The sequence below is a fragment of the Mastacembelus armatus genome, chromosome 10 (genome assembly GCF_900324485.2).
Source record: "Mastacembelus armatus chromosome 10, fMasArm1.2, whole genome shotgun sequence".
Classification (NCBI taxonomy): domain Eukaryota; kingdom Metazoa; phylum Chordata; class Actinopteri; order Synbranchiformes; family Mastacembelidae; genus Mastacembelus; species Mastacembelus armatus.
In genome coordinates, this window is record NC_046642.1 from 1,114,510 (window position 1) to 1,186,598 (window position 72,089).

Genomic DNA, 72,089 nt, shown 5'->3' on the forward strand with positions numbered 1-72,089 from the left:
GTTATTCTCTTTCCAGTCTTTCTTTTGAAACAGCTGCTTTTGCTGACTGAATGGTCTTGTTCTCATGTTGTATATGTATGTTTGCAACGCAGAGTATTTTGTCTTTTGGTTTCCAGGATGTTTAAGGTCCCAACTCGACTGAAACAACAAAACCAACGTCTGTGTTTCTCTCAGAAACTAATTTCTAGGACAAGATTTCAATCGTTTTAGCAAAGAGATGTGATAATAAAAAAGCTAAGGAGAAAAATAAGTCAGTAAAGTCTGATTTTTATTTATATAGCCCCAAACCAGAGGTCAATTCAAAAATTACCATATTATCTTAGTAGATCTGATCCATAGCTCAGCTCATTTGAACTTTAATAAATTGCAGGAAAAACATTAAAAGTCTGGATCAGGCTTTGTGTTTTGCTTTGATCACCCAGAACAACACAAACTGTAGATGAGCTTGTATTTACTTTCTTATACATTTAGAAATTGATCCCTCAAACCGGTGCCCTGCCCCCCCAAAGAGGAAAGTGATACGCCTGAACCGTCCTCAGTCTGATTCCCTGTCAGCCTGCAGGACATTCTGGGACCAAATGATGAATAAGCTCTGTGCATGCTGGGAAAACTTTTCATTTTATCTGCTGAGCTCTGACTGGTCCTAATGGTTTCAACTTCATGTCTGTCAGATTCTAATCCAACCAGACAACAGCCCAGAGAGAAAACGCACACATGTCATTTTGGGGGTGAAGATGAACACTTTAACTTTTCATAAATGTGTTTGGGAAAATGCTGGAATGTGGTTTTTGTGGCCTTAAGGGCAGGCGTCTGAATTTTGAGCATTCGCTGCATAGCTGGTTGAAAATTCAAGGATTGTTTTCTGAGTAAAAACAACATTATCATCTTCCAAGGACATACAACAAAAACAACTGATACTTGATGTCCTCAAACGTGGACCCATCAGACCTTGGATTTAAAGAATGTACACAATCATTTACTCTCTATACTCAAAACAAAAAGCCTGTGTGTTTTCAAGGAGACTTTCCTGTTACTGATGACTGACAGCTCTGAAGCTGTCGCCATATTTATGATGACAGCCTATCTTCATGTCTGTGTTTGTGTTTTAGCTGTCAGGACCCAGACGACACGTCACTGCAGTGGAGCTCAGATATACGTCTCGCTTGGCCTTTAGTCACACTGGGATTTAACTTAACACAAATTTTCCACGTGATTTAAGGGCAGAGATTACAGGTTGTGATGAGTTTACACAGACCTGAAGGGGGAGAAAAGCTTTAAGTGATGGAGAGCCGGTGTCATATTTCTTTAAAAGCACACTGTGCCGAGTCTCCTCAGGGCAAGAGGGCTTATCTTTGTGTTGAGTCTGGATCTATTTGCATATGACCCTCCTCCTCCCTTCGCATTGGCCGGGGCTCCAGCAGCATGTGGAAAACCCACGTCTAAACTTTCTCAGTTGGTGCAAAACTTTCCTGAGCAGAGGAGGATGAAGTGAGAGGCTGGACGCCAGCAGCTGAATGAGTGAGTAACAGCAGCAGGCAGAGGATTGTGGTGTATGAACAGAGAGAGGATGATATCTCAATTATAGGTTTCTATAACGGTCTCCTGACCAGACTGAATGTGTGTGTTTTTTTTTTCTAGGTATTTGCCTTATAAAACCAGTAGTGTTTTTCACTAACTGGGTTGTGGTCAAGAGAAAATTGTAGCTTATTTGTGAAGAATACTTGGATTGGATCATTTTGTCTGTCAGGTACAGTCGATAGACCTGATTTGTTTCACTTCTATGTCTTTCTAATCCAGGACAGTGATTTGTTTGGGATGTCAGATTAATCAGTAGACAGGAGATTGTTGTTACTTCACTTCATCATTATGCTGCTGGCTCTGCTTCTGGTGCTGAGTCTTTGCTCTGAGGCTCACTTTTCTGAGCCGTCATCAATAACTATCCAGTACCGGGTGTGGGAGGAGCAGCCAGTGGGAACTCAGGTCGGCCGTCTGGTAGACGACCTCCGGCAGAGGGATGAAGCCGGTCCTCTGGAGGATTTCCAGGTAGTGGAGCACGGAAAAGCTCTGCCCTTCGCTGTCAGCAGTCGAGATGGGGTCATCTCCACCCAAGGCCAGCTGGACAGGGAGGAGCTATGCCGGGGGTCGGACCTATGCGAGGTGGCCTTCAGCGTCCTGTACAGGAAAAGTGGTGCTGTGAACTGCCTGAGGGTTCATGTGGAGGTGATGGACCTGAACGATCACAGTCCCAGCTTCCCTAGTCCACTGCAGGAAGTTGAGATCTCAGAGACCGCCAGTCTCAGGATGCGAATCCCTTTGGATCGAGCGGTGGATCCTGATGCGGGGCCTAATGGCCTCCAGACCTACTCTTTGTCTGTCAACCAACACTTTGCTCTGGATGTGACTGTTGCTCATGGTGGCACAAAACAGGCAGAGCTGGTGGTAATCAAAGAACTGGACAGGGAGGTTCAAGCATCCTTTGACCTCACTCTGGTGGCATGGGATAAGGGGAACCCCCCCAGGTCTGGGAGCACATTAGTCCGTGTTAATATTCAGGACTCAAATGACAACAGCCCTTTGTTTGAGGACAGCACACCCACTGTTGAGCTACCTGAGGATACACCCAGAGGAACAACCATCATTAACGTCAAGGCCACTGATCCGGACCAGGGTGCCAATGGGGAGGTGGAATATTCACTCAGTAAGCACACACATCCAGAGCTTCAGAGGTTCTTTCATGTGGATCCACAAAGTGGAGCTGTGATTCTTAAGGCACCTCTGGACTATGAGGTTCAGGCCTCTTATGAAGTGATTATACAGGCCCGTGATCGTGGGCCTAATGCCATCCCTACGCACTGCAAACTACATGTCAAGCTTAGAGATGTTAACGATAATGCACCGAGGATACACATGACTTGGACTCCCCCCAACTCACCTGTGGCAACTGTGCTGGAAGGAGCAGCAGCGGACACGTTTCTTGCTCTGGTGATGGTCTCTGATGCTGATTCAGGAGACAATGGCAAAGTGAGAGCATATATGCAGCAAGAATCTGGCCCTTTCCGCCTTAAACAGATTCACGGCAACAATTACATGATTGTTACCAATGGCAGCCTGGATCGAGAGGAGGTTATGCAGTATAACATCACACTCCTTGCCCATGATTATGGAGATCCGCCACTGTCCTATGTTAAACACCTGCCTGTCCACGTTCTGGATAGGAATGATAATGCCCCAGTGTTTTCCACTTCCTTTTATAAAGCTTCCTTTAAGGAGAATAATGTTGCAGGCTACCACGCTCTCAAAGTTGAAGCTCATGATGTTGACCTGGACCTCAGTGGCAGAGTGTCCTACTTCATTCACAACTCCAATAATCTGGAGAACTCCAATGACTTGGAAGCTAACTCAAAATCTTTCTCCATCCACCCAACCAGTGGTATCATAAGCATCCAGCGACCTCTGGATTATGAGGAATCCAACACCTACTCTTTCATTGTGGAGGCCATTGACCATGGTCTTCCACCTCTCAGCAGCACTGTGACTGTGCAGGTTGATGTTGAGGATGTGAATGACAACAACCCAGTCATCAAGGAACCAAAGCACAAAGATGGTGTGGCCTCTTTAAGTGTACCTGTCAATGCAGACAAGGGGGAGATTGTGACTGAGCTAGGGAATGAAGTGGAAGAGGCATCGAACACTTTGCCAATCAATCACTTTGCCAGAGAAGGATTTGCTGGATTCCTGGCATCCACCATAAAGGCCGAAGACCCAGACTCAGGACTCAATGGAGAACTCCAGTACCTCATCAAAGATGGAAACCCCTATGGACTCTTCTGGTTGGATCAGGCTACAGGACAACTCTTTGTTAACACCACCAATGCGACTCAGCTCATTGGGAAAGCCTTTAAGGTGGACATAGCGGTATCTGACAAAGGCACTCCCAGTTTGACCACCAAGGTGACTCTGGAGGTGACCTTCATCAACCTCAAGGACCATCTAAAGAACTCATCACCTGGTAACCGTGGACAGCTAAGCTTTACCATGATGATGGCTATCTGTCTGGGTGCTACATGCCTGTTGCTCTTGTTGGTCATTGCCTTGGTGACGACATTCTGCCGCCCTGAGAAGCGAGACAGCCGGGCTTACAACTGCAGACAGGCAGAATCAACCTACACCCGCCATCCTCGGCGTCCACAGAAGAACATTAGAAAGTCTGACATTCAGCTCATTCCTGTCATCAGGGGACGAAAGGAGGAGCCCCCAGGGGACGACAATGAATCTCAACCACTGGCACCACCTCCCGTGATGTCAGAGGATCAACAAACTGAAAGACAGTATACCGTAACGCCATCAGTAATGAACACAAGCTTCCATTCACAAGGCTACTCAGAGGTGGATGCAGCTCAATCTGTTTCTCATCACTGCCGAACTCTTAGAAAACCTGGAAACATAGAACTTGATGGCACTTTGCCTCTGACACCAGCGACCTCATATCGGACTCTTCGGAAAGCCAGGAACCCTTCGTCTTCCTCTTCGGTTTCACATTCAAGCACCTTGAAGCACCAGCCTCATCCTGAAGGGGAAGAGGTAGCACCGCCATGTCCGGAGTCCCAGGCTACTCTCAGGAGGCCAAAGAATTTGGGGGGACGAGGAGTGCCTGATATAGAACACCAGCAGATTCTTCGAAACCTGGTTCGATTGTCCATGGCTGCATTTGGAGACTCCATCGAGCTTTCTTCCGCTTCCCCAGAGGTGCAGGTGAGTCCTGCATCTTACTCCCAACATTAATTTCAAACATTATTTCATCTTCTCTGGCGTGAGTTAAGCTTTAGTCTCTTAGTTTAAAGAAGAATGTTATTAAATGAACAATCTTTAACACGTTAGCGTTCTTCTCTCTCATAGCGAGAGCGTGGTGGTCAGGTTTAACTGGATGTTAAAAAAAGTCTTTACACTTTTACTGGACAAAGGGCATAATAGGTCAAAATAAGGCCCCAGGTTTTCACATCAAATGTATTCAGAGGAGAAGAAAGAGTTGTTTCTGTAGATTATGTCTTGGGAACCCGAGTTGGAAAGCATGCTGACGAGCTCACAACGTCTTTTAGAACAAATTTAAAATTCAGTTCAGTCTCAGCTCAGCCTTCATTAAAACTCTTTAAAATGATCCGACAAACGATGAATTCATGATTAAAAGTTCTGAAGTTGTTTTCAAGGCAGAAAATAACTTTACAGAAAGTTGAATTGACAAATGTACCCACCCATTTATATGACATTAATGTTTTAACTAAATCTGCGTGATTATTTTTTAATGTCTTCTTATTTACATTCTCCACTATAGCGTAGACATTAAGGCTAATGCACTGCTGCTGGCTCTCATTTAAATGTCATTTACTTCCATCTAAAATGTGTGATCACATTTATTTCAACATGTGCTTACAGTTAGTGTTAACTGTAAGGCATAATTAAGCCCCCCCCCCTACAGGCTTTGAGATTAATCTGAAGTGAAGTCCATTAGAGAACAGAGTAAAAGTCCCCCCTTCCCCCAAAGCGCGCACACACACACACACACACACACACACACACACACACACACACACACACACACACACAGACCACCTTCCCTTACATTTTCCCAGCACTCTATCTCTTTTTTCAGCCTCATGCATGATGAGGTACTCGAGACTGCCTGAAGGCTTTAGATGGGTGTAGGTGTAGGTGTGTGTGTGTGTGTGTGTGTGTGTGTGTGTGTGTGTGTGTGTGTGTGTGTGTGTGCGTGTGGGTGAATGGGTGTGTAACTAGCTGACTGATCACTGTGAAGCCAAAAAGCAGCAAGTTTATTCAGGTGCTCATGTGTCACAGACAGTAATCCACCCTCCCGAGAAACTCTGACAGTCCTTTCTACTTAATATCACATATCAGATTCATATAGAAACCAGGAGGGGGGAGGAGAGGGGTGAATGGGGGTGAACTGCTGGTCACTATGTTGGATGGGGGGCTCTGGGGCAGGTTGGGGGTGTAAAGTAAGATGTGATGTGTTTGTAGTGTAAGTTAACACCGCTCCGACACACTGCTCTGTCACTTACAAATGACCCAAAACTCACTTTTACTGAGCTGATGTGCAGCTGGAGGAAGGAAAAACAGCAGCTCAGAGCACAGACACTGTGTGTCCACACACTGAACCGTTAGAACGACACTGCAGTGATGGAAAACACAATGTAATAACACAGTTATAACACAGATATAACACAGATTAGTCTTCATTTACCAATTTCAACTGTTCCTACACAGTGTGGGTGAATCAAAGTCTCCTGAACCCTCTTCCTCTGTGCCTCAGAGCTGCATTGGGCCCGTAAACCTAAAACCTCATTGCACTGGGTGACAAGTTCCTTCATCAGCATGAACACACACACACACACACACACGCACACACACACACACACACACACACACACACACTTTAGTCTGTTCTGATTCAGTCCCACATACGCCGTCCTGCTGCCACTAATAATCATTAGAGACCAAATGTGGATTCATCCACCGCTGAAAATAGTCCCCAAGAGATGCACTAAATATTCCTTTTTAGATAATGGTGGCTAATAATTACAGCGGCCAGTTCTTTCAGAAAATTACTCTTTTAAAATTTACTATAATAATAAAAAGAAAAAACAGAACAGGCCCATGAATATTAAATATGTCTTATATGTATTGTTTGAAGGAATATGGAAAAAATCTGATTAAATAGATTCTGATATTATTTTGTCGTCTTAAATGTTGAAGTACATTGAACTGGTATCAGATAGAAATGACAAGTATATGTTTTTCTATGAACTACTGAACAGATGAATATTTACTCTGAATATTATGATTTTATACACATTTTCCTTAAAGTCAGCCTGATACAGTTTATTTAGAAACTTTGGGATCTTCACTTAAAAATAAAGTTCTGTGGGTTTGAACACTGACGTGAATGACGGGCATCTACAGCGAAGGTTGGATGTTTAAGAGACACAAAATCAAAAATTAGGACTGAAATGTTTCTGATAAATAAACAAAACCACCCTTTTCTCATGTGTGAGAGACATGAACAAGGTTCTGGCATCAGGAACAACAGTTTCAACGCATCTTAAATGTGAAGTCCAGTGTTTAAACACAAAACCCGCGTCATCCAGGGCAAAAGTCGGTGCCCACACCCAGCAGACACAGAACGATGAGCAGGGCCAGGTCCAACATCCTCACGTGAATCCCATCAAAGAAAGGAAGAGCCCCTCTCCTCCGCCCTTCCAGTCGGCCCAGTTGGCACCTCCCAGGCTTCAGACGTTCATCTGTTCCCTTGAGGTTGCAGAGGAAGAGGCCTAGCTGGGATAGGGGAGATTTACTGTTCACCTCCACCTCAACACACACACACACACGCACACCCTCACACACACACACACACACACACACACCACTCAGCCAGATTTCAGTCCATCCTGGAAGGAAACTAGCCAGAGAAGAATAGGCTTTTACGTTCAGGCTGCTTCCTGTCACTGCAGCAGCGTGCACGTGCACAAACACACAAATGTCAGGGTTAAAACAAAGTCCTATATTAACATGTGAACACACACACACACACACACACACACACACACACAATTACACCTTCCCCTGTATGTATGTGTGTATGTGTGTGTGTGTGTGTGTGTGTGTGTGTGTGTGTTTCCTCCCTGGTGTGCAGTGTGCATCCGCTGTATAACAGAGCTGTCAGCAGAAAGCCGAGTGCTGAGATGGACGCAGCCGCTCGGTTCTCACAGTTAAAACACACAAAGAAGAAAATGTGTGTTCACTTTTTACCTGAGCGTGACTGAAAACAGCTGCACTCGTTTGGTCAAGTAGTTAAACCAGCAGAGAGACTCTGTCGCAGCTCACTGGTCCAGACTCAACAAAGACTCACGTGCAGCAGATATGAAATACAGATTTTATTAATGTATTAATATATATGATATATACATGCCATAAGTAACTGCAAGTCTTTGGTTACTGAAGTTGGTGTGTTTGCCAAAGTCTGAGCACATTAACCCAAACCCAGTGGTCAGACCAGTGCAGCTTTTTCAGGTGTAAGTAAGTGTGTGAAATCTGAACAAATGCAGTCCATTCGTCATGTACAGGTGTGGAGACGTGTTTGGTCATATGTCGTTATTCTAACATTTTGTCCCCCTCCATCCCGTCTCCTCTTCCTCCCTGCAGCAGATCTCCCAGCTCCTCTCCCTCCTCCATCAGGGTCAGCTGCAACCAAGGCCGAACTTCCGGGGGAACAAATATTCTCATCGCAATGGCAGGTCAGTCTGACTCCTCATCATCATCACCTTCATCTTCAGCCACAACAAAAAGCCCCATCAGCTTTCAAAGTTATTAGATGTGTTTTTGGTTTAATGCTCAGCCAACTTAATGAAGGTTTTCTCTTCCCTTTACATACAAATCTCTAATTCCAGTGTGGAATTCGAAGCAAAGTCACCCTGTCACGTTTTCCTCAGTCTAATATGAAGGACATTGAGTTTGTGAGGCCATGTTATCATAAAGTCACACGCAAACTGCACCAGGCATGGGGCCGTTCTCTAACACTCAGCCACGCTCTGCCTGATGACCTTGTAGAAACTCCACTTGCATCTTGACATCAAAATCTTGATCCTCCTCTTTTCTGTGAGCAGGATTTTGTTTGAGAGCCAGCTGGCTGCAGGTTCCAGTCTGTGATCACTGCTGCGCTCTCTGATCAAACCAGGCTGCCTCTGATAGCGCAACACACATTAAAGGGGAATGCCACCAACTTTAAACGGACTCCCAGATGTTTCTTTTTGACCAGGACAGTTGTTTTTTGGAAAATCAGGAGTTTCTGTGTAGCTGAAGGGTGTGTGGTCATTTTGCAGCAGCCTGGTGTAGTTTGTGTGTGATTTTATCCAGGTAAAGTTGTGCGTGAAAACACAGTGCTGTGGTGCTTCACTTTTTCAAACTGGCTCCACATTTGAACAGTTTTATTGATCACAGGACAAACATCTGGAAATGCAGCATCTGATTTTCCCTATAGACCTGCCAGGATATATATATACTATAAATCTGCAGCCGCAGAGTAAAACACACATGGTTCTGATGTCTGTTCTCCTTCCTGCTAAAATACCTGACACTCTTTGTTTCCTAATCTCCTGAGCACTTTAATCTTCCTGCTCTGCTTCAGCCAAAAAGTAAAGCTCTTCTAGAAGCAGAGACTGAAGCTCGTTGTAGCGGATGAACGTCTTCCTCAGTGTTTGTGACCCACTGACCTGCTCTGACTGAAACAACAAACAGGACACAGAGTCAAACACTCACTGTCACAGGAAAAGTGCGTCATAACCCCCATGTGTGTGTTGTGTGCACTTGTATTACTCGTGTTGTGGGTACATAAATCTGTTTAAAGTGAGTGTTCGACCAAGTGTGACACAAATTTCAACCAAATTTTTGTAAAACCGTTGCAGGAGGAGAACAAGGTGAGACAATAGCTAAAAGACCTTCAGTCAAACTACAGAAACCCACAAAATGTCTCATTAGAATCACAAGGAGAGGGTTAGCTGGTGAACGTAAGGTTGACAGACCTGATGGAGACGTGTGTGTGTGTGTGTGCGTGTGTGTGTGTGTAAGAAGGCAGGTTACAGCAGCTCCATCTGAGTGATTCAGTCTCTGACAGGAAGCATCAACGTTGGCTTCACTGTGTTGATGAGATTAGATCTGACATCACTGTGATACACACAGAGCAGTGGTTCAATGTAAATACACACACACACGCACACACACACACACACACACACACTGGACTGTATCCATAAAGATGGCAGATCACCAAACAATCCTATGAATCAGTCCTATGATATTTTTATTATCATTACATCCAACAGTTATTTACTTTAATATGTGGCCAAATATCAGAAAAACATTTCTCACTATTATTATTATTATTATTAGAAAATATTCTTCTGACATTTGGTTTTAAAACTGACTTCAGTATTTTTTTTTTTTTTGTGTGTTAATGCCAGATTTTATTCCATTTTCAGATTAGCGGTGTATGTTTTTCTTTACCACATCCATGACAAAACCATGAAGTAACTGGAGACAAGTGGTTTCATTTGAGCTCAGTGTCAGATAAGATCAAAATCTTCAACACTGGAACAAAACGAAGCCTTTGTTTACTCTAGAGTGACGAACTGGTCTGAGCTCACCTTTATCACCTTTATCTCACCGGCACTTCCTGCATGCAACAACGCACACACACACACACACACACACACACACACACACTGGACGTACCGTTCTGCAGGTACAGAGGCGTGTGTGTGTGTGTGTGTGTGTGCGTGTGTGTGTGTGTGAGAGAGAGAGAGTGGCTGTTTGTGGTTTGCAGAGAATCCGTCACCTAAAACCTCAGGAATTTTATCACCATTTTATCTCACTACACCAAAACCTCTGGTTCTTTATCTTTGGATTTACACCAGAGCTCTGTCTGGTTTTAATCAGGATTTATGTTCTTTGCTTCTTGTGAAAAAAAAAAAAAAACACTGTGGTATTTTTGACATATTATTTATTTTTTGTAAATGGAAACGCAAATGAGTAACATCATTTTCCTGCAGGATCTATGGAGAAATAGATGATTCTGTATGAATAATTCATTTTTTCAAAATAAAAGTAGCACATTTTGAATCTGTTATTTATGTAATGCTTTGTTTCCATGTTGTTTATTCCTGAATCAGCAGGCTGCTGTTTGTTTCACAGTTTCTAAATCAAACGGTAGGACAGATCTGTGGGCTATATAAATAATCTGAACTTGGCTTTATGGGTGCAGTATATTTGGATGGTACTTTGCTCTGTGCTGGAAAAATGTCCAGCAGAAACAAGTGATGAGGTAAAACCCACTGACCTGCCTCATTTGATTGAAGGAAACACTCAAGAATGACACTATAACCAGTTCCACTGTCCAGCTGAGGCTTAATTCAGTTTTAATATTTATTAATCCTCGTTGTGTTGGCACGTTTGCTGTCCGACAGATACGGCGGGCAGGACTGTTCGGACTGGCAGAGCACCAAAGACAGTGGACATGGTGAGAGCGAGGCTGGAGACGTGGACTGGGAACCTGGAAGAGACTCCCCCATAGACCCTCAGCTGGAAGAGGGGCTCAACAACTTACTCAACAACCACGGTATGCACACGCACACACACACACACACACACACACACACACACACACACACACACACACACACACACACACACACACACACACACTCAGACTGGCTGCATTGAAATTCATCAAATCACTAATGTTTCACTGCTGACAACACAGTGATAACAACTGCACTAAAACACAGAGTTTAGTGAATATACAGCAAAAATCCTAAAGATAACTGCACCATCCCATAATTTACTGCTATAACCAACATTAAGTCCACAACTGGACTGTTTCACAGCACGTTGAATACCAGAGTTGTCTGATGACACAGCTTTATAGTCCAAAAACAATGGGTGTTATACACAGTGAAACCAGAAGAAAAAACTGTGGACTTGTCTCTACAAATGTGTTAAGAGTTAGATCTTTGGCTTCACGTAGGAAAATGAGAGAAACAAACTTACGTTTCACTGGATAAACAACATCGACATGTTTTTTCTGAGACGTCCTCTTTGAGCTGCTGCTCTATCACCATAAATATTACCCTCCTTGATAGTAAGTGAGAAGTGACAGCTAGGGAATTAGTGGTTAGTCCTGCTGCCTCACAACAAGAAGGTTCCTGGTTTGAAACCCATCAGGGGCCTTTCTGTGTGGAGTCTGCATGTTCTCCCTGTGCTTGTGTGGGTTTTCTCCAGGTACTCTGGTTTCCTCCCACAGTCCAAAAACATGTATGTCAGGTTGATTGGTGACTCTAAATTGCCCATAGGAGTGAGTGTGAGTGTGTGAGGTTGTTTGTCTCTATGTGGCCCTGTGATGCACTGGGGACCTGTCCAGGGTGGACCCCTGCCTTTCACCCAGAGAGAGCTGGGATAGGCTCCAGCAGGAGGAGTGAGTGTGAGGTTGTGAGCTTAGATGAATGAATAATTGGCTGCACTGGTCACAGCAAAGTTAAACGGTTAACAAAGTTAATACGTCTGATTTGTACCTACTCAACCTGATCTCACCCCGACACGTACAAACAACACACTTTGGAAATACTGTGCACACAAAGCAAAACGAACACACTGGATATCTCATGGCTGTTCCTCGGCTGATGCCACTGACACTTCGCTCTGGTGGCGTGCGACTGTGCAGGGTTTGTTTTAACTTGTAAACTAAATTGTTGTCACTGAATTTAGTAACACTTTGATTAGTCAGAACAAAAGCAGCTGAAAAACAAACAGAACATCCAGACTGTCACTTACAACACACACACACACACACTGGCAAAAACAGGAAAGCAGGAAATAACACAGCGGCAGGTTAAACATCCACATCCACTCATCTGGGTTTGTTACAACTCATTATGTTCTTTAAGATTCAAACCGCTGATATTTATGTTTTTGTCTTCAAATCTGATGTTTTCACACTAGAAAATCCCCAAAACTCTGATTTAAATGTCTCATTAGAGGAAAATATCAATTCCCATGACACTAATCTGATAAATATTATTGTTATCAGTGTGAAAGTGAAAGTGTGGCATCGTAATGAGCTATTTCAAAATGAGTTAGCAGTGTTACTCCCTTGTCTTTAGTGTGGTTTATATATTTAGTTTTTACCTAGTCAGGCCAGTGACGCATCCATGACTGTTCCTGTTGACATTTTTATTGTGGAACCACAACCGTGATCTTTCTCAGAGATAATTCCCAGGACATTTTAGCAGACAAACATCAACCACACACACAACAGTCATTGTTTAGTTGGGAATTCCACATCAGTATGTAGGCCAGCACTCAGTGGTGTGTGTGTGTGTGTGTGTGTGTGTGTGTGTTAAACAGCGTCTTCCTGGTATTGTGGTGAGTAGAGGGGTTTACCGCCTGGTGATGGCACAGCGAGCGTCACTTTATGAGAGGGATGAGAGGGACAAAAGAGTGTGTGGGAGTGTGTGTTGCTTGACTCACCTTCTGCCCTGCAGGCTCTATCAGTGTAAGTCACACACACCAGAGCTCAGTGTGTGTGTGTGTGTGTGTGTGTGTGTGTGTGTGTGTGTGTTGAAGCTTTGATGAAGCCGCTGGGGCAACAAATTCCTCCCTCTCTTATTTTTGGACAACACTTTCATGATGAATCATGCAAACACACACCTGTACCTTTGTCCTATTGGGGGCATGAGTGTGTGTTTTCTTCTTTATCTGTGCAGAAGTTTTCAGGTTTATGATGTTGGTCCGTCATGTTTTATCAGTAAAAACAGCTTGTTTATAGTTTCAAACCATGTAATGTTAAATATATAATGTTCCCAACAGAGTCAGAGTGAACTACATGAACCTGTGAAGAATCTTTTAATATTTACATCTTAATCAACATGACTAACACTTAATGGGGTTTGTTGAAGAAAAACAGGCTGTAGTCTTTTGCTTTATTGTCCTGTACTTTTTTGTGGTCCAGTAAAATCGACCCCGTTTTGTGTTTTTTATATAAAGACGTTTAAGACGTATATCTTGGGATTAATTAGGTAAAGTAATAAGCTCCTTTTAAAACTGTTACTGGCTGACAGTCTGCAGTGAGCAGTGTAGCTGCACCTCATCAGGTTTATAGTTCTCACAGTGATGCACACTCTGAACTAATAAACCAAAGATTTACAGTCTGGAGAAATGTCCTCGAATTTGATTCTACGAACAAAATAAGACGTAAAATGAGGTTTAATTTACATGTTTATCACAGACTTTGGCTTCACATGCAGACGTTTAACCTTGTGCTGAAACGTGATGTGTTTAATGTTTAGTAGTCTAAAGAGGGAGGAGTTCATGTGGTTCTGCATGTGGTAGATGAAGGAGACCACAGATCTTCGTGAGGGGGAGTACTGCTTTGATACTGCGTGTATCTGGTGTAAGATATTACTTTTAATATTGTAGATTCAACATGTTGTAAATGTGTGTCTGCTGTTATCAGATAAAACCCTGATTCTTTTCAGGAAACATAATGTTTTAGCTGTTTGATGACACATTGTCCCCAGTGTTTTCATGAGATCTTGTCTTTGGTAACTGAAAACTCTTATTTTAAATACAGGAATTTAACTATATGGAATATTCTTTGATGCTGGTGACATGGCTCATTTATATATATATATATATATTTTACAAATGCTGAACCACAGGCGCTTAAAGTGAAGTAAAGCTTCCTAAAATAATTCATTTAATTCCAGACGTGGTACAATAAACACAAAACACAACCAGATCACCCCCTTTGCCTTTAAACCAGGACCAGTTCTCCTCACTTTTGGAGGTTTGGACTCATCAGGCTGATTAATCTGGGACTGATCAGACCGATCAGAGACTGATCAGAAAAGTTTCCACGATCGATAAGAACCTAATGATCAAAATGTTTCTGTATGTGTGTTTATCCACATGGCTGATAAGAAACAAGACATTGCATAAAAAAGTCACTGATGTTTAATATTTAACATCTTTGTCAAAAATGGGTTTTGTTCAAACTATCAGTGATCAGATTTCTTTACACAATAAACAAAATAATTAGTGTTTGACGTCTCTATCAGACTGTCACCTCCACAACATCATCACCACATGCATGAAGCGACTGCAGCTACATGCTGAGACGCTCCTTCATGTCTCTGGACTAAATTAGATCAAATGAAGCTGAAATAGCTCTTAGGGGAAATCAAGTCGCTTCAAGGCCAGATAGCAACACAGGAAGAAGTGGCTGTAAACAGGATACAAGGAGGATAAGGAGAGAAAATAAAAGTGTTAAACATGAGGAACCGAAGGATGTTTTTGCATTTATTCCTACTGGTCAGAATGTTTTCCAGTAAAGGAGTAAATGAAATTAGACGTGCAATCATCTGCTCTGTTTGTTTGTGACTCAGACACTCGGTTTGTGCATTTCCACTCAGACACACCCGGCGTTTACGCCTCTGACACCGACTGGAATGTCAGACGGAGGCAGCGAGCCGGCCAGAAGGCTTTTTTATGGCGCTGTGGACGTGATGTTTAGCCGTGCGCTCGCAGCGCGCGGGACGCCACGGATGGCAGGAAAAACCTGTTGACAGCAGCCAGATAAAACCACCGTGTCATTTCCTCGTTCCTGTGCAAACTAAAAGGGAAAATTACACTACATCAGTAATCTGTTCTGGAAAGTGTATCAGGCCAGGGAAGAGCCTTAAATATCACAGTGTTATAAATAAATCTCTGCATCAGACAGACTTTAAATCACAAAGCATGTGCACAAACAAATGGCTGTAAATGTTTGACCTGCTGATATTCTGTTTTCTATGAACAACAATAGAGAAAAGCAGCAAATCGTCCTGCCTGAGATTGTGTGAGGTGTTTACTTGATAAATTATGTGTCTGTCTGTAGATGATGTCTTCTCAGAGGTCGGCGATCCGGCCTGGATGGCCAGGCTGTCTCTCCCCCTCACTGCTGATTACCACGACAATGTTTATGTCCCCAACGGGCCCCTGTCCCCTGAAAGCGAGATGCTTCCCTGTGAGGGCCTGGACTCCTCCTCCTTCTCCACCTTTGGTAAAGCACAGTCTCATTTTGTGTCATTTCAAATGAGGAAGGAAAAGGAAAAGTTTAGGGAAAAATCACAGTAGCTGAATCTGCAAATCTTTCATGCATATGGTTAATTTTTTCAGTAAAAACCAGGACCACGTGGATTAAACTAATCCAGTGTAAAATAAACCATCATTAAAAAATAAGAAAAATGTGCTTATTTATTAGAAAAAATAAGAATACCACATGGAAACAAGCCATGAGCTATAATTTCTTTAAAAAGTCAACATATATTCACACCTGAGAAGCTGTAAAAAATGCTGTGAGAAATTGGTTTACAGGAATAGCAGCAGAGTGACACCTCCTCTCTTTGTGCTTCTCTCAGGTAAAACGCCAGAGAAGGACGGCCCACTGGGCGGCGCCCTCCTGTCTGAGGTCAGCACGCTGTTTGAGATGCTGATGACGCAAAAGGCAGACACCCACCCCGGCCCGCGGCCCGATGTCCTGTACCGCCTCTCTGCAGCGTACCGCCGCTCGCTGGGCCTGGACGGCACCGGCACACCTGCCGCAGGCAATGCAGCAAGGAACTCTGGGAACGCAGAGAAGAGATTGGGGCTGGCTGCACCCACGGGACTTTATCAATAAATATTAACGTTGGTTCAATGAACACTGGAGCTCAGAAAGGTTTCTTATGTTGGGATTTGAGAGGCTGTAGATAATCCACTGTAAATTAAACTCAACATACAAGACAAGTCACTTTCAACACGTCTTGCGTTAATAAATCGACAACACTGAAGGAGGAAAACAAGGATTCAGTTAAAATAAAAATGTTTTTATTTGGTCGGTTTGGGAAGTGAAACAAAACTAAACAGCGATCGATCGATCGATCGATCAGTCAAGCACACAGACAGGTAACCAGGAAGCTCCACCACCAACAGGAAAAGACTGGGGGAAAGTGAGTGGAGCTGGTTTATATACTGAGGGGACTAATGAGGGAATCATAAGCAGGTGGTCAGGTGACACTGTGAGGGCAGCTGCTGGACAGGTGGATAATGACAGCAGCAATTAGTGATGTTTCCTTTAACACGTCATTAGTCACAAAAAGCTGATGATAGAAAAAGAAAAGTCTCTGAATATAGATGTGTTAAAAATGACAATCCTGTTTAAATTAATTTGGGTTTAATTAAGAGTCAAAGAAGAATCAGGGTTGGTGCAGGGAGGAAATACAGACAATGGTTTGGAGGAAAACAGGAACCGAAGGAAGGAACTGAGCAGGAACTACAACAACACAAAGACCTGAACTTTAACGGTGAATGTGAAAGCAGAAATGTTTCTGGGCTCTTGTTAGTCTGTCTGTCACCTGAAAGCAGGACGACAGGAGCGTCGCAGCCTGTCAGGACCTAGTGAGCAGCTCTGTAGTTCAGAGGAAATATCGTCTTGTGGTTTTCCCTCAAGACTAAACAACAACAACTGGAATGCAGGGAGGAAAAGTGTTTGTTGACAGAAGAGCTTGTTGTTTCAGGACGGTGCTGGGATGTAAGTTATGGGTTTAACTACCAACCACCGCTGTCTTATTAGCTTTACTGCAGTTTGCAAACCAACCGAGCAGCACTTTGTACAGTCTTTGGTAAAGTTTTTGTATCAAGAAAACATTTTGTAACTTTTCTAATAAAGTGTGTATCCTGGTTAAAAATGTTTTTTTTGTTTTTTTACATCATTCAAAGTGAAACATCAAGTTTGATTGTGTCACACACACAACACAAGCATTCAGTGTTAGACGTTTCCTGCTCCTGTCAGAGTGGAGATGTACTTCATGGTAGAACCTCCGAGTTCTCACAGGAGTGTGTGAGCATCACAGTTCCCCGTCTGGATCCAAACATCAGCAACAGCTCCACTCAGTGGCAGCTTCCTTCACCGAGCTGTTTTCCTGTTACTCTGCCTGATTCGACACAGTGACATCTGGTTTGTAGAAATTATAGGAGCTCGTCACACAACACTTTGCTGATTTTACACAGTTTTATGCTGCTGTAAAACTCAGGTTTATTGTTGTAAGTTTGATGATCTTGTTGCGTTAAACGAGCTAATTGCTGTGAATTGTGCTACATCAGTAAAACTGTGGCTGCTAGAATGAAGATCTGATTAACTGGGGACTAAATCACAAAGAGCCTTTAACATACATTCAGTAAAACGTGTAAATAAAGCCTTTAATGCGCTTCTCGTGGGAAACTGTGGGATTATTTCTTCATTCTCTGAATGTTTTATGAGTCAAGTCCCCCAACCAGATCCAGGTGAGTCCCGATCACTGACTCCGCCCTCACCTGAGTTTTACTTGCACACTGTTCAATCTTAAACGTGATATTATTAAAATTGGATTCATATTTGTTTTTATTAAGAATGTTTCCGTGACAAAGCTAATAATAGCTTCTCTGGTTGATTAATATGACCAATATTATATCTGCTGCTTTATTAGTGCATGTTAGTGCTGATAGTGTGAGTGGGCTGCTTGTTTTCAATCCTGATATATTGTTTAAAATTAAACCTTGATGCAGAATTGACTTGCTCATTGTTTATTTGAGTTTATTTTAGTATTGATTTCTTTCGTTTTTTATAAAACATTGACTTTGTCTGATTTTCTTCTTCCCTCTTTCCTTACTTACTCTGCTCTTGTTGATAAATACTGTACTTGTGTATTTTGTACTTCCTAACCAGTATTTTCTAATTACAGGTTTCTATTGTATTCCATTGATCTCTAGATGGATTGAACCCGAGCTGAGAGTCTGCAGGACTACACTTGTTTTTTTTTTTTTTTTAACCCGCTAAACTCCAGCTTTGCTTAGAAAAGATCCAATGAGCCCAGAGCAGTTGTAATGATCTCAGCATACAGAGGAAATATTAATTTACAAGACAAACTGGCCCAGTTTAGATTTACTGAGAAACAAAAAGAGCAAACAAACATTTTTCTTCCCCAGAGATGGAGAGTAAACAGGCCGGAGTGGGAGCAGCAGCCCTGTGGCAGGAAATAGATCTGGAAGTTGCTAATGCAGACTTTGCTATTAAATGTGCCACCTGTGAGTTACTGCAAGCGAGAGAAACCAAAAATCCAATAAAAACTCAATTAAAACAACACTAGTATTTTATTTGTAAACCGCAATAATACAAGTGGAGTATAAACTCATTTCTGGCAGAAATGTGAGGATGTTCGGGCCAGTGAGCGGATCCCAGGGGGCTGATGTGGAGGAAGAAAAGTAGATTCACCTGCTGCAGAATAAAACACAGCGGGGCCTCGATGGAAATATGTAAAGAAACAATAAATAAAAGCAAACGCACAGAAACAGTGTTAGAACAACAGGTGTTTAATTTAGCTCCAGTCATCTCACATGATGAAAGAGCTGGAATATCATTTAAGGCTGTGGAAACTTGTTTGTATTAAAAAGCAAAGCAGGAAGAAGATATGGACCCATGTTAGTGATTCATTCTTTTTTTGCCTTGGTTCTTCCCATGTCTGCCTCCTGCTCCGTATTGGTTTTGTTTATTGTGACTCCAGTTCGGGTGAAGTCTGCAGATCAGAGCGTCGCTGAGGTTCAGCAGCAGCAAAGCTGAAAGAACAAACCGTTGTTCAGCAGAAAAATGACCTGAGCCTTCAAGTCTGTCAATGATCCTGTTTTATCGGTTTATCCGCTGAAACTTCATCTGCTCATTTCAAACTGTACAGTCCTGAGCTCTCGTTCAGCAGCTATAATGTTTGACGTGCTCGTCATCTTCGGTGTGTCGGCATAACATCTGATTAATGTTGACCTGATGGTGGCGCTGCATGATCACCAGTAATGACAGCTCATCCAGAAAGGGGACATGGGAACTACACTGTCTATCTTTGTTGAGACCTTTAACATAAAAGAGAAGTCACCAGGGTCTGTAAGAAAAGTGAATCCATTAAACAGACGCTTAGAGTCCACATGAGAACAGACACACTAATACTCAGTAATATTCAGTAATACTCAGTAATACTCAGTGGTCAGAGTACTTCTTAAACAGCTTGGTGATCACAGGATTATCAGTCCATTCCAACGGTGCATTAACTTTACATTAATCCGCTGCTTTGGCCCAACCTATGTAAACACCACTGTATCCCACAGTAAATGTATTTTGGATTATCTAAGTGTAAGTCTTCCACAGTGTTAAACTGCCGGTGGGTTTTTGGCCTCCAGGCTCGCTGTGGGCTGCTTCTCTGAGCTGTGTTTTGCTGTTTTGATTCCACACACACACACGTCTTCCAAAACTCTAGTAGCTTTCAGCAGCTCAGGCTACAGTTATTGATTGTTTTGGCAAAATTTCTGCCAAGTGGTACATGAAAAGAGAACAGATAAAAAAAGCCTCCTTTTCGGCTGTTTTTCACTTTTTAGTTGTAATTCACCTCCATGTCTGACCACAACTGCAGGAAAAACTTTATTGAACTTTTGTTTTGAGTTCAGTGAGGTTAAGCCAGACTTTACACTACAACAAATTCCAGTGTATTCAGCAGAGCATTGATCTACCAAAGCGTGGAGGGCAGCAGGGAAACGGCTTTTTAATGTTTTCCAATTTTAGCAAAGGTTTGCTTATATATCAGGAATGTTTGTTCTTTCAAAACAAAGGTGCAATGTGCAGTTCTCCCCTTTAGACTCTCCTAATGACCTAATTATAGTAACCATTAGTAATCTTTAAAAAGAGCATTTTAATCAGTTTCATCTTAAAACACAAGGCAATAGTAATTATTGATGACAAATATCGATCCTCATTTACATCATGAATATGCAAATACCCGGTGGAAAAAATACCTTTAGTGCAGTAAATATACTATACCATTTTGAAATATAATGAATTCTCTATATTACAATGTAATAATACATTAATTAATGCATATACAACCCAAACCCCAGTTTGCTTCTGACCAACTGGGGGGACAGCAGTGCTGCTGAAGCTGCAGGAAACACTGGAGGGCAGCAGCAGCCTGCAGATGAACAGCTGCAGCTTTAAAATCTGACTCGCATCAAGATGAAGCAGGTCAAGCTTCTCCTTACACAGCTTGACTCAAGGATTTTACAAGACACAAGCTTCCTTTGCAAATACTGTGTCACAAAACAAGATGACATACTGAACAATAACATCCTGCAAACACAGGACAGGGCAGAGTGGTCCTGTCAGGGACAGGGTCCTTTTTAAAATACTGTACTGTTTGTGAAGGGGGAGCATCTTAACACCAACATGGCAACAACAACTATACTCTCGACACAGCAGCTGCAGGCCGTCATTATTAAACCATCAGCTAATGGCAGCTCCGCACCAAACTCTGTTCAAATAAATAGAGTTTAATATTTTGACAGGGCTGCAGCAGGACAGGACTGTTTACAGCTGTTTGGTGCAGACAGCTACATTAGTCATTTATTGGGCCGAATATACAATGGAAATGATTTAGCATCAGAGCAAATGATGACAGCGGTCTTCAGGTTTGGGCAAAGGAAGGTGCCATTTGTTATTTGAAGCAAGAGATTGTGTCTGACGACACAAGGGCTAAGGATGAGGTGGGTGCTTTTGTGTCAGTGCAGTAATAAGCAGTGCACTACAGTACATAGCTGCTCACTTCAGCGGTGCAAGGAGAAAACTAACTGGCTGCAGGAGAGACTCTTAAAAATTAGACCGAGCAAGCCAACATGTTTTCAAATTGAAAATCGTCCAAAAGGTTTTAGAGAAACATCGATATAAGTCCCACACACTATCACTGTCAGAAACATCAGATGGAAGCAGACTCTGGTCTCATGTAGCTGATGGTGCAGCGATCATGTTGGGTTAATTCAACATTGATGTACTTCCAAACGTTTGGTTCAGTTTAGCAGCTATGGTGCATGGATTTGTTTCTAATAGCATTAAAGGGTCAGCGCTGTCTGCATAACAATAGCCTCTAAGGGTCATGGGTAATGTAGTGTTTAAACTAAGAGGCAGAGAAGAAAGAAGACTAGTAGACCAGTAGAACTGCATTATGGGTAAACCCAGCACCGCAGGTGACTCCTGCTGTGTGAAACATCTTCTTAAACCTAGAAGAAGTTCGTAAAATGTTTCTCCAACAAGTGGCTTCATTAGTTTCTGGTATGAATGAAAAACGTGTGTGACCTTGTGAGGAAAAGCACGAGGCAGTGGCCAACGGTGACGCTCATCGCCAGGTAGAGTCAGTGTGTGTGACAGGTGGCTGAGAGACAGAACAGGCCAACAAACAAACAAACACACAGAGCTGCTACGCTCCACAGATCTGCTGCTCGCTCCTGAGTCTGCAGCGTCAGAACATCTGCAGAGACATGAGCTGCAGCTGGAGGGAGAGACGCTGCTGCTACATCATCCATCCATCCATCCTCTGGACCACTCCTTCTTTTGTTGATTCAGAAAAATCAGCTCTATGTGGTTGAACTTTGCCATTTAATGTTCTGAGCCTGATTTTCCCCCTAACTCGCCTCTAGATGTTGTTTTCTCCAGAATCATGTTTTGTAACCCAGCGATTCACTGAAGCTCTGTTTTCTTTGTCATGGCTGCACCATGGAGATATTGTACATTTGTCTCTTATCAAACACTTTTCCACAGTATTCATCTTGAAGCATCAAGTACCTTTAGATTTCTAGAGTTTCCAATAAAGTTCTGTGGGTTTGAACGAAGCTGTGCGGCACAGCATGAGTGGAGAATAACTAACTCAACATCCTTTTGTTCTGTTTTGCTGTTGTGTATTAGTTTTTGGCTCCAGTCGATTGGACGTTTGACATGAACTTGTCTCTGCCTAATTTCCGTGAGGCCTTGATTTTTAGTTTCTCCAGCTTTGATCGTGTTTCATCTCATTTCAATGATCTTCTTTCTGTCATCTTGATCTGCTGCTGCTACCGTTTGGTGTTAACACAAGCTCAGCACTTCCTCCATCGTTTCCCAGAAAAGCCTTAAAGCGGAAGGTTGTCTCCATTTTATAAATGTATTATTGGAAAAGTAACTATTTCATGTGAAGTCCAGAGCTAACAATGTGTTTGCTTCTCTACTGTGTGAGGCTCTCGCAGGCCCACGCCCATCGGGTCCTACTGGAGATGTAAATCTTTAAAAACAGCTCCGAGATATGAGCTCTAGTATTCTAGTTTTATCTTTAGAAAAATCATTAGAACTGTAGACCAGGTGAACAAGTGCATGTTTTCTGTGGCAGATACATTCACATTTATGTGTATTTACTGACATAAGGAAAAATGCAGCATATCAACAGCCTTAATTTTAGATGAACTTAAATTGCTAAGAAACCTAGCGCACTGTAGTTAGCTCAAAAAGCTGGTTTCTGGTGCTGTTTATCATGTCATTCTGCCACAGTCTGGTGTAACTTGGCCTTTAACAGAAAGTTGTTGTTCCAAAATATTTGTACACAGATGCATCATTGGCTGCAAATGTGCTTTTTTACTGCTAAAGACATTTGGTCCTCCGTTGAATGTTGGTGTTTTTTCATTTCCTCCAGTGTTTTCTTGCAACTGAATTGTTCCGTTAGACAGTCGGGGCCTTTATGTGCCATATGGATCTATCTACAGATTTTTACTGCTGCCAAAGCCTCCACCAGATAATTTCACAGATAAACACACCTTCAGTCTCAGAGGAAAACCCAGTCAGACTTGTTTCTTTTTGAAATCCTGCTTTCACTCAGCACAGAAAGCCGGCTTTGTGTCGTCTGCAGGACTCTGTTGTGGTTTTTCTGGTGGCCGGACACAAATCCTGAAGCAGCAGATAAACCACTTTCCAAACAGCTCTTTATATCTGCTGGAGAGTGGCTGGAGTCACAGAAATGTGAATGCAACATAATAAAAGTCAAGTGTAACCCTGAAGGAATAAGAGGATGAAGGGAGCAATAGGATGAAGAAATCCTGGTCAGAACACGATGTCTTGCTTGTCGAATTAACATTTTTTTCTATGCGAGTGTGTCCACGGAGCAGATAAATGTTTATTTGCTCTGCGGGCCTCAGCACTGGAGAGTGTGAGTTAGGCCCAGATGGCTTTTTTCAGATGTGAGTTCAGAGGCTATAAAGCTTAGTGACAGAGCAGACTGTGGTCAAACACCAACGGCCAGCAGGCAATTTACTCCACACCAAATATTTATTAGTCTAAGCTGCTGCTGCTGATGGAGGTTTATCTTCCACGCTCACTTCTCTCTCTGATCCTTCTCTCCTTTGTCTCTCTTCATTCTTCTTTTGGAACAACACAGATTTTCTTCTATAGACTCTGAATCAGAATCAGGTTTACTGCCAAGTAGCTTTTCACATAGAAGGAATTTGTTTTGGTAACGTCGTGCAAACTGGTTGAAAATATACTACAACAAGTACAATGAAAGAATAATTTGAGTGTTTTTTAAAGCAACACAACCTCTGTTAATATATATATATGCCCATGTTAAAGGGAACTGCACAGTGCAGAAAACATAAACAGACTGCCTGAGGCGGTGCAAATGTTTTTAATGTGCAAAGTCTGCAGCAGGTTTCATTAATGTAACGCATCATGTGCTTGTGTGACTGCAATATTATGGTTATGTTTTGTCTATTTTCTTCTCATCTCCTTCAGCATCCAGCCTGCTTAACAGACTGAACAGCCATTTCATTTTCACTTTATTGTTCAGTCACACATGTCCATTCCCTGTTGATGGAGCAGCTGTGGTGGAGGAACAGTTAACTTTTGTCGCATGTCGATTTCAGGGTTGGTCACGACATCCTGTTCCTTTTTATCATAGTCTTTCTAACTCGGGTAGACGCCAATTATCAGAACATCAACCACAGTAATTGTTGGACTGTGTAAGATCAGATTTATGAGATTCTTTAGGTTGCAAACATAAACAGGAGCCGGGTGATGTGATCTGCGTCTGGGTAAACACACAGAATGCAGACAGAATGCTATCAGATCAACCGGACGTCTTCCATTGTGACCTGATGGTCTGTATAGTTTGGCCTCAAGTCTCCATCCAAAGCTACAGATAACCCCTTTCCTCAGTGCATGAAAAATAAATAAACCCCATGCAGCAGCATTTCACCAAGACTGTTGACCACTGCAGCTCCACTTGTCTAATGTGCATGTTGAGAACTGATAAAAACAAAGGCCTGTGATCACACATTATAATGCAGACAAATACAAAACTGGTCCAGATCATAGACAGTACCAGACGGAAATTAATCATTTTGTTGATCCGTTATTTCCATGTTCACATTTCGGGTGTTTTATTTCTGGACTACCTTCTGCTGAGATAAACACACGAATTAGTAGAGTGAAAGATCAGGTGGATGAAAGACGAGCGTACAGGCTCAGTGTTCACTCCTCAAACAGCAGCAGGACAATAATGTGTTTCTTCAGCTAAACCAACGTCCTCTGGCCAAACAAGAAGCTGCCACTCTAGATTCCTGCTGTTCCAGCTGGGGAGGTTTCTTGTCAATGCCTGACCCACCTGCTCCTGCACTGGGCAGAGGTCAGAGATCAGGACTCAGGGTCTGCAGCAGGTAGATTAATGCCTGCAAAACGTTTCCTGTGAAGTTTCTTTATAAAAAAAAACAATGTGGAATAAACATTTTAGTGTCAGATATTCAGCGTAAACAGGTGTGAACACACACACATGCAAGACATACCTTAAGAATAACCTTTAACCTCTAATCTAACCTCAGTTTAACCTTAAATGAATGGTCACTTAACAATTCAAGGACCTACGTGGTTTGGACCTGCATGGAAACATGCTAAGCTAATACAATTATCAGCTACTCTGAGCACAGATGTACAAAACGAATCCATGTACAGAACAAAGACGTTGAAAATGAAATGAGTAAAGTTTGACTAGAAATAATATACACACATATAAACATACTAAGGCTGCAAACACTGCACATTCTGATTACAAGCAGCTCCATATCAATAATGTGTGTGTGTGTGTGTGTGTGTGTGTGCGTCAGAAACCCCATTAATACAACACTGTCACCCGAACCAGAGGGAGAGAAACAGAAGCTTTGCAGTGTTGATGAAACAAAACTCCCAAATTCCCAAACTACTAAAATTGACATAGTGTGCACTTATTTTTGAAATCCTTTCCCAGATGAAAGGACACGTTAGAAGAGAAAACACAACTGCAGCGAAGCCCACCCATATATTACAGTTGGACACCCTGTTTAGGTGACCAAATTCTCCTATTTATTAAACTAGTTTGTAAGTCCCATACGGCGGTAAGAGGAAACAGTTGGAAGAAACAGTCTGCGCGGCTGTTTTAGGAAAAGTATTTGGCTTTGAATCTTCTATTTGGATCAGTTGCATCATATGTGAAGGAGGAGATTTCCCACCAGTGATCAGAATTTCATTTGGACAAACTGGGAGCCTCAATAAGATGCCCAGATTTTTACTTGGCCAAAAGGAGAGGACAGCCCGTCCTGCAGTTTGGCCCAAACCCATATGTGGATGCTGAACATTGATGTTCTGCTACCACTCTCCTAGTTTCAGGTTTTCCACCCAATGTGGTGATAAGGGCTGGCGCACAGTTCATCCTGAAGGTGCTGGAGGGGACTGAGGTCTGGATCTTTGCGAACCAGTTAAGTTCCTCCACAGCAAACAGGCAAAACCACTGAAAAAGCAAAAGGGGCTTTGGTGTATCACACAGGTGTAAAATCATTTAATCATGGCGGCTTCAGTTCCAGGATCCTGGCATTATGCATGCTCACTCGCTGTCACACTGTTCAGAGCCATCATTACTGTTATTAGCAACACCTGTGCTTTTCCTGCTACGACCTGCTAAAGTCACATTTGGATGGGATTAACATTACGAGGGAAGGTAATTTAACACACTGTTCCGGATGGGATTTAATACTTTGCAAAACAATATGGTCCATAATCAACGTGGACATTCGGCGCGACAAAGCCAAAAACCTGCAAGGGAGACACAGGAGAGTGGAAAGGAGGTAAAATTACTGTGTGTGTGTGTGTGTGTGTGTGTGTGTGTGTGTGTGTGGGGTGAATCTGACTCTTCTCCAAGTCATAACTGAGTCAAATCTGAACATATAGACATAAATCATAGATGGATATCATTCAGTGTGACTCTCACTTCCCGAGGATTGCATTATCTCTGATGTCCATCGTGAATAAACATCCAAACCTGCTTAGAAATCGTATTAAAAGATGCTTCAGGATTTGAGTATTATCATTTCTACAGTTTAAAGTTTCCTTCGGTGTCACAGTAACTCGGTGACAGTTATCTGTGCAGCCATGGGTGTGTCGCCCACAGGTGCTGCTGATGGCTAATGCAAATGAGAAACCCGAAACCAGCAGACGTTACAACAGCGAATGTGGTTTTATGTGGCTTTGATTTATTTCCCTCATAATAATTGTTCCCGAACAGGCCTACATGATTGTGTTGACGTGTTTCTATATTAGTCCATTCATCATTTTAGCAAAAACATCTTTAACCTAATCTGTTTTTTACACAAAAGGTCACAATTCACACTGAGCTGATAAAAAAGTGTAAAGACAAGCGGCTCTTGGAAGGAGCCCAGATGTCCATTTTTAAATACAAAAGTCATCGTGATTTAAATTACAGGAAGACCAGCGAGTTCGCTGAAAAATAGTAGGTAATTTCAGCTGTAATTATTACAGAGGAGGAGGTGAAAAATTACCCACATACGCGCTCCGGACTGAATTAAAATCACTCCAAGAGAAATAAATCCTGTCAGAATGGGGCTTTAGTCAAAATGACTGCTGTGAATAAAGGACCAGTGCAGTTAGAGCTGAAGTGGATCCTTCCTCTTCACAACGAGAATTACATATTTGTCCATAAGGTAACGTCATCAACAGGGTTTGTTTATCAAAACAAAGTTACCCACTGGTCATGTCGGAGAAATGCTTGTTTACAAATACAAAACAAACATGGCTGCTTCAAAAAAACCATCTGCCCTTCAAATACTCCTGATCTGAATCTGTATTGTGAGGGTATAATAAAAAAATGAATCCTGAAGAAGCTGCTTAGTTTTACAGTAGTTGCATCTTTTGCTGTTTGGCTGATTTGATTTTGTGATATAAGATGCATGAAGTGAAAAATGTATGAGATGTTTTGTGCTTTGATGAGATGCTTTGGATTCTTCTGCTTTAAAAAAAGGTTTGAATTGAAAATCGAATATAAAGAGAGCGAGGGCGAGCGCGTCGTGCAGATATAATCGCCTCCCTGTATTTATTAGCAGATGGATTCACCGACGGGCCGCATCATTGGTTTAACCTCCTAATCAGGTATCGCCTCACTCGCCCCGCTGCTACTGCTTCAATTAAGGCTGAGAGAGGAAGAGAGAGAGAAATAATGAGAGATGGTGGAGGAGATGCAGGAAAATGAAAGTGGCTGACAGAGCGATGGAGAGATTCTCACATATATGAAAGAGCAAACCGAAGATAGAAACCGAGGGAAGGAGGCCTGGAGGATGAGATTATTGTTTATATTTTTCATTTATCCATTTGTGTTGACATACGATTATATTCAGACTGTTTTCATACTTTCTACCCATCCACCTCCAGTGTTTAACTCAGTCTGGTGTTATTTTCACTGGCATTATCATAGCACATGTTTACACTCATTACGGTTGTTAATTGCCATTTGTGTTTCATTCATTGTCTCATTTCCTTTAATTGTTTTGCAGGTTATAGTTCAAGACCATGGAAAATGTGCGAATTTGGTTCTTTCCACGAACGAACAGCAGATGACAACATGTAACTTCCATTAAAAACGTTTACATGTCTGTTCATGTGCAGGTTAAAAGAGGAGAAAATCAACAATCAACAGAGAAACGCCCCGAGTCGACAGGAGGCAGCACAAACCACCGCCCCAACGTGCCGCCACTTTCCAGAAAATCTATTTCAACTTCAAAGTTGTGTTTTTCTTTGTGATTTTTAATGTGAAATTCAAAATCCATGACAATGAACCCTGTTTCCCAGAATTATGAGACACCATCTTACGATCACAGGACCAGTTCAGCACCGGCCTTCGTTGTGGTCTGACCTGTTTTCTTTTATGAGAAGAAATCGTGACCTAATTTAACTCCACGTGTTAAAGTTTCTATCACAACAGTGTCTATCACGTTTAATCATGGCGATTATGATTCTCTAGAAACTTTAACATGCAACATGTCGATTCATCTCAGCCGGTTGTTTCTCTTGTGCAGCACATTTCATACACAAAGGCAAATCAAAGTGTTCTCCATAATGCAAGAACAGAGAACATCAGAGGAACCAGCACAAAAACAAAGTGCATTTTAAAAGAATGAATGAAAAAGTATCAGGTTAAAAAAAACAACCTGAGAGCTCATGTTGGAAATAAAAAACGTATGTATTTGTGTTAATAAATGACTCCACTCAGGATGAGCTGCGGTGCTCTGGTGTCTGTGTAGTCGCTCAGCACGTCACTGTCATGACACCGAGCAGACAATAACCACAACAAACAAATAAAACACTAGGATGGAGATAAAAGCCCGAGTCTGTGTTAGCTTCCAGTAAACTGCAGATGGGTCTTCTCTGGAAATCACTGTGTTCTCTCTAATTACACCTCTGTAATGGATCCACCTGAGCGAGTTCAGCGCTGGTTGCTCTTTGCTGCAGGCAGCAGGCTCCATCTTGGTTTAATGGGGACTTTGTCATTCAGGCCTGCAGCTCCCTGATGCAAACAGCAACTACTTAACTGGCTCACTTTACCTTCACTCTGCCTTCTTTATATTTCTCCCTTATTTCACCTTCCTCTCTGACTCTACCTGGGATTATCCTCCTCTCATTATTTCCCTCACCTTCCACTCTCCTCACTTCATCGTTTCATTTCAGTTATTTCCCTCCGTCTGTGTTGTCTCTGTCTCACTCATCACTTCCTAGGTGTAACTGAGCGTTAGTATTTTCCTTCTCCAGCACTGAATTAACGAGGTTTTACTTTATGCTGCTAAAGAGCAACATTGGAACCTGGCTAACCCCTGGAGACCTGCTGTCAATGCTAAACTGTTGTCAGTCAGGACATTTCCAACATGTGTCAAAGTGTTAAAGCTTTGAGAGTCAGTGTAAACTAAGGAGGAATAGATGAGGTGTGGTGATGCTGCCTACAGCTGTGGGTCTATCACTGCTGGGTTTCATACTGTGATAAATGACAGTCACAGCGAGGGACTGGCTGCACAGTTCAGTGCTCAAAACCAAAATCTGGGTGAAGATGAAAGCTTGGATGGGAGTAGAGGTCTGAATGAAATGAAGCAATAGAAAATGGATAAATCAAGAGAGAAACTCTCGTTAATATAATTGGATGCATTCAAATTCCAAGGTTACAAAATTATAAAAGTGAAAAACTGTAAGAACTTAAAGTTTATTTAGCACAATTCGAAAAGCTTCACATGGTGATAAAAACTGGGGTTGGTTAATGTGTTGTCTTTACTCAACAAGCTGGAAGAAAGGATGTGAATATAAAGTTTAAAGTGACAGATTTGGATGGAAAGAAAATTTGGAAAAAAAGGATTTGTCACAAAAAACCCTGGCTGAATATTTAATGAAGTCTACAGTTTAGGAGTATTGCTTGAAATGAACAGAGATTAAGGTTTGGAGGAAAAGATTGTAAAGATTTGGATCAAGTTTTGTTAATTAAAAACAAAAAAAGCAGAAATCCCGGTGGAGCTCCAACCTGGACTCCACGAGGACTAAAACCTTCCTCAATGATCAGCAGAAAATCCAACGCTCGTCCGTTACAGATCTCATCAAGAGGGAGTTGGCGTTAAACTGAATTACAATGGACGGGACACTGAGATGCACCGGGCGCAATGCATCCTGGGTGTTGTAGGATTTTTCACCTTGGGAACTTTTGGGAATAAGATATCCTTTTTTTTTTTTTCTCCAGTCAAAGGGCATCAACATTATTATTATTATTAGTACTATAAATGTTTAAGGGTTTGGAATAACATCTCATGTCAAAGTGAATGTCTGGAAATGATAAAAGTAAAATTGTAATTATAAGGATAGAATAATAATCGTGAAAACAGTTCTGATCACGAAGGTTTGACTAGGTCAGCATTAAAATTTGTATAGTCACAGTTGGGGTTTGGAAAATCTGAATAAAGGAGGAATTTGGAAAAAATACTAAGGTTTTTTAAGAGGATTTGGATGAAAGTGAAGTTCTGGTTGAAGAAGAAACTTCTGTAGGAAAATGTGAATAAATAAAGACATGAGTGAGTTTAATGATCAGAGTTTTGGTTTGGAAGAAAACTTGGATGAAGATTTGAGCAAAGGTTAGAGTTTGGCTTAAAAATGAACCACAAAAAATAACTGGTGTTATAATAAGTGGAGGTTTGGCTCATATTTTACCAGATGGTCTGGACTTGAACGCTCATCCTGATGGTGGTAGATGGTACGGCTGTTTCTTCCCCCGTTACCAAATCAAGATCTTAACATTGATTAAGTGAATTCATTTATCACTACACAGCCTCATTTCATCTCACTGTGTACGAGTAGCACACCTCGCAATGGAAACGTGTTATTTGACTCTGACCTTCACCGTAACATCTCAGGTGTATGTATTTTACGTGAAATCAGCCTTTAGCGTACACACTGCACAGTTATTTGTTCTTGCTGGGGAGAGGTGAGGTTGAAGATAAAACTGAAGCGATATTGTTCACGGGGAACTGAGGCTAAAATTAGCAAAACAATGTATGTCTTCAACAAGTGGTGGTGAATGTAGATGCAACACAAACACTATAGCTCCCCAGGATAAAACAAAAACAGCTGCACTGCCATTTACAAAATCATTTCACTAACAAATAGACAATCAATACTCACAATCAAGTTTCACGGGAGTCCAGGCCTCACAGGCTGCACTTTCTTATTCAGAGCTGAGGTGCTGCTGTGAACCTTTGGGCCCTGCATCATTGGAAACCAGGAACTCTACTGTTCACGTTCCAGTGGAACCAGTGAGGGCTTCACTCCCACAAACAAGACAAGAGTAAGGAATCAGATTGAACCCTAATGTTCTCTCAGTGGTAATTTTAAACGTGTGTGTGTGTGCAGCTGTGCAGTGCAGATTTATCTGTGCACATGTGCAGGATGTTTTTGTGTGTCATGGCTCATAAGCTGCCTTCTTCTCCACGTACATGTGCTCAATACTGTGTGTGGGTCCAGTGAAATCTAATTCATTCCGGTCGTTTCCTGATGGTTTGCAGGAGCCTCGGGATAAATATTTGGACAAACTTTATGTTTTTCAAGAAGATTTAGGTGACGGTTTATGTGCAGGTGGATGTTTGAAACGGTGTTTGTGTATTTGTGCATGTTTATTTTTATCCATTCAACAAACCAGACAGAGATACAACCTGTTTTCATGAACTTCATCCAAACAGCCAGGAGCTGCTCTGGCTTCTTCTATCAGGTTTGTTCGTTTCCCCACCGAATGTATACGAGTCCATTTAATCTGCCCAGCAACCACAAATGACATTTTGAAGTCTGTGCTCATTTTCCTGCCTGAGAGCAGCAGAAACAGCCTGAGACCCCCCCGCCCCTCTCCGCTGTGTACCGACTTTACATTGATGCTATCCCGCTCAGCTCGGACCGCTGTAATAGGACTCAATACTTCAAGCCCCTGGCCACTCAACCAATACACCGAATCACTGATAATAACAGCCGAGGGTAATGTGCATGCAAGTGTAAATGTTAGAGAGAGGGTGTGTGTGTGGAATCCATACCTCTGTTTGGCCAGTCAAGCTGCCAACAGCAGCAAAATGATGCCAGAAATCATCGGCACGTCGGACGCATCTGGACTCAAAAACAACAACAAAAAAAAAACCTGCTGCAGAGCTGCATGTTAACGAGACGGTCCTGGGTACTAGTGTTTGGAAAAGACCAGCTTAGCTTATCTGTGTGTTTTTAAAGCATCTCAAAGAGAAGAAAAAGACCCAACAATTGAAAGGAAAGTCTTCCCACTGTCCCACGTCGGTGTAACGTTCACTATCACCTCTCAGATTAACTCTAACGAGCTCATTTCACTTTCTGAGAGCTTTGTATGAGTTTGTGTGTCTTTGTGAGGTCGTCACTGAATGTTGACGTTGTTGCTGTAACATTTGGGTCTTGACTTCATCAAAGTAAATGAGTTCTGGTACATCAAATGCTGATTTCATACAGAAGTCATTCGTACAGAAGGCAAGAGTTGGGTGTCGCTGTAACACCTACAGTGACTTGAATCCTTCCTTACACAGACACATGCTGCAGTGTTGTCAGGTGGCTTACTGGCCTTCCTACAGTAACAGGGTATGACTATAAAACTGTACTTGCAAATGGATGAGCGGCTCCGGATCGCACGTTGACTGACAGCGTCGCCGCCGGGCCTCTTCCCTGTTAGCGGGGTTGCCCTCAGCTTCTGACGGTGTTTGAAAATCCTCTCCTCAGTTGAGCAGAAAGGTAAAGGAGAGCTGGTCTGCCTGCAGAGCCTCTGCCTCAGGCATCATGTCGGAGAATTTGTTTTGTTTTTCCTCCTCACTTCTCTCTTTTTGTGTGAGGCCTTCGCTCTTTCTCCATCTGCAGAAATAGATACAAGCTCAGTGGGGTTTGGTTTGGTGCTGCAGAAACCAGAGTATCAAAACTATCCAGGATGTGAGGGGATTTACGGTTTAGTGGGCTGCTGCTTCGGTCCGTGTGCACGTGTGAGAGGTGGAAACCTCTGAACCAGACAGTGTCAATAAACTCAACAGAAATTAGAACATGCTAACTAATTACCATCACACCATTAGCATCTGACTGTTTACCTGCTAATTTCACTCATGTGAGTGAGTAATTTCCAAGCAGCATTATCCCATTAAAGTTGCATTACAGGCAGTAATACACCTTTGGGCATATATCTGAAGATAAATGTCTGCTACTAACGCAAAACAACCGCACAACGAAATTCAACAAATGTCAAAGAAAAACACACGAGTTAAAACACATATCATGAGTCGGGGTAATTACAAAATCAGGAAGTGAGTAGCAGAAGCAGTCAAAGTTCCTGTGAGCAGAAAGACTGATTTGTCCTTAAAATGGAGAAAAGGCTATTTAATTAAAGTGATGAGAGTGACTATTTAATTTCCTCTCATACCTGTCCTGTTGCTAAAGGACCAGGAATTCTTTATAATGTCAGTAATATTCAACAGTCCCTTCATTTTGTGCTGCCAGTCATTTTGTCTTCAGAGAAATCTCATTTCTGAGGTAATACCCTTCGGCTCACACTGTGGCTGGTCTTCCTCTGTCCTGATGCTAATGCTATCAGAGAAGGAGAGCATCTGTTGAAAATCGCCCAGCGGACCTTCCACCTCTTGGCATTCTTCTCCGCGCTCGGCCGTTCACAGACTATTAGAGGGTTTACGCCGCGGGTGGAGAGGGAGCCGCTGAACTCATTTCACAGGTTAATTAGAACAAAAGGATCAGCCTTTCACTGGGTGAGAGGCTTTCGATTATTGAAAGGTTGTGGCTTGCTCTCCTCCCTGTGGGCCTCTGGTGGGAGGACAGAGTATATTGGGCTCCATCGTGGCTAAATGCCACCTATCAATCACCTGATCATGCCTGGTCACCATCATTAGCATCCTGTGATTGAGAGGTGCGTTTGTAATCATCCTCAGGCAAATGCAGAGTGAGGATATTAACATGCGTCATGTCTGCGGGAAATGAAATGACAAGTTGGGTCAACTTTCCAAAATGAGAGTGACCAGGGCTGAAGGAGCCGGAGCCAGGCCCAGACTGATCGACAGGCTGAGCTCCTGCTCGATGCACTATCCAAACATGGCCACAGCGACTGCGACGCCACAGGCCGCTCTCAGGGGACCATTACGACATGCAACAGTAGTGATTTACTGGCATGTTTTATCAGCACTTAGCTCTTTGAACAGGAGCCTCAGCGCTGACATGACGCTCAGTTTAAGGGTGAAGAATATATTATCTGGAGTGATGAGGTTTAAAGTCTGTGTTTAGATGTAAAGCATGTCAGTGATGTCTCCAGAGCATGTATTGGTTTTTAGAGTTCTGTAGCTGATGCCATATTTATTATATGTATGTCATAAAAATATAATAAAAACAAATTAGGTTCTTCATTCAGTCCATATGAAATTAGCATGAAAAACACTAGTCTAGTTCAACACATCCCAGAGCACAGAAACATTTTCTTAAACTGCCACTGCAGTTACAAGATCTGATAATAAAAAGCATGGTGGATTAGTGGCCAGCACTGTTGCCTCACAGCAAGAAGGTTCCTGGTCTGAAACCCATCGGGGGCCTTTCTGTGTGGAGTCTGCATGTTCTCCCTGTGCTTGTGTGGGTTTTCTCCAGGTCCTCTGGTTTCCTCCCACAGTCCAAAAACATGTATGTCAGGTTGATTGGTGACTCTAAATTGCCCATAGGAGTGAGTGTGAGTGTGTGAGGTTGTTTGTCTCTATGTGGCCCTGTGATGGACTGGGGACCTGTCCAGGGTGGACCCCTGCCTTTCACCCAAAGAGAGCTGGGATAGGCTCCAGCTGATCCCTGGGACGCTGGTTAGGAATAAGGGGGTACAGATGATGGATGGATGTGCACAATATCTGGGCAAACAACACATGCAGAGTTCAACACACACCGATGAAGACTTTTGCTTTGTGTAAATGACTTAAACACAACGTGCACCAGGTGGTCAGAGATCTTTGTGTTTGAGCAGCTACTTTGTCATAAACAGAACAGAAGAGAAGCTGGTGAACGTGTTTACAGTGCAATATTTTAAACTAATCTGCTGACAAAAAAAAAAAAAAAAAAAAAAAGACTTTTCATTTCGCAGACACATTTTTGATGAACAGCTGTAGTCAGCAATAACTTCACTGACAAATATATTGCGTTGCTGGGCTGTTTCACAATAAAAGCCACCTCGTGTTTCTCCAGGTCAATGTTTTTAATATGAAGCAGCAGCAGAAGAAAAATGTCTCATGATTGGTGAGAAGTGAGTGAACACAGCGAGACCGATGTTGGTGAAACAATGGATTGTAGGCTGCATTGATTTCTCTGAATCTCCTGGGGAGGGAGGACTGGCAGAACGTAAACTGCTTTATTGGCATGTAATTCATGAATGTACACTATCTGCCATGAAAATGATCAAACTGGGTTTAATTTCGTGAATTTATCAGAAAATTGTTATTTTGGCATAACAGGAAACACAATGTTGCTGTTGATCCCAGAAAACTAAACCTTCAGTATCATGTCTGAAGTTTGTGTTTTATATTCCAGCCAACCACCAGCATGATAATACACCTGAGTACAGTATAAAGGTATATATTTTTATATTATCTATGAAAAGACAACCCTGCAGGCTGATAGGCTCTGATCTTTACCATGTGATCACTTCCTCATTGATCAGTTTCAATCATAAAAGGTCAGGAGTTCACCGAGCTCGGCTGTTATCACTTCCACCTCTCCTTACGTTCTGCAGAAACACCAGAAGGTCTTTTAAATGGAGTAGGAAGAAGAGCTGAGAATATGACCCTGATTCACTCTGCACCTCCACTGAAGCTCAGTAATACACAGAAACATCTGCTCCCTCTCAGCGCTTTAAAAAGCTTTCTTCATATTCACAGGAGTCTTTTCATTAGCTTTCTGTATTTTTGTTCTGGCCCTCTTATGCTCTGAAATGAAGAGAATCAAGGAAAACATTCAGAAGTCAAAGGCAGAGAAGTGATTCAGGTCTGTGTCGGTGTTGGCCTTTGCAGAGGAGAGAAAATGATTAAATACAGCAGAGGAAATAAATTCTCATATCCAGCACCTTCACTTGTATAAAACAGAAAAACGCATTATGTGGCATCAGATTCTCACTTTTAATAAGTAGAGAGATGGTGTCAACATGCGGCACGTCCTCATCTGGTTTTCGATCAAGTTTACTGTCACCTTTGTTTTTTAGTAGGAAGACAAAGTCTGCTGCTATTCAGTATTTCGCTGAAGGTCTTTGCATTGTGTGTGTGAATGTGTCTTTCCTTGTGTTTTAAGGATTCAAACCCTTAATGAAGAGGAACGCAATGATTTTTCTCTTTATCTGTGCAAACAGCAGCTGACCTACAGTGTCTGTCCAGAAGCTTTTACTCACAACCCCTGATGAAATCCAATTTGGATTTTTCTGAGCAGTTTGCAGACTTCTCATTCTTGTTGATGTTAATCTGCTGATAAAGACCATGAACAGTGTGGGTGTGGATGGTGGAGGTAAGAGTGGTTTCTATCTGGCTTTATTTTGGTTAATGTTTGGATATTTGAGATAATCTGATTTGTTTGTGGCTTAACAGAACCTCATATCCCCATCTCTGCACAACAAAAAAACACTATATGAACAAAAACGTCTCAAGAGCTACTAAATGAAGCTTAAAGTGAAATTATCTTCTCTATTTTTAAAGTTTAAAAGACTAATGCCTTTAAAGTCCGAAGATTACGTTTTGTAAAAGTTAGGTCCATTTCATCAAACGCTGCAGAAAGAAAACCCAAGACTTTTGCACTAACTGGTTAGAGAGTCTGGGAAGAAAAGGGAGCAAAGTTGGACATCAAGCCTCTTTAACTGATTGAGGCCAAAGTCACTCAGGTGTTTGTTACTTCTTGATGACCTGACCTGCTCCTGCACCAGCAGCTGCCAGAGGGGCGTCCCAGTCTTACAATTAAGGGTTTTTGTCTCTTTTAATATCAAGCAAAATAGTGAAATGTCCAAACTACAGTCAATCACCTGCATGTTAAGACTAATAAAGGGCTGAAATTTCAGTATACCTGGGTTTAATGAAGCCATGTCTCTTCCACAGGAACCGGGCTGGAAGTGATGTAGTTTCTAAGTCTTATGACTCCAGGTGTTTGTCTGTGGTTTCGGTCTGTCACGTCCTGCAGGTTGACATTGACTTACCAGAAAATGAGAGGAAGGATATCCAGCCAAACAGAAATCCCTTTGCTTCGGTTCAGCGCGGCACATCCTCCTTGACCGGTGAAATGTTTTCTCAGAGATATTACACACCCTCTGAATTTCCCATCAGTCACAGCAGGATGAAGTTTCCAGCACCGGAGATGCCGGCTGGAGGCAGCACACGGAGCTGAGGTCGGACCCGGTCATGGACGTTGTCCGTTTGTCCCGGAGCTTCAAAAACACCGGTCAGGCCCTACATGTGCAGTGTGAGAAGAAAAAGGATCTCCAGGTGAGAGCGAACCAAACTTGCTGAAGCGCTCACCATGCAGTTGGGAGCTTAATTAGCAATGATGGCAGTGTGATGTGAGAACAGATGTGGCTCTGCTGCAAGAAGGAAAAGTGATGATTAGACACCTTGAAGTCGATCTGATTTCTTACAGTATGTGAAGTTGTGAGCTTCTGTTTTTAAACCTTCCAAACTCCTGAATTTGAGGTCACAGTCGTGGGTTGTTCACTGGTTTAACCATCTACCCCCAATTTCCTTGGCATTTCTAGGGGCCTAAAAGCACCAGCAGCACCCGACTACACCCAGATGCCACTTTATTAGGTACACCTAGTTAAAAGCTAAAGCAGCTGAATTAACAGCAGTGCAAAGATGGGAATGATGTTCAGCTTTGACACAACAGAGTTCCCTTTATTTCTTATTTCCACAAACACTGTAGGAGCCTACTGACCTACTGGAGGCAATGAGAGTCAATAGCAATTAGCATTAGCATCAGCATTAGCAACTGACATTGCTAATGCAGATGCTGTACATTACCAGTAGGTTCAGTAGGTGAGTAGGGACCAACTGACCTATATAAATAGGACTGATAACACCTGTTCAATAGTCAACAGTCAAAGTCAGAGAGGACAAGTTTCAATACAACATATCACTAAGACCATAACAGAAACGTATGCCGAAGTACAAATACTCACAACATATTCAGTCATACAAAGTACTACAGGTAATTAGCCATAAATTAATAACAAAGGTTCCTCTGATCATTATGTAGGTGACACTGCAGTGTATTCATTGGTGTTCCTAATATTCTGGCCACCTCTTTCATATGAATACATAGTGAATACTGGAGACACCTCAGTGGCCAGTAATGGACGATATTTAGACTGAACTAGATTTTGTTCTCAGCAAGAAAAGAAGTAAATATTACTTCAGTTCTGGTTGAGTATCCTCTTACTGGGCAATGAAACTTCTTATAACTCTGAAACCAAACCGCTAAAAGACCCACAGCCTGATTCTTCAGCCCTGTAGTGGGTTGGAGACCTAATGAAACTTTATTTGTACCTTTTTATAGCAGTACAAGTTAGTGCACTTACAGTAAATTAAAGAGCAAGAGGCTGAGTCTGTTACGACTTTAAAACAACAGACCTAAAACCAGTAATTTCCCTCTAAGTAGACGCGTTTGACGAGATACCTCATGTAATGTAAACACTAATGCATCCTGATGCTTCCCCAGCAAGGACATTACAGATAATTACAGGAAGGCTCGCTAATATTCCTGCTTCTCCATATATATGTTGCATGTCCCATTGTCCTGCCAACAGCTACAACAGCCACAAACGTCCACAAAGTCTTTAAACATTTGTGCTTTTAGTTCAGGTAGTTGGGTTGAATTTATTGGTGATAGGTTAAGCTTTACATGGAGCAGTATCTGGAAGGAAAACTGATCTAGCATTTAAATTAGCTGGGGTTAGTGTATCAGCTGATTACTCTCTATTTTACCCATAATTAGACCCAATTATATGGTTCTTTTCAAGAAACCTCTTAGGAGATTATTTGGAAATAAGTTTAGAGAGCCATAAAATAAATCATCATCTAAACATAAAGCGGTAACATAAATAACTCTTGAGTGTATTTCTTGGAGATTCCCAGTAGATTCCCTGATTGCTGAAATGTTTTTTTTTTTTTTTAAATAAAAATCATTCTACATGAGCTGTGAGCGAAGCATCATGTAAATATCTGAAGCGTCCTCTATGTTTCCGTGACATTTCTTAGTTGTGAGAGTTTCTGAGTTTCTTTGCGGCAGCTGTGATTTAAATGCTGGTGTTTGTTTTTTGTTAAAGCAGCAGCAGAGTTACAGGGCACTGAACTAGAAAATGACATTTCGAAGTCATCTGTTGCTTCTGCAGAGTGTTGTGCCCTTTCCACAGCGGGTAAATATTAACACCGTCAGCGTCTTCTTCTCTGGGAGGATACGTCAGACAAAGTGAGAGAGGTGCAGTGGTCTTAATGTAAACTTGCAAACAGCAGCACTCAGGACACAATGTCTCTAAAACTATGTCCACATTTCTGTGCAGCATGCTAAGTGAAAGCAACATGTGCTTGAGTTAAAGGTGCAGTGGTGCATTTACACAGATATACTGTACATGTACAACCACAGGGACCTTTGCAGTGTGGTTTCCTGAAAATATCCAGAGAGCATCAGCAGCGTTTGTTCCCTGATATAAGACTCTAAGGTTTTGCCTCCTCCCAGGAAAGAGGCAAACTGCCCTAACGGAACCGTCTTAGTATTTCTGTTCACTTTGGAGCAGTGAACCAAGCTGGTGATATCATGACTAATATCATGTGTAAATGTGACGTGGCAAACAATTTTCTAAATGGACATCGAGTAAACAAAGGTTGACAATGATCCTCTCACTTCACTGCTGGGGTTTAGGGTTCACCTCAGTATCCACTCCCTTTTAGCTCTAGTTTGGTCTTTACCAACACTCCCGGTAAAAAATCTGTGGCTCTTTAGTTGATAAATGATCCATTTGCTTCACCAGCTGGTTTCTCACTGAGTCTGTCTGCTGTTTGCTGCTGAGCAGGTCGTGGGCAGTGGCTTTTTTAGAGCTTGTTAGCTGAAAACAGCTGCTGCCTGCTGCAGACCGAAGGAGAAAAGAAATGTGCTGAAAAACCAAAGCTAAGAGCTAAAAGATGCTGCAGAGTCACCAAAGAATGTGCTTTAACGTCAGCATCAGGCACTTTTTGTCTTTTTGACAAACAACCTTGAAGGAAGGAAGGAGACAAGGAGTCATTGGTCATTACCTTTCTCACCAGAAACTGTAAATCATTTAATTCAACTTCTCCGTTTATATGGACAAAGAGCAAAAAAAAAAAAAAGTTTTAATGCCCTATGACTGAAGAAAAGGACGTCTTAAAGCTGAAAAATCCTACAACACCCAGGATGCATTGCGCCCGGTGCATTCCAATGTCCCGTCAGTTTAACGCCAACTTCCTGTTGACGACAGACGAGCTGTAATGGACGAGCGCTGGATTTTCTGCTGATCACTGAGGAAGGTTTTAGTCCTCATGGTGTCCAGGTTGGAGTTTTTTGCAAAGAGCTCTGCTCACAGGTCACACAGAGGTCACAGGTCACACAGAGGTCAAAGGTCACAGACTAACATAAACAAACCACATTTGAAAAACAGAAATCTGGTTGAAAAGCAGCAAAGTCTCCTTTCAGAAAAGTAATAATGATACCTCTTATTAAAATTAAATATATATATATATATATATATATTCATGAATAAATAATGAGTAATGGACCATTTAGTCTGAACAGTTCAGTGTGAAACTGAGCAGAAAACTGCACGTCAATACTTTTCGCCTGTCCTCTTTATTTCTGTCACTTTCCGTGTTGTTCCTGAAACATAATGTTGCTGCCAGTTTGGTTGTGACTCTCCTAAAAGAGATTCTGATCTCAAGAGACCATCCTACTAAAATAAAAGGTCAAATAAAGCATAAAGTAAATGATAGTGGACAGGTGTTGCTGTGGCTGCGTCCACTGCATGTGTAAAATGGGAAAGTCTTGTGCACGTTCACAGCTCGGCCCTGACTCGACCCGGCTGTCTGTGCATGCATGAGGTCCCAACACAACCAATTTCACACATTAAAAGAAACACACTTTCTCATTTCCAGCTTAAAAACACAATTTACCACAGCACCAAGTGACGACAGACACCCAATTTCTGCTCGGACATCCCTGTCGTCTCGACCTCATGATCGTCTTCCTTCTGTCTGTCAAATGTGGTTGTTTTTGCCGCCGCTCTACCTCCTCGCTCAGCACTGATTTGCCCCATTAGTCGAGCATATGTGTGGATTGTGCTGTCGATCCCAATCAGTTGATTTGGAGCCAAAACCTCGTCTCCACAGGGAGCGCCGCCGCCTCCTCGTCGTCATCGTCCTCCTCTCAACAGGAGCTGTAGAGTAACTGAGCCCATTTTCTCCTCTTATGTTCTTCAGGCCAGTTTTCATGTTCTGCTATTCAAGTGTTTGGAGGACTAATTAATTTCATCTTTATATAATTTTGCCTTTTCCTTTTACTCTTTTCTTTATTCTGTCTTCTTCTTTTCCCATGTTCATTAATTGTCTCCACCTTTTACCTTCTTTCCTATCGCTCGTACTTTTATACTTTGTTTACGTCTCTTCTTTCTTTCCTTCATCTGATCAGACTTTATTCCTTCGAGCTATTCTTACATTTTTTTTTAAATTCCACCTCTTTATTATTTTTCCTTCCCAATTTTTTCAGCTGATTAGAAGCCACGACTCTCATTTCTGACGTCTTTCCCTTTTCCTGCCTTACTTTGATTCTTACCTCATTTCTTATGTTTTCTGAAATGTTCATCGTCTCTGAACTCCCTCCATCTTTGTTCCTTTTCCTTTCTTGTACTTCCTTCATGCTGATTTTTATTTTCTTCCCTTTCTTTTTCTTTTATTTCCATTCTGTGACTCTTTCTTTTTCATATCTTTACTTTTTTGAAGCAATGATTTCCTTTTTTTGCATCATTCTCTTTCTCATTATTTTTTCCCTTTTCTGATGCTGTTAATTCTTATGATGCCCAGAAATCAGAGAAACAGGGTTTTCCTCTTGGTACTAACCTGCACAATGAGTATTTTGACTTCAGATACTTGAGTAGATTTTATTGTTAGTGAAGTAAAACTGTGAGGGTTGAGGAGTATCTCTCCATTGGTCTCTTCTGATCAGTTCTCTGACGTCTCACTGGTCGTGACTCAGCCATGATTGTTCAAAAGGTGGACGCTTTCTGCTCGTGACAGAGGCTGCAGTTTACTGTGATAGTGTCGAACCCGAGTGTGTGTCTGTGTGCAATTGGGGAGCGTGGATGTGTCAGTGGACTCTTGACAGAGTTGCCGTTGGCAGCTCAGCTCCTCATCATCTCCACATTGGGATAAAATGAACCCATGAGAGCGGTGCCCCCGAGTCCCTCAGTAGACTTAATTTAACAGCATTAAAATCAATTTCTCAGCTCTCTCCTGGGTCAAATTAACTATCTCCTCTTATGAAGAAGCACCAAGTACTTGACAGCTCGTCCAGATCCCGACTGTGTCCGTCTGTCTGTCGGCTGGCAAAGAGCTTTTTTATTTCTCGTCCAATCTCCAATCCTAAGTTGGAACGTGGGCCGTCCGCATGGCGAGCTTCGATCTGCCAAGAAAGTGACTGGATGGTGGCGCCGCTCGCACCGCGCTCCATATCTCAGTATGTTGTGGTTCACAGAAATTGCTCTTATTTGTTGAGACACACAGCAAGGACGACACAAGATGAAATCAAGTGTTTAACTTTGGAGAGAATGCAACAGTGATGTAAGTTCTCAGTGCCGACTCTGAATGGAGATAAATAGTGAGGTCACAGCTTCTCTGCCACAGCCGAGTTGTTTTCAGAACAGTAATGTCAGTTTATGTAAAATATTCTCAATGGTTGGTAAACAAGCTGCGAATTTGGTGCATGTCCCTCATCAAGTCTGACAAACATGACGAAATCTCTCACAGTCACATTTGGAAGTTTAAATTGGTCGTCTCATTGTCAGCTCCAGTCTCCATGGAACAATAAAGCCTGTGGTTTTGAAATGACATGCAGATTTAACTGTGGGCCTTTTGTTTGGATGTCCACATACTTTTGGTCGTGTACAATGAGCTGCTCGTTTATTTACCCAAACAAATAGTTAGTGTCTTCTCTTGTTAAACCCTAAAGATAATATCTGAAAACACATCTGATAGAGCAGACATTCACCTTTGTGTTGCATCGTCTTCACTTGTTCCACACAGCTAAGCTGTCCCCGGAGGCTAAAGGAGGGAATCAGCCACTGTAAACTGTGGGCGGTGACAGCAATGGGCTGTTAATGGAGCAAGTTGTGTGTCGCACAGTGTTTTGGCATCTCATAAGTTTGAAACACATAGAGCTGTTACTGCAGCTGGACTTTGTGGACCTGATGGTTTGTCGTGACCCTTTAGGACCAAAGGTGTTTGTCAGTGAGGAGCTTGGCTTTAACTTTAACGTAATTAGATGTTAGTGATTGTGTGTTGGGTTAAAATACCCATAGATTGATTGTTATGTGGCCTAATCTCCACCCAACGTGGCATTTCTCCACCACTAATGTGCTGTTGCTCTGTGTGTGCATGAAATACTGACATGAGTGGGTTAACACTGTGTTGTATAGAAAACCTGGTCCATCTCCAATAGATGCCAAAGGTGCAGCTGAATCCCCACTAACTCCTGCAGAGCTGAGGTGTTTCCGCTGAAGCCTTTCTCTGTACCAGGCCGTGTTGGACCAAAGCACAACAAAACACACAGCATGTTGTGAAAGACACAAGTGGCCATAGTAGGTTTTTGGGCAGCAACCAGTTTAAAACGATCCACAACAAACATGATCTCTAGTTTACATCGGCAGCAGATGATGGAGCAATAGGCTGTTATATGGTATTTACACATATGGGTTAACATCCCGACCACGAACAAAGAGCAGGTTTGGATAACACACGATTTTTACCTGATGATTTATTTCATAGTTCAGGTAAAATGTGATTCTCTATATTGCTCATTACCTGCACTAAAGTGACTTTAGTACAGAGGTGTTGTAAAATGAGTTCAGTCTTTCCCTCCTCTGCTGAGCTTTTAGCGGGCGGTGAGCTTTGTGTGTTGGCTGCAGCGATGCGAGATAACTCCCTGTGTCACAGGATGCTTTTTAATAATGGCCCAGATGATAAATTGCTTTAATCAGAGGAGCAGGCTTTTCCTCTAACTTATGATACAGGAAGCTTGTGAAGAGAATTGTTATGCCAAGCCTCATTGCCCATCTTAATGTGAATCTTTACGTGTCCACAATTAGATTAAGGTTGTGACATGGTGGCCGTCCCGGCTGGCGGCGGATTGGGCTCTCCGATGGCTTCTTCTTCTTCTTCAGAGCAATGGATGGAGGCAGCAGAGAGCAAAATGAAGGAGAGGTGTGTGAGTGTGTGGGGAAGGGGGCAGGAGTCAGTGAATGGATCAATGGAAGTCATTATATGGTGCTTACCGTTTGGCCAGGTCACGGTGTGATGAATGTGTTGTGGCAGGTAATGGTCCTCTGCAGCCTCCGCCTGAGCAAACGGAGATGATGAACTCAGATGTGTTCACTTGTCAACAGCTCGTCCAGGCTTCATCTGGTTCAGCGGCCGCCGGCGGAGCTCAGGGGCCACCTGGCGCTCTACACGGAGCATTCACACGATATCCGTGGTCGAAATGACACAGCTGTACCTGTAATTACTTGATACTTTGGGGTCACACACAAGTTTGGGCACTGGGATGAAAGTTGAAATGTTTGCTCTGGGCAAATTTGCCAGTGATTCTGGTGGTTGTGTTTTGGGGGTGGACTTAAAAATCTGATTATTTCTATCACTAGATCTGCTTTTTCAGTCGCTACTAGACTGGCCTGAGGATGGATGATGTTCAGCTACAGGGACAGATTTCCATGAAATTTAATATTCGCATTCCTGCCCTGGAGAAGATCATTCTTTTTGATTTTATTGACTCACTGACCTTTCTTTTAATGCCACCCTCAGGACAAACTTTGCATTTTTGGCTCCACTACTAGTAGTTTCCCAAACCCATGCCAGTTCTCAAACCAGACAGTATGCATATTAAATCAGGCTGATGTTGATGCAGTGCAACAAAGACAATGAATGAGCTGAAAAAATCAACATGTATTAACATACAGTGAAAGTGATTTTGAAACTGCATCTTGTTTCTCAGCTGACTGTATGATGAGATTTGGGACCGTAGGATGTTTACTCTGCTCACATTGTTTTTAACGTGACTGACATCGTACATTTAAATCTATGTATGATAAACAGATGAATGAGGAGTGAAGGACAACTCCCGGATCCTACTCCCGGATCACCTGCATACACTGGAGGTGAGGTTTGACTCTCAAAGACTTGGAGGGAGGAGATATGTGACCCATTTATTATTGAATACATCAACTAAAACATGACAGAACATTAAAAACATTATTTCCATTGCTTCCCCTTCAAAAGAACGTTTTTTTTTTCTGTGGTCTGGTGACTTTTGCTGTAAATAAAGGGAGTGAGAAAACAGCCCAGACGTTTCAGCCTCAAAATAAAACGGTTGCAAATCTTGCACCGTCAGGATGACAGTCATGCCCCTGGTCTCTTTTAAAAGGTAACACTTAGATTTAATGACAGCGTGTTTGATCAGCTGGTTTCAGACTCTTCATCAGCAGAAAAACATGCCCACAACACACCGGTCTGCCTGTTTCTGCTTTGAACCTGGAGGATGGAGGCTTGATGTATCCAGATAAAAGCGGCAGAGTGTTATGAAACAGCTGGGCTTGGTCCACGGTGTTGCTCCTGCCACACCGCCTCCCTGCAGACCGAAGGAGTGACACAGAGTGAGGATGGAGAGGCCATTTTGTCTTTTCGGAAAGGCACTTTAGCAGCAGCCGCTCTGAGTGCTTTTATCATTATACACCACTACAGTCTGGCCATTTGTTCTGACCTTGGGAAATGGTTTTAAAGGTCTCACTGTGTGTGTCTATGTATATCTGTGCAATGAAATTGCCTGGATTGAGATGTTCCATGAAAATATGTAGTGAACAGCCTCTGTAGGCCAGGCGGGGGTGGATAAGGGGAAAGCTATTTGGGGGACGGGGGCACAATCCAATTTGTTTGTTCACACTCCAGCAGAGCCAGATCAGAACAATTGATACATTAGGACTGGTTTTCGAGAGCAAATTTGGCAGCCAGAGCGAGAGGAGAGCAGGACTATATATTGCAGAGAAGTGCTTCAAGAGAAAATTTACCTCACGGGCCATTGCACAGGGTGCAATATGAAACTATGATAAAAAATAAATTGCTTTATTCTCTGAGTTATCAATATAATTCTGTCTCTGTGGCTCACCGTCTCATTTTGGTGGCAGGAATCTTTTGTTACCATGAATTTTCTATTGCAAGAAAAAAAAAAAGAAGAAGAAACCCTTCACTTGTGAAGGTTCATTCAACATTCAGAGATAAATGCGCTTCGGGAGAGCGATGCCTCTCTCAATTTGAAAAGCCCCGGCATGCTGTAACATCCAAATCCATCAGACCTGAACATGTCATCTGCGCCCGCAGTGACAAAGGAAATAAATGAGGAAAATACAGTGTTCTTAAATCACAATGTGGTGTTGGTAGAAAAAGAATTTAGAGCCAATCTTATCAGCTCAGACGACACAGTCTGGTCCAGCTCTGCACAGAGAAAAGGGACAGCTGTTATTTCCTCTTCAGCAGCAGGATCCCCGGCCTGATAATGTCTAATAATGCTCCATAAATTAAATCTGCTGCATCAGGGTGCTCACGATGGCGTCCGCTCGGATAAATACTGAGGTTTGATGCCTCAAAAACGAGATTTTGGCAAAACATTATGGGATGCTATAGTAATCTTTTTTATTTTTCATTTAATTCATTTAATGGGATTATTCATGAGACAATGACGACAGTGTATTTGTGTGTGTGTGTGTGTGTGTGTTGAGGGGGGGTCCTGGTCCAACTTCAGCTGCAGCACAATGTGTGTAATGTCATGTGTGTTTTTTACCTGTACTACATTTAGAAAGTATGCAGCTGCTGCAAAGTGATGCATAAACTTAGATACAGTACGTTTATAGGGTTGGGCTAGTATTCACCCACAGACATACACAGAACATTTCTGTCAGTACTGTAGTTTCTGATATATTTAGGTGTCATGGTGTAAGAAATAAATTTGGGCCCAATTTTTAGTTTTTATTTGCCTCAGAGGTTTGTGCATACCAAATATCCACATGCATGCATCTCCACAGGCCAGACCACAAATAGTTTTTCCTGGGCTAAAAACAAATCAAGCCAAATAATCCTGATTTGTGCAGGTACAACAAAACCAGTTCAGCTAACAGAAAACAGATAGATGGAAAAAGTTCTTCTCGTCTTCACAGGCTTCACTCCTACACTCACACTAATCACTTCTCACCCATACAGATCATTGTTCCTGTAGCTTAATATGTGACAGGAAGAAAAACAGCTACTTTTAACACCAGGTGCCACCGTCACAGAGGAGGTGGCTGTTTCCAGATTCCTTACAACATGCACTAGACATTATTCCCCAGCCTGCTGTCCTTCTCAAAAGTCCTTTGGGATTTTTGTATTTACTGTTGATGCTTTTCTGAGATTGAAGAGTGGATATTGTGAACATTTCACTCTTAAGATAAAGATAAGAAAACCTTTATTTGTCCCACAATGGGTAAAGCTCATCGTTGCAACAGCAACAAGTAAAGTGATACAGCACATTCAGTTTCATTGAAACTTGCCAAACGTATAAATTAATAATAAATCCTCAGTATGATGATAGGTGGGAGGATTGTCCCAGCAAGAAGGCTCAGGGTTCGATTCCTGGTCGACCTCATGTTGTCCAGTGTGAGCTGGGGTTGATTTGATGGTAGATAATGGATGGACAAATGTTTTCGGCATGGAAAACTTTTTATTCCGATTCAAGAACTGAAAAGATGCATTGTATGTATTTAATGTTTTTCCTTTCTTGTTTCTTCTTCTGAGGTCCCATAAATCTCAGACTCATCTCATCTGCTGCGTCAGACCTGTCAGGAAACCAAAGTCAAACTAAGAGCAAGAGCCTTTTTCTTTTTCTCCGTTTTCTTTCTTTTTGTCTCTAAGTAACATTCAACATAAAAAGCCACTTAATCCATCTTCTCCTACATAAGGCCTCTTTTCCAGGCAGCAAAGATGGTGGAGTACATAAGTTTATGGCGACGAGTCAGCCATATACAGAAAAACCATCTGTCTTCATCATTCTCTGGGCACAATTGATCTGCAGCACTCTGGAAAGTATTTATTATGAAAAGTCTCATTTTTTAAGTGGCCTGTTTAGAGTAGCAGCAGCCATAAATCACCCCTGAATCAGAGCAAATCAGAGTGCTCTCCCACTGGAATCCATTATTCCTATTATATCAGCTCTAAGTGGACATAACAGCTTAATCCAGTATCGATCTGAGCATGTGCGTTGGTCATCCCATCCAATCCCGCCCTGATATCTGAAATGCTGCGTGATGAGCCTCGCATCTGCTCTCACTTTAAATAATCACAGAGGAGAGTCTGCGCGCTAGCACAGCTAACTCTTTGCTTATTAGAAAGCAATAAATATCGTGAGCGTGCATGCGTGTGTGTGTGTGTGTGAGGTCTAATCCTGGCTAATACTCTGTTTAATACCAGAGAACTTCAGCGAGCTGGCAGCCTTGGTAATTAAGTGAGCAGCAGTCTGTTCTGATGGCTCTCATGCACACGGGCATAAATTATTGAAGTGCCGTTAAAATAAATAATGAAGTCGATAGCAGCATTTTGGATGTGGGCGGGAGGTTAAATTATGCATGAGCTCAATATTTGTAAGTTTAATAGGAAGTAAGTGTGATGGTTTTTAAGCCATGAGGAAAAAAACATTCCCCACCCACCACTATTTGCCAGATTTAATGTTAAAAGGAAAGAAAAAAAAAACGCTAGACTGAAAGTCAACAGCAGATATCACAGAAAATATACAAGAAATGATGCCGCAACAGTCTCCAAGGTTACATTTACCCCAGGATCTTGATGTCTCTTAATTTTTGCTGATATCTAACTGTGATCTCCATATGCTTTGTCAGGGCTGACATAAATAAACTCAATATGGAGCTGGATTTGGACCCGGGGCTGTGGGTGAAGTAGTGAAAGTTGCAGCCTGTTGGTGCAGGATCCAGCACCCACTGTTGCCAACACACAGCTGCAGCTTCGCTCATTTTAGTCCAATCACCTGAAGGGTTGAGGATTCAAAACTGTCCGACGTTAAACTTATCACACCAACCGGCTGAAACCACACAGCGCTAAAGCCTCAGATAGGACCAATCGGTTTTGTCGGCTTTTATTAGCAAACCTTCGATAATGCTGCTAACTCAAATTAAGGAATCTCTGCTGCTGATGTTGTTATAAACTGTTTCAGCATTTTACCATCAGCTGGTGTTTGCCATTCAACAAAAGTTCCTCACATTAAAGTTAGGCAGACCTGACTGTTATGATGCTACTGAATGAGACGTATCCTCATACATCAGTCCCATATATACAGGTCAACAGGAGCCTACCACACCTACTAGTAGGCTGAGGAGGCTGTTATCACCCATTCATTTAATTAATCCAGTGCCCTGCAATTTGACAGCTGATCAGAGTGTTACATGTGGTTCAGGAGGTTGTTATCATCCATTAATGTGAAGCCGCGCTATGTAGGCAACCAATGATGGTTGGAGACAGTTTTAATGCAAGTCAGTATTTTCCTAAACCCGACAGAGCAGATCTAAAGTCTAAACCAGACAGAGTAGTTTTAAAGTCTAAACCCGACAGAGTAGTTTTAAAGTCTAAACCCAGAAGAGAAGTTTTAAAGTCTAAACCCAGAAGAGAAGTTTTAAGGTCTAAACCCAGAAGAGAAGTTTTAAAGTCTAAACCCAGAAGAGAAGTTTTAAGGTCTAAACCCAGAAGAGAAGTTTTAAGGTCTAAACCCAGAAGAGAAGTTTTAAGGGCTAAACCCAGCAGAGTAGTTTTAAGGTCTAAACCCAGAAGAGAAGTTTTAAAGTCTAAACCCAGAAGAGAAGTTTTAAGGTCTAAACCCAGCAGAGTAGTTTTAAGGTCTAAACCAGGCTGAGTAGTTTCAAAGTCTAAACCCAACAGAGTAGTTTTAAAGTCTAAACCCAGAAGAGAAGTTTTAAGGTCTAAACCCAGAAGAGAAGTTTTAAGGTCTAAACCCAGCAGAGTAGTTTTAAGGTCTAAACCAGGCTGAGTAGTTTCAAAGTCTAAACCCAGCAGAGTAGTTTTAAAGTCTAAACCCAGAAGAGAAGTTTTAAGGTCTAAACCCGACAGAGTAGTTTTAAGGTCTAAACCAGGCTGAGTAGTTTCAAAGTCTAAACCCAACAGAGTAGTTTTAAAGTCTAAACCCAGAAGAGAAGTTTTAAGGTCTAAACCCGACAGAGTAGTTTTAAGGTCTAAACCCAGAAGAGAAGTTTTAAGGTCTAAACCCGACAGAGTAGCTTTAAGGTCTAAACCCAGCAGAGTAGTTTTAAGGTCTAAACCCAGCAGAGTAGTTTTAAGGTCTAAACCCAGCAGAGTAGTTTTAAGGTCTAAACCCAGCAGAGTAGTTTTAAGGTCTAAACCCAGCAGAGTAGTTTTAAGGTCTAAACCCAGCAGAGTAGTTTTAAGGTCTAAACCCAACCCACACATTCAACAAATTCATCATGTCTGAAGGTAGAATTACTTTGAGCTTGGCTGCTTTAAGTCTTTGAGCTAAGCTCAGCTAAACAGGTCCTGGTCTCTGCCTGGTCTCTACATGAAACTGATCCATCTTCTCATCTGATTCTGGTTAACACAGCAAAAAATAATATTTTCAAAAATGTTTCTTTAACATTCAAATCTTAGTTGCATTTCATTTCAGTTACCTGATGTTGAAATGAGATTTTCAGGATGCAGTCTGTAAGTCTCCATCAGAATGTATGACATGGAGACACAGGGTTAGTTCCTGTCAGTAATGGCCTCCTGCCTCCCTCCTCCATCTCATCTATAAATAGGCTGAAGCAGAGCGTGAAATGAAAAGCAAGAGAACAGCATGAAATGGGACTAAAGTTGGGAAAATGGACATATTTATCCTTTTGTTTTTGAAGAAGTGCAGGGATATAATGGCACAATTTTTACATAAAGCCATGCAATCTTCACAAACAGTGCTAATACTATGCTTATTTTTACGCCCTGTGCTTGTTTCATTCAGTGTAATAATGGATCATTGTTAGTGACTGTTGTATGGACAGGACTCTGCTGTTGTTTCTAGCTGATATGCAGATGAAAACAACATGGGATGGAATAACAAGAATCTCTTAAACAAACAAAACGCTGGAATATTTTACTCAGTGGCCTGAAGTGAAGAACTTTGGTCAGATGTATGTACATTAACATTTTGATTTCTTCTCTTTTGAATCAAATGTTTGCAGAAAAACCTTGATGTTAAACATCAAACATAACTTGATGTATTTATTTTGCAAAAGTCCCTGCAGTAATGTGGCACATCCAGTTTTTACAACTTGTTTCTTTGTTTTGTTATTTCTATCAGCATTAATACACAAGCAGTGAGATGTTCTGGCAGACTGGAAACCAGCCAACAAGGTTTGTTATAATCTATTATAAACTATTATTTGCTCAATATATGATTTCAAAATAAAGGAGATGGAAGTATGCAGGACCTGACGTACATTGAATGGAGGTAAGAGAAACAAATACACATTAAACTGTATCCGCGTGTGTGAAAGCAAATTACAAACTTTCTGTCCAATATATTTACAGCCTGACAAATGCGAGAATCAGAAGCTTTTCTCTGTTTTAAGTCGTAAACTGAGTTTGAGTTTGGTTGAGATTGAAGAATTTTGGACTCTGGCTCAGCAGAAGGAGCATTTGTTCTGACATGTCACAGACTAAAAGATAATCTGATTTAGTGCTAATTTTGTACCAACAACTTTTCTCTCATCCGTCGTTTTGTTTAAAATTAGCTGTTCCATTGAGCCAAGCCCACCAGATGCACCATGGGAAAGTTCATCTGCACAGGTTTACACCGGACTGATCTCAGACCACATGCATTGTGTTTGGGACTGACTGCTCAATAGCATGAAAACAACATAGAAAACAGCAGCAGCCTCACACAAGCTAAAGGTTGACTCTAACCACCCAACTGCAGCATTTCACATACAGCAGTCCTGGGAGATGTGTGTGTGTGAGGGTGTGTGTGTGTGTGTGTGTGTGTTTGCATGTCAGCGTGTGTGCGTGTGTCTGGACACAATTAAAACGTTTTCTTGGCGGCGAGTGCCAATGCATCACCCTGATGACAGTGGACAGGCTGTTTGCTTTGCTGCTGTTGATATCCAGCTTAATTATGTTGTCCTTCATTGCGGTTGCTCCGTCTGACCTGCCCATCACTGATGCGTGGCAGCTGGGGTTCAATTGGGAGGAGAGTTGTATGTGTGACGACGATGTGTGTGTGTGTGTGTGTGTGTGTGTGTGTGTGTGTGTGTGTGTGTGTGTGTGTGTGTGTGTGTGTGTGTGTGTGCGTGTGTGCAGGCAGACTGAACCTTGGTCAGATGCAGGAAACAGTGATTTTTGTAACTGCGCAGCTAGAAACAGATCAGGGTCTGACAAGCAGAACTGTGGGAGGTGATGATGCAGGACACCACAGTCAATAAAAAGACGATTCACATTCTGTAAAGGCATGGTGAGTGTGGGAGCAGCCTCGAGGGTCTGCAGTCTTGGATATAAAACTCTGCTTTTCGTGATTAACTTACTGTGAAATTTTAGTTTATTGTAATGGATCACCAAGGTGTTTTTTTAAAATAAGCCTGGATTTATTTATTTTTGGGGAATTTTCATTTATATAATACACAAATGATCTCAGGCAGCCTGTATTATGTTTGCAAACCAGCATCACACACAGGGGTGTGTGTAAGTGTGTGTGTGTGTGTTTTCCATTAACAGGTTTACAGGAGGTAACAGTGCTTTTGTTGGGGACTATTTTCAGCGGCGGATGAACCAACACTGGGTCTCTAGTGAGTATTAGTGGCAGCAGAATGGTGTATGAGGGACCGAGTGTGAATATACTACAGTTCATAGTAATAAAGAAACATGTCACCCAGTGCAACTCACTGATTAGTTTTTAATAGTGTTTGGACACAGTGGAGCTTTGTGGCACAGAGGAAGGAGATTTGTTGTTAGGCGTTAGACACACAGACAATACGTGTTAGTAGGAGATATTCATGGTAGCTGTTGGTCTTTGATTTGACAACAACAAGCAGTAGTTTAGGTTATTGTATATTTTTAGGGAGTTTCTTTAGTAGTTTAGAAAGTAAAAAGGAGCTAAACCAGAGGCGTGTTCCACTTTTTCACTCCACTGTTACAAGTATTTATGTTTTGTAAGGCCCAGTTCACTTCAGCTAATTCAAAAATATCACGTTTAAATCTGTGAAACCTACTTAGGAATGTGTGTTTCTGTTTTTGTGAAACAAACCACATGTTTTTAGACCAATTTGTGTATTTGTGGTCCCTTTAATAAGCAGCATGGTGCCAATGGGTCCTGCTGGAAATGAGCACCTGGTCATTCTTTTACAGGAAGAGGAGGTGTCAGATTAAACCTCTCAGGAGAAATTCGGACTGTTAGTGCAATTCTGCAGGAGTCGCAGAAAGAATTCAGGCTTTTAACAGATTGCTGATAAATGTGAGTGTGTGTAAAAGTGTGAATGTGGCGTTTATAGGGCATTCCTAAAAAGGGAGTTTGGGCTCTGAGAAATTACCCTGAATAAATAGAGATTAAAAATAAAGTCCCCTAATGTACAGTCAGCATAACTGGGTTTGAATTATATTTTCTTTCATTACTCTAATGGCTCAGCAGAATGCAGCAGAGTCGATGCAGAGAGCGAGCGAGCGAGCGAAGGAGAGAAAGGAAATGATTATTTTCAGCAGGGTTTCAGATACAGGTGGGAAAAGGGCAAACTCTCAGCTGGTGACGTTCATCAACGGCTGCTGTAAAGGTCACACCATGTCTCTCTATGTGCACCCATACCCAAAGGCATGTTTACCCCCGCTGGGTAGCTCCCCACCCCTCCTCTGCAGCTATACATCCCCTCCACTCCTGCTTTTATTAGCCCCCATGGGAGAAAGGCTGCTGTGGCGGCTGAAAACGGTGCAAACACGCAGTGCTCATTTACTGTCCTCATTCAGAGGCTTGATTGCTGATGAGGCTGCACTGTTTTGGTAAAAAGCCCCGTTTGAACAGCTCTGACACTGTGAAGAACTCTTGACCTATTTTCATTTTCTGGTGTTGCCGTTCGGGTTCTTCCGTCAGTGTTCATTCAGTTTGCTTCCCCAGAATCCACGCAGAGATGAAGGATTGTTACTTGGCCCGTGTGAGCCGTTCAATAATGTATGGGCCGCCCTGCCGTACTTGACGTCATTAATACCCGTCTGTGGCGGCTGGTGTTTCTGAGTGCTTACACCATGTTCTGTCTGCTCAGCAGAAAGTCCACAAAACACATTTACATGATGAATCACTGAGATCATGTGACTGGGAGACAAGGCAGCGGTCCAGAGTTCTGCTGCCTCACCAGCTCATTGACCTCTGACCTCCATAGAGACTAACAAAGACACAGCAGTAAAGCCTGATAATGTAGAAATGCCTAATGCAGTTTTTTGTTGATCTGTAAATGATAACCTCATTAATAACATCCTGCCAGTATATTAAATAATAAAAAGTGATTTACGTGTCAGGTCACATCAGACACAGTCTTGCTAGATTTGGCGACCCCTTTTAAGGCTCAGACTGACCCAGGAGACTGGCCAATATCTCTCAGTGAATGTGCTCTCTTTGCACCGACTGTTCAGTCGGAGGAGACGAGCTGCAGCATGTTCAATCACCCACTTATCAACCACAACACGAGTCTGAACGAGCTGAGAATATGTGCAGGCGATCACTGAACCTTGTCATGGCTCAGATTTGACTGGACAACAAAGCAATAAAGCTCAACGCTGCTCAGCTTTATTGCTAATTTTAGCATGTGAGGGTGGAACAGAGGGGGAAGGCAGCAACAGGTAGACAGGAGAGCAGAGCAGCCGGAACACAGGCAGGAGGCTAAAAACAGACATGTAACGCAGGAAAGCTACAGCTGAGACAGACCAACCTGCAGAGCACAGGTGGGAGTGAGCAGGGATATGTACAAGGAAACTAATAAGGGAATGAGTAACAGGTGAGAAGGTGGGTGGGAGGAATCATGTGACTGGAAAGTTTACAAAATTTAGATTCTGGTTTCTCTCTGTTAACGAAACCTCTGAGCTTAGGGGCAGATTTAGATTTAGAACATGACAACTAATTATTACAGTCCTAAAGTCAATTCAACGTTTATTTTTTATGATCTAGATTGTAAATATGATGTGCAATAATAGCAACATTTGGCTTTTTACAGGCAGAACTTAGCTGCCTCACGCGTCTGTAGTGCAGCAGTTGTTACCCCAGCAGAGCAGACTTATATTTGGATATTTTTAATCATTTTCTTGCCCCTTGTAGCCTCTTTCTTTCGCTGCACATTTTTTATCAAAGTTTTGTTTTCAGTCATTTCATGAGAAGACACATGCTGTGTGGTTCTGCTTCCTGCTTCTTTTATTTGACAAACTCTGTGCTCAGTTAACTTTGTTCCGTTTTGCTGGGTCACAAATATGAGCTAAAGCTGATCAGTCAGAGTGGTGATATGTTTTTCACTCCTCAGTACTTAGCTGCAACCTTTTTTCTACAGCAGAATGTTAATTTAAAGTTTTCCTCCACATGTGGCATAGCTAAGCTCACTGTGGACATTTTCTTCTTTGTTGCCAGTGTGTGGGTTGCTCTGTCGGAGTCTCTGCAGCCAACACACGAGGCTGAAAAGCTGCTGGACAGCAGGCAATCCAGCATGCCTGCGTCATTCTGATCTGTAAAAAAGCCTTTTGTGCACAGTCTGTTAATTAAAAATCCAAAACTCACGTCTGCTCCTTGACACAACATTGACTTTTGAATTGAATTGAAGAGGAAAATATGGTTTAAAGATGTTAAAGTACTATGAAGTGCTTAAAAACTTTGGAAGGTATTAACTTGGAAGTGCCTGGTTTGCATCTTTTGGTTGTTGCTTTTGTTCTCTGAGATTCAGTTTAAGGACGAGGCCACGCTCTCTCTGCTCCAGTCAGCAGGTGTTGTCGGGGCTGCCATGGCCCTGCTGCAGCTCTCTGTATTTTTAACATGTAGGCCGCTGCACCCATTCAGTCTGACGACAAGCAAACCTGCACTGCTGTGATTTAGCACAGAGCTTTGAGCTGTGAGGGAGGGCGGGGGCTCAGCCTACTTTATCAATGTTAAATTCAAAGCCTCGAACTGCTCGGTCAGCAGATTTAGGTGGCAGAGTCGTGTTCTTCATTGCTCCTACTCAGTTGGCCTCCTTTTTCCTGCCACCTCAGCAGACTGGCTGCCTGAGGACCGCTCACTGAAACATCTCTGTGAAGCTCATGAAGACCTAGGGGTGTAGACGGGTCAAGATCTGATTCCCCACTCCCTGATCATGTGACTGACAGAAGAGGCTGACGTGTTCGATAACAGAACATTTCATGGAAAGACTTTTCAGTATCAGCATTTGTTCCAGAGTTGCTGGTGTCAGGCGGCGGAGCAGAACCGATGACTGCGGCCGACCAGATTCCTCCATTGCTGTTTCTCCCTGGGAGGCCATTTGTCGGTCATGCTGAGGACTATTGACAGCGTAAAGATGAACACACTCAGAGAAGAAACACAAAGTGAAAGACTAGAAATAAAGTTAGGCCTCTGGTGGTGTTGTTCCTGTTGCTGTATTGTTTATTAACTAAATAAAGTATATTTTATATGATCCGTCTGGATCAGAAAGTGATTACACCACATGCACCACATCTGACACATCTGCAGACTGAGGCAGACCACGATGAAGGTGACAAATCAAAATCTGTTGGCCCGTAGTGATAGATATTTTGCCGGACTTTTACTCTGACGGGGTCAACCCACTGCACATTCCCATACAGGTCAGGTTTAGCGGTTACTGTTGTTGTTGAAAGTCAGTGCTACCTGATTTTTCCTGCGTCGTCGTTTCCCCGTGAACTGAGCCTTATTTTCGCCTCCTGTTAGCATTCTGCCTGCAAGCCGCAGGTCTGCAGACCAGAACTAACAGAGCCCATCAGCCTTCAGAGGAACCGTAATGATAATCATCCACAACGGCAGCCATTCTTCTTCTGCCTCGCTGCTCCACAGCCACCGCTTTGTTATATTTCAATTTCCTTTCAAGTGATTCCCACTTCACCTGTACGCTTAGTTCACATGCATATGAGAAATAAAGAGACTGGGAAGTGGAGAGAAGCGGAGAGAGACAGAGGGAGAAAGAAGGAAACACAGATTTCTGTTAAAGCAGAAGCTTGTCAGGAGAGCCATCTCTAGTTTCATTGCCGTCTCCATAACAGCGAGTCACTGGGGTCTGTTTTACACTTCAGGCGACATCAAGCAACTTGACGGAGGAGGCGAGTGGTAGGCACTTCACCGTCTCCTGCTCACTCTGATTTATCTGTTCAGCAGGAAGCCAGACGGCGGCCTCCTGCCATCCGAGGGTTTTTATCACAGCAGATTCAGTCCAAAGGCTCGGTGGAAGCTCAGTGGTTTTAACAAGTGAATCACTCTTTTTTTTCTCTTATTGTTGTGGAGGATTTTCTTCTCTTTCTGCCGCTTCCTTTATGGGGAAATATGTGCAAATTATGTGCCCTGCTGGGTCAGATTCAGTTTATTATACCGTTTCTTTCCTGGCTGGCGGCTGAGCCTGAGCTGGGGTGATTACCATTAAAGCTGCCGTGGATGTTCACAGTAGCCAATGGATGAAATTTTGATGACCTCCCGACCTTTTCTCTGATGCCATCATTACATTTATATTACCACTAGTACCCCAGATGATCTAATACAGCACTGCAAACAAGACATTTACTGAGCACGTTATTGCTCCTCAGCATATAAACCTTTTCCACTTTAAAGTAGCTCCACCCATGTGCAACCAAATGTTTTGGTCTACATTTCCAGTAGGTTTGATTTAGAAATGCACACTGTAATTTGAGTTCAATGACCAGCTCTCTTTGCTCTTTAGAACTAATTATACGTTCTGTTTTAACATGTTTGTGCTGAATAAAGGCATTCTGCAGATCTACACATGTGCTTTTTAGATTATTTGGTGAGCAGGTTTTATTATTCTACATTGCGCTCTAACGCTGACGACATTAGAAACTATTAGAAAAGTCTAAACGAACGTTTTCAATTTTAGTAGCCAGCTCTTCCTGTGATAACAGCTTTGCACAATCTTGACATTCCCTCAACCAGCTCTTGTACAGCCTGGAGGTGTGTCCTGTTGAAAACCAAATGATGGTCCCACTAAGTGCAAACCCAGGAGACAGGGAACACGAGCAGGAGCAATCTAGACTGTGTCATGACTGCAAAGCAAAGAGGTGCTGCAAAGGAAATGTGTGGCTAAATGCCACCTGAACATTCATACAAACGCTGCTCACACAGTTTCCTGCAGAATGCTTTTATTTTATCACACGCTCTCTCTTTGTACGTACTTTGATGCAATAAGATTAGCGCTGCTAGAAAACATCAGGGAGGTTTCGATTCTGAAAATCTTCCGAGACAAGACGAGCCCTTTACAGAAAGGTTTAATGGCAGAGATCTCATCTAATCTGACCTGTGACCAGCTGCAGAAATGTTTCCTCCGGCTCCGATGTTTTTACCTCCACACCCTGGTGATATTATCACCCCTGGATGTGAGAGAACCAACTCAATCACTTTTAATTACTCAGACAACCAGACGGGAGCTTCGACAAGCCCCTCCACTGCTGCTGCTGCTCCACCACTTGTCAGTAAAATCCCAATGGAAAACCCAACGCCATTTTGTTTTTTCCACCAGAGAACGTAATTGCTGCCAGCAGATAACACGTGGCGGCTTTCCTGCTGCTAGCAAACACACATTACACCCTGAGGATTTACAGTTGATCAGCACTTCTACGCCCTCCTGCAAACACACACACACAGACTCTCACAGCACGTCCCTTGCCATCACGCCCAGAGACTCATCTCATCGCTTTTATCTTTTCTGGGATTGTGAAGGAGTGGAGAGGCCCAGGTGACTGCAGCTGTTTTTCCTCCCAGCCCGGCGTCTGCTAATTAGACTGAGGAGTTATTAATTAAATTAGGAGCTGATGTGCTGATTGGCTGTTCCAGGAATTAACTCTCAGCGGACATTGCACTTCATCTGGCACATCAATGAACTTGACAAAATGGAACTTCAATAGGCGTGCGACTGTGTGTTTGTGTGTGATGTTAGTAATTGGGAGTGTTGAATGTTCTCGTTGTTGCCAAGTCATGTGACATCACCTGCTGTAGCTTCCTTCAACTGCAGAACAGAGGGAGAAGAAAACAGCCTCTGTGTGCTTTTGAAGAGCATTGAAGTGCATGTTGTTGAGTCTGACCTTTCGCTGTGGGGCTGCAGGCAGGAGAGCAGGGTGGAGGGGTGATTTATATACCACTGTTTGATTCAAGTTGGCTGGCAGGGGATGTGACTCTCACTCAGAGGATGTGAATAATTTTTTGCCAAGGTAGGGACATGGCTCTGAGGTTGGCAGCGCTGCTCTGCCACTCAGTCAGTCAGCCTTAAATCTCTCAACAGCTACTGGATGGATTGCAGTGAGACTTGGTTTCCAGGTGATGTATTCTGAAGCCACCAGCAGGCTGACATTTTGTTTTTTACTCAAATCTCTCGACAACTGTTGGATGTGTTGAAGTAAAGTTTGGCACAGATATGACCTTTTTTACTTGCACCATCATTGGCCTTAACTTCCTGTTTGTTCTGACCGTTTAACTCACTGTGAGCATGGTAGCACGCATGTTAGCATTTAGCTCAAACCACAGCTTTAAATGTTGATTGCCCTGATCTTTGTAAATGGTTTTGTCTGAGATCAGCTTTAAAACAACAGACAAAAAGTCACAGGTTGGAAGTGCTTTTCATTAACTTCCTCAGCAGCAGCACCTTGGCTTCTTGGACTCAATGTAGAACAGTGTTTTATTTGTTACCATCCAAAAATATTTTTACCCCCCAATAAACTTTTCAAAAGGCAAATCTGGTAAGTCATTATGAATTTCTCCTTTCTGTTGAAGCGTATGTTATTGGCTTCATCTATCCCATCCATGCATCTGGCCATTTCTGAGACCATTTTGATGTTGTTATGTTTCATGGATGTAGGTAGCTAACAAGCTATGCAGGAAGGTGATATTCTCAGCCCCAAATACAAAGCTGTGACTGTCCATCCAGTGGAAAGAGCCCCCAGTGAGCACAGACCTGAATCTCTGAACCAATAGACATTGAGTTAACAACAAAGTAATATTGTCATTTTACAAAGAGACCACTTTCTGCTGAAGTTAGGTCAGTATAGGTCAATATAGTTTATGTTGGATTTTTTGCAACATGTTATTACAAACATGATTTCCCCTTGTTTTTCTGCAGCATATGGTGACCACACTACAAAGTCATGATTTATACATTTCTCACATTTTAATTAGATGAAACTCATTACAACATCTGAAGAGCAGGAGTTTAAAAAACATAAGGATTTTCATGGACAAAAGACTTGATAATGTCTAAGACTTGATACCTTGATAAGACTAAATCTTAATGTTATAGAATTATGGAAGCCAGAAGTTACACAAAAGTGAAAATTAGAAAATGAGTTTTCACACTAAACCCTGATGAATTTTGTGAGTAAAAATGCCGATGAGAAGAGTGATGGCCAGGACTACAAGAACAAAATCCAAGTTCTAAAAGTAGGAAGCATCAGCTGCTGTTTCTGTAACAGCAGCTGAAGCAAAATTATTTAAAAGTCACAGGACATGAAGAAAGAGAACACGGAGCTCATTTCAGCGTTTGTTTCAAAGAGCTGAAAGTCAAACAGCTGTCAGTCCAGGCCGAACAGAGCTGAGGGTAAACAGCCCGATCCTGTTTGTACGGGTGACATGGAGCTAACAGGTGATTAGAAACATTCCTTGATCTGTGTGTGGACAGAAAATGCAGCGGGTGACTTTGACAAAGTCACTGTATTCACAGATATTTTAGCCGTGAGCACTGACATTGGCCTCTTGAAAGGAGAAGAAGAAGTGGAGCATGGAGAGCCTGAAGGTTCCTGTTTATTTGCAGTCGTTCAGACAGGCCGTGTTTGTCTACCAGCTGAAGAGGAGGGCTGGTGAGGCCGAAGCCTTTCTAGCATTCTCGACTCGCTCTAACAGCTCACGGCGTGGAGAGGCTCTCCTCTGCAGGGTCGCCAATGACAAATCAGATGACCCATTGTTTTGTCAGTCTGAGCACCACCATCTCCCAGCAACAGGTAGACAGGTTTGTTACCGACGTCTGAGCGTAGGCTGCCGTTTTACTGCTGCTTTCTGTTGTGCCTGCCCGACTCCCTGAATCTGGTCTGATAATGTCCACAGACCTGCTGCTGTTACTCTGATGCGGTTAATTACATGGTTACGATACAGTTAATAATCCATGGTTTTGTACATCAGTGACCAAAGGCCTAACACCACTGCTGCCCAGAAATGGCAGCAATTAGAAAACCATAGAATCCCAGGAACAGAAAACTACATAAGAATCCAATTATCCTCATTTATCACAGAACAGCTACACTGTGCACGTCATGCTGTGTTATGTTCTTGCAGCTTCTGTGTTGCTGCCATGATGCATCATCCCCTTAAGGTATCCTCTGTAGTTACTGAGCATTAGTAGCACCAGGGAGACATTAATTACCAACCTGACAAGACGATGTTGTGAATTCTTTACAAACCACAGACTCTGGAGACACAATGCTTTTTGTTTTTTTTTTTTATTTTGCAGGGTTGATGTAAATATTGCAGGTTTCAAAATATTCAAAAGGCCTCAGGGTAACAGCCGGACACAACGTAAACACAACTATTTATGAAAAAACTCCTTAACATGTTCCCTTTATTATTATTATTATTATTTTTTTAAAAATCATGTTCATCCAGTTTTATTCTAGGATTATTTTATGTGCATCAGTCTTGATTGTTTCACTGCTGTATGTTGTTCTTTCAATGTAAAGCTACAACTTGCAGTTATTTCCTTGAATTCATTTTTTTCTGATTAATTAAATAAAAATTTAGCTTTTACAATTTTTCCAAAAAAATCTTTGTCTGACAAATCATCCAAATATATTTAGAATATTTAAGAAAAGCAATTAATCAGTAATAAAACAGATGTCAATACATTATCTGTCAATTACCTAATTGGCATATAATTTTCTATAAGTCCCTTTGACCGGTGCTATTTCCCTAACTAAAGTCTGATGGACATATTGATTAACTGATCGGTTATACAGATCTTTGTACTGTACATGTGTGAAAAAAAATGTACTTTGGTTTTCTGACTGCTGCTGATATTCCATTAAAGAAAATCAATATGGGTTGTGATTTTGGGGTTGTGCAGGTGTGTCTGAGCTGAGTATAAAAAGCTGGGAGAACACACACATAAATCCTGAGAAAAAAAAATGTTCTTAATCACAAAAGGCAGAATCATGCCAAGACATAAAGACATCACATCCTTGGAACCGATCCCAGCTGCCAGGATTTTAAAAAGGAAAACCTGCCTGGAACTGCTCCCACTTCCCTTCTTCAGCCTTTATTTGTCTCGAGCATTTCAAAGTCAAAAATTTCCTCACAAGGTTAAATCGCGCTGGAACAGCTTGAATGAACGAGTGACATTCGGATTTTCAGAGGCGGAGAAGAGAGACAGGAAAGCTCTGAGGGCATTTTGCTTCATCTCATTGGGAGACAGTTTTAGTTTTTCATTCTGTGGCGGCAAGACGATGAAGACGAGTGTCCACTAATCACCTCCACGTCCATCAAATCAACCTCCTCGTCTCCTCTCACAGGATTGGGTTTGGAGGGAACCGCTGACCTCTCCACCTTCTCTCAGGTGAGAAAAAGGAGGGATTTTCTTTCCTTTCCGTCTCCCTCCGTCTCTTTCATCACCTTGGTTGTAATTAGCTGGAGCTGAGATTTTCTCCTTTTGTTGGCACACTGAAAGGTGGATAAGTGTCCTTTGTGCATTCTCACACCTTTTTATTTCCTTTTAACTAGCTTTTTTAGAGAAGAAACTCCAAGCCAGCCGCCACCTCAGAAGGAGGCTGATAACCAAGAGGGAGTTTCTACTTCTGTCTTATGTCTACGTCTTTATCTCCCAGGACACAATTAGCTGCTCTATCACTCATCACCATGCTGCTATTTTTTCTTTTTTTTTTTTTGTTGAATTTAAAAGGCAGCAGTCCTTTGTCAAAGCTCAGTCTCAAAAAGTTAAAAGCAGTTTTGGTCTGCAGTATAGGAAACACAACTCTGTGAAGACATAAAATAGTCTCCGACTGCTTTGTTCAAAGCAGAAACAGCAGCATCCTGAATTTATCCAATGAAAAAAAAAAAAAAGATGTCGCAAAGAGTTTTTTATTAACGCTTCTATTTTTTAAGTTAAGTTTTAAGCCTCTTACATTTTATGCATTGTTTCACCCAGAGCACTCAGGCGTGTAAAGGAGTGTTGTGCTTTCATTTTAATACCTGTAAAGCTTCACATCCTCTGATCATTTGAAGTCTCCTGAACAGCTGGCAGATTCCTCACTTGATTGACTATTTTCTCACCAACCCCTTTTTTAAAGATATGGATAAAAAGTAGGATTCACATACTCCCAAATGTCTGTAAAGGGGTACGTGCAACAAACATTCAGGGCTGGAAATTTCTGGCGATTTATGGGTGTAGAATTCAAGAAAAAAGATAAACTAAATTCAAAATACAGCCTTGAAGCACAGCAACACCTATGTACTAAGTCATATAAGCATATCAGGTCTCATCTCATCTGCAGAAGTTCATAAAAGGACAATTTCAAGGAAGATGAATAAAAATGGACAGAAATTTATATTTTGTGCTAAGTTGGAATCTGTCTATCTCTTCTGGCCTTGTTTATTGGCCATAAAAACACAGAGACAGGCTGCAGGTTGATAATGTAGGTGAGTTATGCTACGGCCAAAGAAAAACAGGCCTTTCTGCTTATCTGGCAGGATTCTGTTGAAACTGTGGGAGGAGTAATTCTGGGTGCCTGGAGTCTGGAAGCAGAAGTCCCATTTATGTTTTTATGTAGTGGTGAGGTTTAAATCCAAAAGAAACGCACACTTTAACTGTATTTCAAGAAAATCAGTATAAAAGGATGCAAATGAATGCCATTGTTTAGGTGGATAAAGTTTTGGGACACAGAGCATTTTATTCCAAATCCCCACGAGGGAAAATTATGAGAGTTGGCCTCTTCATTACTCTTTAATGGGACATTGTGTGTGTCACTTTTGTATCATCTGCACAACAATAGTATTGAATATAGTGTTTATGGATGAAATGTCCCAGTGCATGAGCCAAGGATGGAGCCCTGGGGAACACCGCAGGTCAGCGGAGCCACAAATGAAAAGAAATTCTTTCCTAAGTAGGATAGCAGTGCTGTTGCTCCTACTGCCAGCCAACTTTTCAAGGCGATCCACCAGAATAAAATGGTCAACTGTGTCAAAGCAAAGCCGAGATCAGGAAAATTAAAAGTTAAATCTCCTGCATCAGCTGAAAAGGAAAGATAATTAATAGAGCGTACAGCGGCAGCATCAGTTCTGTGTCGAGTGGAACCCTGATTGATATTTATCAGTTATTAAGATATTAGAAAAACATCAATATGGTGAAAATTTGTCTTTGGCCTGATTCACATTGCTTGACCATTAGATCATTAAAAGACTGTCAATCAAAGCTATAAAGTGGTTATGGAAATTTTTCTTTTTTTATTTTATTTCATGCATTAATGTGAAAAAGTTACACCATCCTCATTATCCCAGAAAAACTGGATGTTCTCTTCAGTGGAAACCTTATGTTTTAGTCACATTTCACATGTGATTTTCACTAAGTGTCTTTCCATGGTACATTTTGTTTTTATTGCTCTACCTCAGTCAAGCATAAAAACTTCTGCTACAATATTGAGATTTTTGAGCGGGTGCCTTGTTTTGTTCTGACCCTCTTTGTGGTGCATTTTGTAAGTTTTTAAATCTTAGGGTTTAAGTTCCAAGCTCAAGATTTGAAGATAAGATGTTTTGATAGTAAAGTGATGTGAGTGACCTTTGGCTTCACTCTGTTTATCACAATTTATCTTCTCATGTGTCTTTAACGATGTAAACAAACATTTAGCCTGATGCTTTTCTTCATCTGCAGCCACAGAGCAAACCGGCAATTAAAACTGAAGCTGTGAAGCTGAACCATGTTCTTGCAGATTAATACAACATGATGAGAAGCCTGTATAGATATTAGAAAGCACAAAATAATAAATGAAGTGTTAGCAGAGCAATCAGTAAATAAAACAGGCTGCAAAACACTGTTTTAACTCTGTTTTAACAAGCTTCATCTCCTGTGGATTTGTTCATCTGCAGCTCATTTGCAGTAAACATTTATGCTCAACATTTAGTGATGATGCCTTAAACCGAAGTTCACACAAATCCTTATGAAGTAGAGGTGCAAAAACTGAGATTTGAGATCCTGGTACCGCTCGGGAATTCCCGATCAAATGACATCCATTTTTTCCAGAATAAATACCTTGTTACCTTGTTCGTGTGCACTTGTTTTCGTTAAGATTACCAATGCTGTAGCCTGATTGCCTTGTTATTTGGGAGGTTAGCACTCCAGTTGTGTAGCAAATACATATATTTTTAGAATTAATGTGAGTAATGCAAGCAGCATCCCAAAACTCTGTGTTCTGGTAACAGGCACAACAGGCAGACACCCAGCAGAGGCAAATTCAAAAATGGAGCAAGCATGAAGAAAATCAGGGACCAGTATAAGTTAGCAAGCATAGAGACATGAAGAGCAATGGTTGCACAACAGACATCTGTCAGGGAATTGTATATATTATGGGATTAATGAGGGAATGAGGAACAGGTGTGTAGGTGGGTGTGGGAATCAAGTGGCAGCAGAAACTGCTGCAAGATAAGTCAGTGACTGAAATGACAGGGGACTTGGTGACTGACAGGAATGAGAGATCAACTGAATAAAGAGAAAGGTCATGAAGATGCTGCTCTGACAAGCTAAATAACAAACATGCAGGCGGTTAAATAAGTGTCTGAAACAGGCCTGTAGTGGAGAGAATCACTGTATCTATATCAAACCACTAAAACGGACCAAAGGAGCTGCACGACATGAATTTCCATCATTAAGAACTACAGCACTATGAATGTGGTTTAGATGTTCCCATGTAACCTTCCTTTATGTTTTAAAACTGGTCTAAGGATGCAGTCCTATAGTTTATCTATCAGAGAAATTCTAAAAATGTAAAATATATGAAATTTTATAGATGCGGTTAAATGAAAAAACTGAATGTCTGGTTGTTCTTTGATTAAAGAGTCATTTCATTACAGACAGCAGCTGCCACTCTTATTAATTCTAAAGTGATAAATATGTTGATTTCCTTTCATATTTAGACTCTGCAGCTTGGTTTTTGAAAGGGAGCATTTACAATGCAGAGTGGTGAGGTGGCATTGATTTTTTTTAAAGGCTATCCATATCCACATGGGATGAAACAGCTCTCAGGCATTTTCCATTTCAGATATGGTCTATTGATAACATATTTTCAAAAGCATGCAAAAACACAGCACAAGGACCCTCCACAGATATATTCTATGTTCAAAGTACTCTGAACAAGTCCCTGTCTGCTTCTGAAAGAGATTCAACAAAGTCTGACAACCTCGTCGTCATTAGTTACGCTCTCTAAAACCACTCCATACTTCTCAAACTTCACTGGAGCCATCTCTGATGGGGAATTTGCTGGTTAAAACTTATGTCAAAATAGTTGTTAACATTTTTTTTCTTTAGTCTTTGTTCGTGGCTAGGAAGCAATATCTGATGATAGTGGAATTGGTCATATATGGGTGGCCAGAACACAGGAACCTCTTGAAGAGAAATGGCAGAGACAGAAAAGTCCGAGAGCGCACCCTGTCGGCTTTCTCTATTTAAAAAAAGCACAACGTTTTGTTGTTATTATGATGGTATGCCACTAAAACTAGACCCTTTACAGATTTGAATGATATACTTCTTTTATCTATACGATCAGAATTGACGGAGTAATTTAAGTTTGTTTCGGCCTTATCAGAAAAAGATGCGTCAAAACGCGCCGGCGCATGCGTCGACCCCAGAGGGTTAAAATAATGTAAATGAGCATGGAAATTCAAATCAGGTTTCATAGAGGGAGTCTCTTGGTCAGACTTCTAACTCGGTTGGTCATTAAAAACACAAACAGGCTTTTTTTCTGGGCACTTTAGAAATCCAAAGGAGATCAGAGATCAATAAATATTTCAAAGAGTAAGATCTCACCATCCACAGACCCTGAAATCCAGGTTGGCTACTGAACTGTAGCCTGAAATACAACATGGCTTCTATCTTCCTATGTTCTTGTTGCCTGGGGACAGTCATCAGCCAGCAAGAATCAGGTATTTAAATAAAGTAATTACGTTTGTCACCTACTGATCTTTGTTCTACTTCTTCCATAAAAATGATATTTGAAGTTTTTCTAAAAACGGTATTGTCGTGGTATTATGTTGAGCTTATGCTCTACTGACGATGAATCCCTCCCATGTTACGATCTCTAAGGAGAAAATATCACAGTTAACCATTAGCAAGTGAAAGCTAATTCATCTGTCTGAAAATATAATCTCTGCAACATGAAGCTGATGTTTTCTAATGTGTCCTCTAGATATATTACAAATCAATGAAAATCAGTTAACAAATGTGGAAATGTGCTTATTCAGTTTCAATTCAAGATTGAGATCTGGACTCATACATGGCTACAAGCTTATTGTAGCATAAAGGCTGGAAGGACCAGGAGCAGCCTTACTGTTTTTTTTTTTCAGAATATAAAAATAAACCTAGAAACATCTCTAAAGGCAGATCTTGTTTAGTTAGTTTACAGAAATGTGAAAATACCTGAACATAGGTTGTCAGTTCCGACATCACTCACAGTCTGTGGAGTGTATATTGATATGAAGGACCTAAAAACAGCTAAGTGATCAGTTTTTTGCTTTGTTTTGAGGCTGCAATGCACATTTTAGCCTCTAGGGACCTCAGGTGCAGTCAATTTTGCACGATTTAAGAAAAGTCTTATTCTGATGTGTCTGAGTCTCATGGTGTGTTCAAGGAGCTTCACCACAGTTAGAGGAGTAAAAGGCTGAATGAGACATCATGTCTTCATTGATTTCTGCTCACAGTGTTTGTTTGGAAGAGGATTATTGTCTGATGTGAACGCCGCCTCGCCTCTTCGTGTCATTTAAAGAGCTTGCTCCCTGCTGCAGTCTTTGATCCCACTCTCCTCAGCAACAGCAGGACACTGCCACTTATTCTTCAACAGCAGCTCAGCAGACATGACTGACAAGGCAGACAGGACTACAAATACCAGTACCCCAGTCTGTATACAGGTCTGTCTACACACCTGTGTCTGCATACAGGTCTGTCTACACACCTGTGTCTGCATACAGGTCTGTCTACACACCTGTGTCTGTATACAGGTCTGTCTACACACCTGTGTCTGCATACAGGTCTGTCTACACACCTGTGTCTGTATACAGGTCTGTCTACACACCTGTGTCTGCATACAGGTCTGTCTACACACCTGTCTGTCTGCATACAGGTCAGTCTACACACCTGTCTGTCTGCATACTGGTCTGTCTACACACCTGTCTGTCTGCATACAGGTCTGTCTACACACCTGTCTGTCCGCATACAGGTCAGTCTACACACCTGTCTGTCTGCATACAGGTCAGTCTACACACCTGTGTCTGCATACAGGTCAGTCTACACACCTGTCTGTCTGCATACAGGTCTGTAAGTCTGCCTGGCTTTATAAATTGATATCAATGTAAAATAAAAATATCAGTGTAAATGTAGATAAAGATGGGGTTTAAATTCCAATTTCATTGTTCCTGTTTAAAATTTCTGTAACAAATGAACTTATATCCATTTAGAAAGATGTTTTTAAACTGTTTTAATCCTAATTTTAATATTTTGATCAGCCTTTAGTATAGTGACCCAAAATGCATCACACTATGACAGACTGATAGCATGTAGTAAAGCCTACATATGTTTCACAGCTGTTCATATGTGTTTAATAAATCAATTTTAACCTATTGCACCATAATTTGAAAAAAACTCTGCAGAATATCATTTATGTTATTTTTAACATTTCATTTTATGCTTTTTTTTTTTGTTTTTCCTGGAGGGAGCATCCTTCAGCCGCAGACTGATCGTACAGAATCAAATGTCGGATTCCTCCAGGCTCATCCATGTGAACGTGCTGAGGTTGGCTTTACAGCAGGTGCATTTGACAAAGAGGCAGGCTGTTGTTGTTGTTGTGCAGTGTAAAAAACATCAAACCTGCAGAGTTACAACAGCCTGAGGGCATCACGGCGGCTGGAAAAGCGTGGATCGAAAAGGTTTGTGTTTTATTTTTGGCAGGGACGGGCGGCAGTGATGTGGTTGATTTCTAGGAAGTCAAAGGTGCTGCCTTGGCGTCCAAATTCTAAAAGAATATGTACTCTTGTCATGAGTAAAATATGCTGTGAGTGTATTTTGAGTTTATATGGTGTTAATGCATCACAGGCAAAGTTTGTACCACCAAACAAATCCAGGTGCAAAGAGTAATTCCCAAAAATGTACTTATAATATTCAATAATCAACAAAGTATAGATCCAATAAAATCCAGTAAAACGGCATTTTTTTTTTTTACATTTGTGATGAAGCCACACTCAGTGTGTTAATAAAGAACATTATTATAACTGGTGAACTCAGGCACACGAGGCTGGATAGTAACAAATATGTATGATATATGTATTTATATGAAATAGAGATAACAAGCAAGGACAAAATTTGAAAAAGCAGAAAAAAGAAAAAAAAAAAAACATAAAACCACAGAAAAAACATCCGAGTTCCTTGTACAGGTATTTCCAGAACTGAGTCCCCCATTTGTCTTACACCTCAGTGTGGGAGGTGACGCTATCACCGTAGCACTACTACAATTTATTCTCTGTCTCTGCAACTACAACTCTACACCTACAGTAATACTGCTATGACACCACTGATACTCCTTCTACTGCTACTACCTGCAGTACTTCTGCTGCTGATTGGCACGTGGGGTTTCATCGCACTCAAACGAAGCATTTTCTTTTCATCAGAGTCTCAGTTACCATATAATGCTATTAGGTGTCTCCCATAACGTCACATCGATGCAGCACGTACATGACGTGACCACATATCAACCAAAAAGTGTGGAGATCATGGAAGAGCAGGAGTCCTGACCTTAAATCCACTGGAAATCTTTGGGACGTGCCGGAGAAGATTTTACAGAACTCTCCTGTCACCAGTACAAGGTCTGAGCCAACAATTCATTCTGGACAGAAATAAATGTTGTGATGTTGCATAAGGTTTTCGAAACAATGCCACACTGAACATGTGCCGTAATCCAAGCCAAAGAGAGGGCGCTAATAACTATGGCTGCTACTACTGCTACAACTACCACAATCCCTGCGGCATATGGTGACTTCTCTTATGAAGTACTACTGGTACTACTGTTACTGTACCCTGTTACTGTTCTGGTTAGTAGTCATGCAGCAGCCGCGGACATGTTGTCTCGGTGAAATCTAAACTCTCTCAGCTGGAGATTTGGGCTCTTACTCGTCATTTCATCATTGGACGGTAAATTACACCAGATGAGGGGGAGCCAAGCATCCTGGCAGAGTCGGACAGACAGTTTTGCCAATCTGTTGCCGTGGTGATGTCTCTCTCTCTCTGTCTTTCTGTGTCTCTCAGTTTCATTGTCTCTCCATCGCCCCCTCCCTCCGTCTCCTCACCCTCTCCTGCCTCCTCTCTCTCTCTCTCTGAGTGGGCGGTGTGGTTAATACTTGTTATGTTTGTTACATTCATTACATTTGACAGAATAAATGGGCTGTTTTTGTTCTCTTGTCTCTCTGGGTTTTTTTCTCCTCCTTCTTCTTCTCTGCCTGTTGTTGGTGAAGGCCAGCGCCTGTCCTCCTTTGCTCCCTTTGCCTCCAGATCTGATTTTTCTCTCCCTCCCCTCATCTCTCTGTTCCCTCTCTCCACCTTGCTGATGGTTAGAGCTTAGAGTCTATTCACCAGAGAGATGAAGCAACAGCTTTCCACTGCTTCCACCCCTCCACCCCCATCCCTCCATCCCTGCCTCTTCATCCCTCCTTCCCTCCTCTCTAAAGCCCACAGACACATTAATCCTTCGCTCAGGCTCAGTTTACAGACACAATAGGCCTCAAAGAATTGGACTTGAGATAATTGTGTTGCTATCCCATTTCATCTGGAATGGAATCGCATGGTGCTCACCACAAAGCTCTGGGTACACGCTCTCTCTCCTCCACACACACACACACAGATGGAGCAGGTTTTGGCGAGTGCAGCGCTGTAATTATTCCCCCCTCTTTTCATAATAATCATCATGAAAATTCACCACCACAGGCTCGA

At 42.0% G+C, this 72,089-nt stretch overlaps 1 protein-coding gene across 3 annotated transcripts; it reads left to right on the top strand.

Moving 5' to 3' along the window:
- Positions 1–1,458: 1,458 nt before the first annotated feature.
- Positions 1,459–17,314, top strand: pcdh12 (protocadherin 12). 3 transcript variants are annotated; one of them, XM_026331167.1, is made up of 6 exons: positions 1,459–1,518; positions 1,798–4,752; positions 8,215–8,306; positions 11,031–11,182; positions 15,497–15,661; positions 16,020–17,314. In XM_026331167.1, exons 2-6 carry the CDS (start codon positions 1,867–1,869, stop codon positions 16,277–16,279), a joined length of 3,555 nt encoding a protein of 1,184 aa, XP_026186952.1. In that variant the 5' UTR covers positions 1,459–1,518; positions 1,798–1,866; the 3' UTR covers positions 16,280–17,314. The 3 variants fall into 3 exon arrangements, with proteins under 3 accessions (XP_026186952.1, XP_026186954.1, XP_026186953.1); XM_026331169.1 differs by having other exon boundaries at positions 8,218–8,306; XM_026331168.1 differs by having other exon boundaries at positions 1,461–1,518; positions 1,639–4,752.
- Positions 17,315–72,089: the final 54,775 nt, after the last annotated feature.

What these genes read in the sequence shown, in the direction of transcription:
- pcdh12 (XM_026331167.1), top strand. Translation starts at nt 1,867, where the DNA reads ATGCTGCTGGCTCTGCTTCTGGTGCTGAGTCTTTGCTCTGAGGCTCAC. An exon ending in CCGCTTCCCCAGAGGTGCAG is followed by an intron (nt 4,753 to 8,214) that starts GTGAGTCCTGCA and finishes TCCTCCCTGCAG; the next exon opens with CAGATCTCCCAGCTCCTCTC. An exon ending in TATTCTCATCGCAATGGCAG is followed by an intron (nt 8,307 to 11,030) that starts GTCAGTCTGACT and finishes GCTGTCCGACAG; the next exon opens with ATACGGCGGGCAGGACTGTT.